Source organism: Odocoileus virginianus, chromosome 15 (assembly GCF_023699985.2).
Source record: "Odocoileus virginianus isolate 20LAN1187 ecotype Illinois chromosome 15, Ovbor_1.2, whole genome shotgun sequence".
In the NCBI taxonomy this organism is placed as follows: domain Eukaryota; kingdom Metazoa; phylum Chordata; class Mammalia; order Artiodactyla; family Cervidae; genus Odocoileus; species Odocoileus virginianus.
The window spans coordinates 27,688,684-27,760,772 of record NC_069688.1 but is presented as its reverse complement, the minus strand read 5'-3'; the positions used below and the strand labels follow the sequence as shown (position 1 = coordinate 27,760,772).

Genomic DNA, 72,089 nt, shown 5'->3' with positions numbered 1-72,089 from the left:
CTGTAGACTGCCAGGTTCCTCTGTCCTTAGAATTCTCCAGGTAAGAATACTGGAGTGGGTAGCCATTCCCTTCTCCAGGGGATCTTCCAGACCTAGGCATGAAACCTGAGTCTCCTGCATTGCAGGCAGATTCTTTACTATCTGAGCCACCAGGGAAGTCCCCATATTTGGATGTAAAAGATCATGTGTGTGTGTGCAATTGCTTCGGTTGTGTCCGACTCTTTGTGACCGTAGGGACTAGTAGCCTACGGTCTCCTCTGTCCATGGGGCTCTCCAGGCAAGAATCCTGGAGTGGGTTGCCATGCCCTCCTCCAGGAGATCTTCCTGACCCAGGGATGTAACCTGCTTCTCCTGCATCTTCTGCATCTCAGGCAGATTAATTACCACTTAGCCACTAGGGAAAGCCATAAAATAGCATAGTTGTGTGCAAAATTTTTAAAGTAAAGCGTGTGTGAAATGAAAAATTTGAAGAGTATCTTCTTGAACTATTCAAGTATATATATGGTTTCCTCGTTGTTATGATAAAAGAAGTATCTGAAAAATTAACTCTTTTAACTCAGAGGGTCGATTCTTTTATTGTCAACACTGACCTGTTTCAAGGGACTGTGTTTGTGATCTGTCAGGATGTCTTAGCTCTTGCCATTGTAGAATGTGCAAAAGTGTGATTTTTATTCAAAATAATATATAGAACATTTGCATACATGCCCTGATATATTTCATGAGAAAATGTTCCTAGATTTGGGAAGATATATGAGTTAAAAGCTATGCTATGAGCTAGCTAATAAATTGATCCAATGAAATTTAATATCAAAAGCATTTTACTAGAGAGTATCAGACAGAGTGAAGTCAGAGAGAAAAACCAAATATTGTATATGAATGCATATATTTGGAATGTAAAAAATGATATAGATTATCTTATTTGCAAAGTAGAAATAGAGACACAGAGTAGAGAACAAATATATGGACATCAAGGGGGAAGCGGGGATGGGGAGAATGGAAGACTGGGACTGACACATATGCACTATTGGTATTCTGTATAAAATAGATAACTAATGAGAACATACTCTATAGTACAGGGAACTCTACTTAATGCCTAAATGGAACAGAAGTTCAAAAGGCAGGAGTATATATATGTAAATATATACTTATATATATTTTCCCAATTGGTACAATGATCAACAATCCACCTGCCAATGAGGGAGACACGGGTTCGATCCCTTGGTTGGGTCAGGAAGATCCCTAGGAATGGCAGCTGGCTTCGGTATTCTTGCCTGGAAAATTCCATGGACAGAGGAGCCTGGCAGGCTACAGTCCATGAGGTTTGAGTTCAACATGACTGAGCAATTGAGTATACACACATGCATGCACACACACACACACACATACACCCCCCCCCCAACACACACACACAAATACATATGGCTGGGCTTCCCTGGCAGCTCAGATGGTAAAGAATCTGCCTGCAATGTAGGAGACCTGAGTTCAATCCCTGTGTTTGGAAGATCCCCTGGAGGGGGGTGTGGCAACTCACTTCAGAATTCTTGCCTGGGGAACTCCCATGGACAGAGGAGCCTGGCGGGCTACAGTCCATAGGGTCTCAAACTGAGCAAATAAGCACAGCACACAACACATACGTGGTTGATTCATCTTCCTGTACAGTAGAAACAAAATTATCAAGCAGCTACACTCCAAAAAAAAGTACTGATACTTAAAAAAAAAAAAAATTAAAATGACAGATATTTTTGTCACAAAGAAAACCTGAGGTCAAGGGTGAAAACCGAATAAATAGTAACAACTGGAAACTATAAACTTATAAAATTGTAAACTCAAGCTCAAATTCATTACACAATACAACCAATAGGTAGTAATGCTTTGTAGAAATAGAAAATGAACTACAAATGCCTCCTCCGAAAATTCTCAAGTGAAAAAATGACCTGAGGCTGATTACCGTAGGTGCTATTGCTCTGATTGATGAGTCGTAATTTGACCCTCAAATGACAATCTCACTGAAGAACAACAAGGAGGAATATGTGAGGACAGCCATTTCAACACAGTGCTTTCAGAGACTGTTTGACCTAATATCAATGTCGAAAGTGAGAAGAAATTGAATGAATTTTCCAGTTAAAATCCAGAATCACTAGGATCTAGTTTTTCAGTAGCCAGCCAAGAACCTTCAATAGAGAAAATGTGAACTCAGTGAACTTCCATATTCAAAGCAAACATAGTGGGTTTATGCTATTCCCTAAGATTATGCGAACAAAAAACTCAGTAAATGTAAAAGTGGATACATTGATTTAAGTTATCTCATGAATTTGTATAGTGTACTATGTGCAAAACATTATACGATCTTACATACTATTACTGATTGGGTCCCATAATTATAGTTAAACAATTTTGAAGCTGAGGTTCCTGGTAGAATAATCTACATTTTGCCCAAATGTAGATCAAAATAGTCTACATTTTTTTTTGTAAATAATCTACATGATATTGTAGATCAAAAAAATCTACAAAATTTGCCCAAAATAATTTGCCTTATCTCATCTCCATATTTACTCTTCTCTCCTGCACTATTTCCTTTCTTCTCTTCAGTTAATTCAGGATGTCCTATTCTTCATCTACAACATGTGTCCAACTTCTCTGTGATTTTGTTTCTGTATTCTTATTCTATTTATTTTTATGATAGTAAAATAACTTTATTTCTCCATTCAAATTTTACAAGCTGCTAGGAATTGAGAGATATTTGGAAATCCTGGAAGCTTTATCATTTTGCTGTTTTGATTTTATTTAACAACAATTTTAGATTAATATAAGCAAATTCTGGATTATGACCATTTTTTAAAGCTATTGCCACTCAATTTTAATCAACTATATTTATGTAGAAACAATTTGAAGTTTGCAAATATTAAAAAATATTGTAGTAAAAATAACATGTCAGTAGGGGACATTTGAAAGCTTTTTTTTATTTTTAAGGAAAAAGAGAACCAACTAAAAGTAAAATTATTAAATTTTTTTTATCAAATACTGATTTAACATTCAGTTATTTGCAAAATTAGTACCTTCAAAAATGTCTCCTTTCTTCATAGCTGTATTATAAAATGCTTAAAGAAAATACATCTTTGCACGACTTAAAATATTCAGTAACTGGTTCACATGAAAAAATTTCTTAATTAACACTTATTGAATAATTGATTACATACTCACCCCCCAAATTTTATCTACCTTCAAAACTTTTATCATCATAAATTAACATGTATTGATAACTTTTACAAAGTCTGATGACTAGAAATGTTACATAGGTCCATTTCTTTAGCATATCTGAAAAGGAAAAAACAAAGCTAAAAATGTACAATCCTTGTAGTGGATGCTATTGTTGCCTCTGCCTTTTACTTTGTTATTATTGTTTAGTTGCTAAGTCATGTCAGACCTTTCTGCGACTCCATGGGCTATAACTTGCCAGTCTCCTCTGCCCATGGGAGTTCACAGGCAAGAATGCTAGAGGGGGTTGCCAAGTCCTTCTTTGGGTGATCTTCCTGACCCAGGGATCAGACCATTGCTCCCCTTGCTTTAGTAACTGGCTGACAGTGGTGTGAAAAATGCTGTGTCTTTCAGGAAGGAAAGTGAAAGTCACTCAGTCTTTGCAATCCCATGGACTGCCTGCTAGGTTCCTCTGTCCCTACAACTCTCCAGGCAAGAATTCTAGAGTGATGGGCTGCCATTCCCTTCTCCAGAGGATTTTCCCAATCCAGGGACCAAACCTAGGTCTCCTGCATTGCAGACAGATTCTTTACCATCTGAGCCACCAGGGAAAACCTAAGGAAAGGAAGTAATTAACTCCATAGTTAGTTAATGGCAATTCACTTCAATATTCTTGCCTGGGGAATCCCCATGGACAAAGGAGCCTGGCAGGCTACAGTCCATGGGGTCAAAAAAAGTTGGACATGACTGAGCAACTAAGCATAGCACACAACACATGTATGTGGCTGTAAATTTCTTACCTTACAGTTATTGTGAGTCAGAAATCTGGATAGGACTTAGGTAGGTGCTCCACCTGAGAGTTTCTCATGAAGTTGCAGTCCAGGTGTCAGACAGGAGTCTAATCTGAAGGTCCAATTGGTGAGGGATCCATGTCAAGCTCAGTGGTTGTTCGCAGCATTGAGTTTCCTACCATCCACTGGCCAGAAACCTCTCTTAACTCCTCACCATCAAGGCCTCACTTCATAAAAGTGTGCAAGGTAAGAAAGCAAAGGAGAAAACCTGCTAGCAATACAGAAGTTATAATCTTTTGTAAGATAATTAGCTAATTATGTAACTAAATTCCCATCAACTTACTAAATTCTACTGGTCACCAGGACCTGTTCATACTGTAGGGATACAGATTGTCAAAAGGCATGGATACCAGGAGGTGAGGTTCATTGAGAACTATCTTACAAGTTTGCCTATCACCATAGGAACAGAAATATTTTATTCCTAGTAGTCAGATTTCTAAACAACTTTTTCTATTATATATGTTCACTTCACTTTCATTAAAATTAAGAAAGTACCACCTTGTGGTCTGTTAGACTTATAGTCTAAAATGTTTTCTCACCACCAAAAATAAAGGTGGAACGTATGCTTTAAAACTGTGGTGCTGGAGAAGACTCTTGAGAGTCCCTTGGACAGCAAGGAGATCGAACAGTAAAGCCTAAAGGAAATCAACCCCAAATATTCATTGGAAGAACTGATGCTGAAGCTCCAATACTTTGGCCACCTGATGTGAAGGGCCAACTCATTAGAAAAGATCCTGATGCTGGGAAAGATTAAGAGCAGGAGGAGAAGTGGGTGACAGGATGAGATGATTGGATGGCATCACTGATCCAATGGGCATGACTTTCAGCAAACTCCAGGAGAGAGTGAAGGACAGGGAAGCCTGGCTTTCTGCCATTAATAGGGTCTCAAAGAGTTGGACACAACTGAGCAATTGAACAACAACATGGAGGCAAAGAAAAAAATATATACCAATGGCTAAATTTTATTTTTTAAACTGCACACAATGGATTTTGATGAAGTTGCTGATTAATGCAATAGAGATGAAGAACGAAGCAACAGCATTTTTTCCCTTAAACTTATATCAAACTGTGTCACTGATTTTCCTTTAACCCATTGTAGCGTCTGACAACTCTGAGAATTAAACTTATCAGTTCTGCATGTTTTGGTCTTGAGTGATTTGACTCCCTGTGGACTCTAAACTTATTTCATGATTCACCCCTGTTTCATATCTGCCTTGCCCCAATTCACAGGAGTTCTCTTTAAGCCCCCATGACATGCAAAATTTAGGGTATATTTACTTTTATCTTTGCCTGAAAGTGTTTGCTTCATATTTCACCTTCATATTTCATCCAAAACTACTATATATTCTCACTGATAACAAGTCATGATCACCTGCTCTTTTGAGAATTACACTCAGCCAAACAGGAGACTTCAAACAGGAGGATTTTCTCCCCTTCCTACCTGTCCCTCTCTTCCAGCTGAACCACTGATCTACTGACCCTGAGGTACACCAGGTGTAAGTGTTTTTCCTTCAAGAATATTTGTGTAGGTGCATATCATTCTTTCACCTTAGGTGTCACTTAAAAAAAAAAAAAAATTGACCTCACCCTCAGAGCATGTGAGACCTAAATTCCCTGACCAGGGATCAAGCTGGCACCCTGTACATTGGAAGGTGGAGTCTTAATCCTTGAACTGTTGGGGAAGTCTCAGATATCATTATTACAGTTATTTGTTCATTTTCTTACTTGTCCTTGTCTACTTCTGTTATTTGCCCAATAGGTCTCCAAAGGAGATAGGAATTACATCTTTCTTAATCACCGTTGATGCTACAAAGACTCATGAAGTATACATAGTTTGTAGTAAACTTTCCCTGATAGCTCGGCTGGTAAAGAATCCACCTGCAATGCAGGAGACGCAGGTTCAATTCCTGGGTCAGGAAGATCCTCTGGAGAAGGGACTAGCTACACACTCCAGTATTCTTCCTGGAGAATTCCATGGACAGAGGAGCCTGGCAGACTACTATCCATGGGGTCGCAAAGAGTAGGACAGGACTGAGTGACTTTCACTTTTCAATAAATAGATCTTGTTTGTATTGAGAACGACAAATTCATTAATTAATTTATCAAAATTAGGTGATGTCTTTAGGTTCTGCTAAAAATTCAAACCATGGAGTGCCTTATCTATCTTGGATTCCTTGTGTCTAGAGATAGACTAATTCCTTATTTGTACAGTAATTGTCCCAGTTTATACCTAGAACCCCATATAATTATGAATAGCTTCCACTTTCATTCTCAAAAATGGTTTGAATGATAAATTATGTAGTCATCCTATTTGTGTCTCTGATAACTGCTCTATCTTATACCTTTTTTAAAAAATTGTTTTTCTTTGTGAGTTTGCTACCATCTGTGGAAGAGTAAAATTTCACCAGCTATATTGAGCACAATATGATCTTGAATTTTTAACTTAAATTGCTTCATTTACATTTATCACTTTGAGAAAGGACTAATCATGAAAATAATCACCATCATGATTTTATCATGAGCAAGGAACATACAAAATATTTAGGTGTTTAAAAGATACTTTCTAGACCTTAAGATGACCATGTGATCTAAGCTACCACTAGTTTATTATGTTTGCCCTAAATATTACATTTAGGATATAGAATATATCTAAAGGAAGGTTAGAAAAACATAAATAGGCAGTATAATTTTCAACATTTAATTATTTCTATATCAGTTCAGTTCAGTCGCTCAGTCGTGTCTGACTCTTTGCGACTCCATGAATCGCAGCATGCCAGGCCTCCCTATCCATCACCAACTCCTGAAGCTTACTCAAACTCATGTCCATCGAGTCGGTCACCTGTATATAAATAGTATTTTTAAGATTTAATATAATACATTAAACTTGCATACTTAAATTAGAAATAAATTACTTTTGTCATACATTTCTAACCTAAATTTCAAACATTCATACAAATAATTTTAAAGTAACTACAGGACTTTCAGAGATGGATTTTTCTTTTTTCTTGAATAAAAAAAAAGTATGTTAATATGATCTGAAAACAAACTTTTTAATTTTATGTTACTAATAAACAAGAGTTTGGGTACATGTTTAAAAATACTAAGAATGAATTCAGTTTATCTCAATTTAATTGTCAAAGCAAGAGAAATCCTAAAAATTATGAAAAGGAAATTAAAAAGCCAAATAAGGCCCCTAATCACAGTTTAGAATGTATTCTAATAAGAAGCCAGAGTGCTTCTTTTTGAAGACCAACTCCCCCCATTTATTGAAAGGAATGATATTTTTCACTGAGGTCATTAGAACCCAATAACATTGGCATACCCTGTTCCCAAAACTGGCCAGCAAATAAACAAACATACTTTGTAAGCCTCTAGTTAGACACACAGAGGATTAGGAATAGTAAATCAAATGCCACGATAACTCATGTCTAAAAAAATATACCCTTCAGTTCAGTTCAGTCACTCAGTTGTGTCCAACTCTTTGCCACCCCATGGACTGCAGCACGCCAGGCCTCCCTGTCCATCATCAACTCCCAGAGTCTACCCAAACCATGTCCTTTGAGGCAATGATGCCATCCAACCATCTCATCCTCTGCCATCCCCTTCTCCTCTAGCCTTCTATCTTTCTCAGTATCAGGATCTTTTCAAATGAGTCAGTTCTTCATATCAGGTGGCCAAAGTATTGGAGTTTCAGCTTCAACATCAGTCCTTCCAATGAACACCCAGGACTGATCTCCTTTAGGATGGAATGGTTGGATCTCCTTGCAGTCCAAGGGACTCTCAAGAGGCTTCTACAATACCACAGTTCAAAAGCATCAATTCTTAGGTGCTCAGCTTTCTTTATAGTCCAACTCTCACATTCATACATGACTACTGGAAAAACCATAGCTTTGATTAGATGGACTTTTTTTGGCAAAATAATGCCTCTGCTTCTTAATATGCTGTCTAGGTTGGTCATAACTTTCCTTCCAATGAGTAAGTGTCTTTTAAGTTCATGGCTGCAGTCACCGTCTCCAGTGATTTTGGAGCCCCCCAAAATAAAGTCATCCACTGTTTCCACTGTTTCCCCATCTATTTGCCATGAAGTGATGGGACCAGACACCATGATCTTAGTTTTCTGAATGCTGAGCTTTACACGAACTTTTTCACTCTCCTCTTTTACTTTCATCAAGAGGCTCTTTAGTTCTTCATTTTCTGCCATAATGGGGATGTCATCTCCATATATGAGGTTATTGATATTTCTCCCAGCAATCTTGATTCATCTAGCCCAGCGTTTCTCATGATGCACTCTGCATATAAGTTAAATAAGCAGGGTGACAATATACAGCCTTGATGTACTCTTCCTGATTTGGAACCAGTCTGTTGCTCCATGTCCAGTTCTAACTGTTGCTTCCTGACCTCTCAGGGGCAGGTCAGGTGGTCTCATATTCCCCTCTCTTGAATAATTTTCCATAGTTTGTGGTGATCCACACAGTCAAACACTTTATTGTCATAGTCAATAAAGGAAAAGTAGATGTTTTTCTAGAACTCTCTTGCTTTTTTGATGATCCAATGGATGTTGGCAATTTGATCTCTGGTTCCTCTGCCTTTTCTAAAACCAGCTTCACCATCTGGAACTTCACAGTTTACATACTGTTGAACCCTGGTTTGGAGAATTTTGAGCATTACTTTACTAGCATGTGAGAGGAGAGTAACTGTACGGTAGTTTGAGCATTCTTCGGCATTGCCTTTCTTTGTGATTGGAATGAAAACTGACCTTTTCCAGTCCTGTGGCCACTGCTGAATTTTCCAAATTTGCTGGCATATTGAGTGAAGCACTTTCACAACATCATCTTTTAGGATTTGAAATAACTCAACTGGAATTCCATCACCTCCACTGGCTTTGTTCATAGTGATGCTTCCTAAGGCCCACTTGACTTCAGCCTCCAGGATGTCTGGCTCTAGGTGAGTGATCACACCATGTGATTATCTGGGTCATGAAAATCTTTTTTGTATAGTTCTTCTGTGTATTCTTGCCACATCCTCTTAATATTGTCTGTTTCTGTTAGGTCCATACCATTTCTGTACTTTATTGAGCCCATGTTTCATATGTGGCACTAGGGTGAGCAGCGGTGATAAGATACCCCATGTCCAAGGCGAAGGGCTCAAATAAACCTTGTGCACACCAAGCCCCAGGGACCCCACAGAGACTGAGGCAGAACTGTTTTTGAGCATCTCCTGTGGAGGTATGGGTCAGCAGTGAATTGCCGCAGGGACAGGGGCTCTGGGTGCAGCAGACTCCGATATAGCGTAAGCCCTCTTGGAGGAGGTAGCCATTAGCCCCACCATAGAGCTGCCAGAACTTACACAGGACTAGGAAATAGACTCTTAGAGGGCACAGACAGAACCTTGTGTGTGCCAGGGCCCAGGGGAAAGGGGACTGGATTGCAAAATATCTTTAGTTTTCTTAAGTAGATTATAATTGAGACCTTGGGTACTTCCACCTTAAATAAGGGTCATTTTACTAAAAAATGTTATGATCAAGTGGAGAAGAAAGTTGATGGGGCAAATGTGGACTTTCGGTGGCCTGGAAAACTACAAAAATAAACCTTTTCTTTCTTCTGCAATTGCAAGTAGGAACAATGCTAGAAAATAAGGGAATATTTGACCAAGGAGGATGATAGAGAGGAAGATTTTCTTGTATCTATCAGAAGCCCTAAAACATCTGGAATTGTTCACTTTGATTCAGGGAGCAATAAAATGGAAAAGCTGGTGGATAGTAATTTAGTGGCTTTCCACTTCATTGTGCACTCTTTGCATTTTTGCAATCCATTTGATATCTGTTTTTATTTTTGAATGCAAAATGGTGTTCATTATATAAATGAAATGAGCCACTTGGTGATGGTGGAGACATTATTTCTACAACCTGCCAAAAATTAGCTGAACAACTGCCGTGAGTGATGATGGGGAACTAAGTCTTTTCATATGCTGAAAAAAATGTAAAAAATAAATTCCATGTGTATTGTATGTCCTTCAATTCACAGCTGGTTAAACCATTAAAAATACTGCATTTTTTTCAATTTGCTTCACACTGAATGGAATTTATGATTCTTTTCATAAAATTAATATCCACAACCCTCTATCATTCAGATGCTAATGACTTATTTTTAATGTCCAAGATTATAACATTGACTCTCCTTTTCTAGTCCTCTCTTGAGCACTAGTTTGTTCACTATTTGCCATTAAGTCAGGTAGAGCTGGAGAAGTAGGAAAATTGTGATAAAGAATTGTGTGACATGAAAGTCTGACAGGAAGCCATGGATGGATGGATAGCTAGATGAAAATGAAAGATAAGTATAAATAGATATGTAGATAGATAGATGATAATAAAGAAGAGAATGAGAAAGATTACACACATTTATTAGATATACTAATATCATCAATAAAATCTTGCTAGAGTCAAGAACCACTATTCCTTCCTGGTTCCTCTAATATATTGCTTTTCTAATTTTTAACTTTCAATGCTCTATTTTTATTGGAGAAGAAGTTAATTTCATTTACTAGTCCTTGCCTGTCTTTCATTATCACAAAGGTACTTTTACTTCCTATTCAATACTCAATTTTCCCCACTGATCAACTGTTTCCTTGAGAAGGTCAGGGTTCAAGTTCACTTAATTGCTTCTTATTTAAAAGCTGTAAAACAGGCTCCTTCACTGTTGTGTGAAGAGAGTCCCTGCTCGAGCTTGTAATAAAGTTCCTCACTGTTTTTGCATCGAAAAAAAATAATAATAAAAATAAATAAAAGCTGTATAACAGATAAGTCAACTGATCTCTGAGTGTCAGTATTGTCCTCTAACAGATAAAATAATAGAAGTACTCTCATCTGCCTCACAAGAAGGTAATAACATTAGTAGATAGTAAACATGAAAATCTTGTACAGTATGTGCATGCTCAGTTGCTTCAGTTGTGTCTGACTCTTTGCAACCCTATGCATTGTGGCCCACCAGGCTCCTATGTCCATGGGATTCTCCAGGCAAGAATACTGGAGTGGGTTGCCATTTCCTTCTCCACTTATACAGTATAATGGGTACTTAAAATTAAGGAATTATTAAAGGCTAAGACCATACTCAAGGAATGTTATGGAGCAAGTAACTTTAGTCAATTCAATGAGCCATTCACACACATTCACAAGCCAAAAGAGTAAAATAATAAATTGGTTTAATTTCCTTTGCACATGTTTTAAAGTGAAAGTCGTTCAGTCGTGTTCAACTCTTTGTGAGCCCATGGACTATACAGTCCATGGAATTCTCCAGGCCAGAGTACTGGAGTGGGTAGCCTTTCCTTTCTCCAGGAGGTCTTTCTAACCCAGGGATCGAACCTAGATCTCCCGCAAAGCAGGTGATTTCTTTACCAGCTGAGCCACCAGGGAAGCCCAAGAATACTGGACTGGGTAGCCTATCCCTTCTCCAGAGGAGCTTCCTGACCCCGGAATCAAACTGGGGTCTCCTGCACTGCAGGTGGATTCTTTACCAGCTGAGCTTTCAGGGAAGCCTAAAAAGTTTGGGGTAAATTAATCAATTATCCGCCCCCCCATTTACTTTTATTAGTTGGAGGTTGATTACTTTACAATGTTGTCGTGTTTTTTGCCATACATTGACATGAATCAGCCATGGATTTGCATGTGTTCCCCATCCCTATCCCCCCTCCCACCTCCCTCTCCATCCCATCCCTCTGGGTCTTCCCAGTGCACCAGCCCTGAGCACTTGTCTCAAGCATCCAACCTGGGCTGGTGATCTGTTTCATCCTTGATATTGATATACTTGTTTCAATGCTATTCTCTCAGGACATCCCACCCTTGCCTTCTCCCACAGAGTCTAAAATTCTGTTCTGTACATCTGTGTCTCTTTTTTTGTTTTGCATATAGGGTTATCATTACCATCTTTTAAAATTCCATATATATGAGCTAGTATACTGTATTGGTCTTTATCTTTCTGGCTTACTTCGCTCTGTATAATGGGCTCCAGTTTCATCCATCTCATTAGAACTGATTCAAATGAATTCTTTTTAACGGCTGAGTAATACTCCATGGTGTACATGTCCCGCAGCTTCCTCATCCACTCGTCTGCTGACGGGCGTCTAGGTTGCTCCCGTGTTCTGGTGTTATAAACAGCGCTGCGATGGACACTGGGGTGCAACTATCGCTTAATGACTGTATGCTTGAAATGCTCACTTTTCTACCTGTTTTGATAGAAAAATTATTTAAAGCATTCATACTAGAACCATAGTTTTGCTTCAACCCTTGGGTTCTCATGAAATGTGATTAGTTTTTTAAATTAAATTTTGTAACCATCAGTTTAAGGCTTGTATATCATGCATGTAAGGTTAACATAACAACATATGAATCAAATAAAACTGATTTTTACGTCTACATCTCCATTACTGCCCTGCAAATAAGTTAATCAGTATGAATCTTTCTAGATTCCACACACATGCATTAATATACAATACTTATCTCTCTTTCTGACTTACTTCACTCTGAATAATAGGCTGTAGGTTCATTCACCTCATCAGTACTGACTTGAAAGCTTTCTTTGTGGACACAGTCAGGGAAGGAGAGGGTGGGATGAATTGAGAGAATAGCATGAAAACATATACATTACCATGTGTAAAATAGCAAGTGGGAAGTTGCTGTGTGATGCAGGGAGCTCAACACGGTGCTCTGTGACAACCTAGAGGAGTGAGATGGGGTGGGAAGTGGGAGACAGGTTCAGGAGGCAGGGACATATGTATACTTATGGCTGGTTCATTTTGATGTATAACAGAGGCCACCACAATATTGTAAAGCAATTATCCTCAAAAAAAAAAAAAAAACCTCCAGGGGCTTCCCTGGTGGTATAGTGGGAAAAAAAAACACACACAAACACAATTTTTTTTTTACAAAGAATCTTTATGAACATATGAAGAACACAAGTGAATAAATGTAAACATTTATTCATTTGTCATTAAGCCTTAGCTTTTTAAAATATGTCTTCCTAAAAAGATAAACCTTAAATGGATCACATACTGTTCAGTTTGTATCTTTGAATATGAAGACCTTAAATTTGAATACACTGTAATAGGATTCTGATTATGAAGCAAGAAGGGATTAACTCTGATCTTAATTTAAACTGATAACAAACCAAAGTTTTGAACATTACCCACACATGAAAGAAAATAAGAAGGCATTTGGGAAAAAGGAGGAAAATGGACAACTTTAATATTTTGAGACTCGACATTTGCTTATTTTTCAGAAGTGTTTTGAGAATAGCAGATATTTCCACAATGTCTTTTATATTAAAAACAATTTCAGTCACCAATAAGAATGTTTTTAATTCCTATACTCTCATAGGTAATGAAAGGTTTCTTGGAAGAAACAGAAATAATCATTCTGGGTTTTTAGTAATTACAAAAGCCATAGGATGCATTGCTTCTCAAAATTGTTTAAAAATATCCTTTCCAAGGTATGTTCAAAAAGATTGCTAAAACTAGAAAATGTGAAACATTAGAAAACTGTGTAATTTTGCCTATTATTAGGAAAAACAGAAAAATTTTATTATGCTTCTATTTATCTAATAAGTATATTAAACAATAAAAAATAGAAAACCTACAGAAACTAATACACTATTGAGGTCAATTAGTTTAGAAATATGCCCTTCAGTTTAGAAAAGCTGTCATGTCCGACTCTTTGTGATGCCATGGATTGTAGCCCGCCCAGTCTCTTCTGTTCATGGAATTCTCCAGGCAAAAATACTGGAATGAGAATCATTGAGTTCTCCAGGGGAGCTTTCCTATCCAGGGGTTGAACCTTGGGTCTCCTGCATTGCAGACAGATTCTTTACCATCTGAGTCACCAGGGAAGCGCCCTCTTTATATAGGTCCTGGTAATAAAGAATGAGAAATGACATTTAGGTCAAATATTTTTGTATAGCATGTTTGATGAATTAACTAGTTCCGTTTATTTCTTTTTAAATTTTTCATTATCCCATAATTCCTTCTCACATTATAATGAATCAGGGTTTCTTGAGATAGACAGCATACTCTTCTGTTTTATGTCAGTCCTCCAAAAGTTATGTGTGCCATGAAAGTTTTGATTAGCACTTCCAAAAGATCTGACCTTTAACAATTGCCTGTCAGGTTTCTCCATTACAAGAATGTCAAAAAATCTGCAAATTATCTAGTATATTACTAAGGAATATCTGTCCTGATGTATTTCAGTTTCAGTTCAGTTCAGTCGCTCAGTCGTGTCTGACTCTTTGTGACCCCATGAATCGCAGCACGCCAGGCCTCCCTGTCCATCACCAACTCCCGGAGTTTACTCAAACCCTTGTCCATCGAGTCGGTGATGCCATCCAGCCATCTCATCCTCTGTCATCCCCTTCTCTTCCTGCCCTCCCAAAGAATATTTAAGGCATCGGCTCTGGTTCCAAATTTTCCTTGTAGTGGCCACAGTTTAGAATGCCATTAGCTATTTGATTTTAGTGACTCATTTGGCAGACTGCCATAAGATGAGCTGGCAAAATCTGCTGTAGCTCAATGAAGACATAAATAGTTCTACTTAGTAAGTGAATATTATTTTTCTTAAAATGTTTCAAAGTTCATCTGTATGTAAGAAGTCAGCTCCCTAGCCCCCAAAATTCAAGTGATACATGACCTACAATTGAATCTAGAGAATTTGCAGGTATTGTTAAGCAATATATCCAGGTATACTTTGCCTCCATATTATTATTTTTTAAATGAAAGAACAATAGACTCATGAAAGACTGAATAAAAATTTATGGTACTACTTTTGGACTTGAGTTCATGCTCCTGGGGATGAACAAGAGCTTCTGGGGAACGAAGGTCATAAATTTCAGAAAGAAGTGTACATCGAATTGGATTGTGTCTTTTTTTTTTTTTGTACTTTTTTTTCTCATTTATTTTTATTAGTTGGAGGCTAATTACTTTACAATATTGTAGTGGGTTTTTTCATACATTGACATGAATCAGCCATGGATTTACATGTATTCCCCATCCTGATCCCCCCTCCCACCTCCCTCTCTACCCGATCCCTCTGGGTCTTCCCAGTGCACCAGGCCTGAGCACTTGTCTCATGCATCCAACCTGGGCTGGTGATCTGTTTCACCCTAGATAATATACTTGTTTTGATGCTGTTCTCTCGAAACATCCCATGCTCGCCTTCTTCCACAGAGTCCAAAATTCTGTTCTGTACATCTGTGTCTCTTTTTCTGTTTTGCATATAGGATTATCATTACCATCTTTCTAAATTCCATATATATGTGTTAGTATACTGTATTGATCTTTATCTTTCTGGCTTACTTCACTCTGTATAATGGGCTCCAGTTTCATCCATCTCATTAAAACTGGTTCAAATGAATTCTTTTTAATGGCTGAGTAATATTCCAAGGTGTATATGTACCACAGCTTCCTTATCCATTCTTCTGCTGATGGGCATCTAGGTTGCTTCCATGTCCTGGCTATCCAAAAGTCTACAAGCAATAAATGCTGGAGAGGGCATGGAGAAAAGGGAACCCTCTTACACTGTTGGTGGGAATGCAAACTAGTACAGCCACTATGGAGAACAGTGTGGAGATTTCTTAAAAAACTGGAAATAGAACTGCCATATGACCCAGCAATCCCACTTCTGGACATACCCACCGAGGAAACCAGATCTGAAAGAGACACATGCATCCCAATGTTCATCGCAGCACTGTTTATAATAGCCAGGACATGGAAGCAACCTAGATGCCCATCAGCAGAAGAAGGGATAAGGATTGTGTCTTAGAGGTTGGACTGAGTGTCTCACTTGGCTCAGGCAGACTGAACCTTTTTCAGCTGACAAGGCTTTCCCTTCACAGATGTTGCAATCTGAGTGCGTGTGTGCTCAGACTCTTTAGCTGTGTGGGACTCTTTATGGCCCTGTGGACTGTAGTCAGGCTTCTCTGTCCATGAGATTCTCCAGGCAAGAATACTGGTGTGGGTTGTCATGCCCTCATCCAGGGATCTTCCCGACCCAGGGATCAATCCTTAGTCTCTTGCACTGCAGGCAGATTGTTTACACTGAGCCACTGGGAAAACCCACAGTCTGCAATGCAGTTCTTTTTACCCTAAGTAAATGCAGTTTTGACAAATGCCCTTCCTAAAATGCTCCAGAATAGAATAAATATGGGATGCTTAATAACAGGCATGGTTTAATCCTGACAGAACAAAATTGAAAAGGAAGTTTGATAGCTAGAAGCTGGTGCAATTACATCTAATACAAGAGAAAAAGAAAGGTAATAACACAAAATGGTCAACAACAATAACAAAAATTATATTAGCCAATCAACCATATTTTCAGGAACAAGCACAATGCTGTTTAGCCTAACTAATCATCCCTTAGGTAAATATTGGACTTCCCTAGTGGCACAGATGGTAAAGAATCTGCCTGCAATGCAGGAAACATAGGTTCAGTCCCTGGGTCAGGAAGATCCCCTGGAGAAGAGAATGGCAACCCACTCCAGTATTCCTGCCTGGAGAATCCCAAGGACAGAGGAGCCTGGTGGGCTACAGTCCAGGGGGTTACAGAGTTGGACACTACTGAGGGATTAACACTTCCACTTTCATTAGGTAAATATTTACACTATCTTCAAGTCTTTGCTATTTTACTAATCAAACTAAAAAGTCAATTTGACAAAGCAGTCACAGTAAAATAAATTTCAAGCCTGCATAAAATATAACTACAATTGATACATATTCAGTACAAGAACACTAGAAGGAAACTATGATGACATATAATGTTTTGATGAAAAATATTTCTCAGAGAGTTTAGTCATGAGTACTTCTAAACAGTTGGAGTTGTGTCTTGGAATGCTAGGCTAGTTTGTTAAATGATAGCTAACAGATCATGGTAATCAGATTTGGAGAGAAAAGACACAATAACATACTCTGTCTTTACTGCTTTGAGATTAGGAATAATGGGAGTACATTAAAATATCTTTTTTCAGTAATGCATATTTACGTTTTAAATGTTGATCTTGAAATTTAAGTAACGTTGATGCTAACATTAGAATTAGTACTGAAGAGTAATTGCAAATACAGTTTCAATAGCATACCAGAGGTATAAAACAGTATCTGCTTTTTACATACTTAATAAGCAAGCAGGGCAAACATGGCAAGTTTCAAACCCTGCAGGCTAAAAGATATCAATGTTTTAGTATAGGTAGGGCTGATGTGCCAAGAAATGAAATATTTGCCAAGATATTTAAAACAATGCACATAAAAATCTTGAGAAGTACAAAATATTACCTAAGCGAAGACAAACACAAGGGAAGCCTAGTCAGGAGGAGTGGATGAAGGTGTGTGGGAATTATATTAGGAGGAGAAGAAGTAATATTTGCAAGGCATTATTTTCAATATATCATTTGTGAATTTGGCCTGCCAGTTAATTGCATTAATGTTCCATTAATTTTTTATGAACAGATTTTAAATGCTAAAAACTTAAACCTATTCAGCTTGTAGTGTCAGCAATTATACTTGAATTATGCCATTAGGTGTTGCATGCAAAGGCACTGGTTTTTCTGCTCTGAGGGAATTTTAGAGAAGTGTTATTTTTACTCTTTATTCAAATTGTCAAACATATTTTCTCTGACTTTCATCAAATTCTCTTTAGTTCTATGAGAATAGTTCTTTCCATTCACCATGAAATATTGTTATTTTAATAACCAACTCTTTTGGCTATTTAAAATAGTAAAAGTGTTTTGTGGAAGATTTCCTTCCCAAAATTATAGTATCAGAGAATATTTTAGAAACTTGGTCAGTCAAGCTGCTCTGAGAGTGCAAGAATATCTAAGCATATAATAATTAAGGCAAAAATGTTAGTTTGCCTGTTTTGGCCAGATTCCCCTGTTTTGTTACTTTTAAATACAGGATAACCCCAGACAGTATAATATCTCTAATTCAATTTTATAACCTAGAGTTTCTATTACTTATTTTTTTTTCCCCAACAGCTTCAGGAATGGGCATGTGTGTGTGCACACCCGCTCATGTATGTGTATAGCGGGAATAGTGAAATTATATTGTGTGTGTTTTAAGTACCTTTTTAGTCTGATCACTTGAAACACTGATGATTTTCTAAGTCAATAAAAAAAAATTACCAATATTCAGAGAGGAAAAAAAGGAAAATAGAGAAAGTGGAAAAGAGAGAGAAAGAGGAAACAAAAATGAAGAGAGAAAGAAAGAGGAGATAAAGGAAAAAAGGAGACAGAGGAAGACAAAAAGAAAAAAGAGAAAGAAAAGGGAAGGAAAAAAGAAGGAGAGAAAGGAAGAAAAAAAGAGAGAAAGGAAGGAGGGAGGAAAAAAGGAAGGAAAATAAACAAGGAAAGATAGAAAGAAAAAGAAAAATGGAATGGAGAAAGAGAAGAGAGAAGGAAAGGAGGGAGAAGGAAGGTAGGAACTCATGAAGGAAGAAAGAGAAAGAGAAAAGCACAGAAGGAAATAAGAAAGGAAGAAAGAAAGGGAAGGAAAGAGAGAGGAAGAAGGAGAGGAATGAGGGAGGAAGGAAGGGAAGAAGGATGAGGGAAAAAAGAAAAGAGAAAGGATAGATCAGACAGAGAGTTACAGGTAAGAAATATGGGAAAAGTTGAGAAGTCAATTATGAAAGTTTTAATTGCTTTAGTCTATAGGAATGAAATCAGATTTTTTTTTTAAAGAACCCAATTTTACTCAGTTATGTGCTTTGATCCACTGATTAACATTTGCAACCATGAACTCACTTTCCTGTTGAAGGTGACTGTCAGATTGCACCACTTCCAGAGCTGGGCACACAGTTTCCAGCTATGGATGCAGACAGATCAAAGCTTATGATGGACTCTCTACAATACAGTCTATCTGGAATACTAATAACAGCCTGTATTACTTGTAAAGAATCAAGTCATTTTTCTCCACTCCTTCAAATAATCAGGGTTTCCTTGTACATGCTATTAATTGATTCAATATGCAGAAGGAATGTCTGAACTTTTCCCACGCCTTATACTTACTGGTTTTCTATTATATACATTAGTCTACATCCAGAGATTGTTTTAATTCAAGTCAGGTTTTTTTTTTTTTTAATAAAAATGAAATAGGTACTTGTTCTGTTTAGCTCTATATCCTATACATTTTCTTATGTTTTATGATTGTGTATATATGTGTCATCAACTACCTTGTTCAATTTTGATGCTGTCTCACTTGCTTACAATAGAATTACATTTCCTATTTTGATACATATTGAGACTTTTACAGTTGATTCTTTATAAAGATTTTTTGGTCCTTTTAGATTTTGGTCCATCTCAAGATTTTGAAACAGTAGTTCCAAATTCTCATAGATGACTGATAATGATTTTCAGGCTTGTCACTATGATGAAGACTGGGATACTTTTCTCTGTTTCCTTGTCTGCAATGTGAAAATAGTTGTTTGCTCTTATTTCATTCCTAATGAACCCTTTGCATGGTTATATTTCAGTCTCTTTTCAGGTAATTCTGGAGATTTTTCACATAAGAAATAGTTCTGTTGTCTGATTCTTTTAGGGTTGTGTTGTGTAAAAGATATACCCAAAGTTGTAGTATGTTTCTAATATCTTTAGAAGATAAAAAGCTTAAAAGGGCCAACTCTTCTAATTTCTGGTTAAAGAAACATTTATTAAACATGTAAGATGTACACAAGCTGGATGATTGAAGATGAAGAGCATATAATAAAAATGTATTTAAAAACAGATTCACATAGCTTGCAATCCATTTATAAGATGGAACAAAGGATAACTGAAAACCCTGTGTGTAGTCATCATTTGGTATGCACAGGTCAGGTAGGATAATAATCTTTAAACTTCCAATATATCAATGAATGAAACAAAAGTTTCTGCATTGGGCATTAAGAGCAATGAAGTTTCATAGAACTAACGAATTTATGTGTCATGAAAAATGCAGTAGGACCATCTTATTTTACCATCACAAAAGGCTTTCAGTCATCCACTACACATTTTCCATTTCTGCTTTAATGATCTTAGTTGAATAAAAGTAACTCACAGTTATCTATTTGAACGGCATTTCACAAGGGACAGAGTTATGTCTCTTTTTTTCCTTTATGGTGGTAGACAAACACCAGAAATAACTCAAAAATGTTTCTTGAAACAATATCAATTTGGTCAAAGCTTATTTCATATCAAAATGCAATTCTACCTATGACAGTTTAGAGTAAAAGAGTTGGACTATCCAATTAAAACTATTTTCTTTCATCATGTCCCTATTTTCAGAAGCATGCATTACAAATTTGTTGCCTATATTATTCAATGGTCAGAAGGAAAATTCAATAGTGAGAAGGAAAACGGGGACCCAGTTTGCATGTTTCTCTCTTGGACATCCCAAGAACCACATGAGAGAAGCAACAAGCAGTTTTGCTCACTTTGTGGCTAGGGTGTGGGAAAGGAAACCAAGCAAGCTCCGCATAATTAAGCTTGCCCTTGCCTATGACATAAAGAACAGAGGAAAAGAATCTGTAAATCCTGTGTTTTCTCAAACTTTTCAAATTAAAAAATATAAAAACATGCAAATGCAGAACTAGCACATTTTTACTAGTTAAAAGTCTGCAGTATTAAGGAAATGGACATAAAAATGTTAAATAAGCATTTACTCTTTAATCTACAAAGGGTGATTGAAAATGTATGACTGTTCTGAAGCTGACTGTATGGGAAATATATGAGTACAATATTGGAATGTCTTCAGTATTATCTTTCCATCTGCAGCTATTTAAGAACAATACACATATTCATATGCTTCAAGGAGTGGTATAGGCTTTAAAAACACTACTCCTTTTCATAAGAAATACTTTTTTTTTCCAGACTTGAAAAAAGTCTTTCACACAAAGTAGTACACTTTTTGATCATAATTCAATGCATGACATCATTAATATTTTAAAAGTTGCTAAGGTAATAAATCTTTGATTATTGTACACTAAAGCTTATTATAGTATTAGCATGGCTAATACATAATGGAAGAGATAATATATATCTAATCAAAGTCAAATCAAAATTAATATTATAATACTCTTCTGAGACTCATTTGTTATGTATGTTAATATTAAGTAATAGATAATAAAATGGGTGTAAGAAAAATTTACATGTTGGAAAGATCCTTGAAACATCATGCATTGCTAAGTCAGACAAATTTTATTCTTATTTTGTCTCAAAATAATTGAAATATATTTAAAGACACTTAAAGCTGTCAGGGTACAGGTATTGATAAAAGTGGAAAGCCTAAATAAAAATTCTATACAAAATTCCTTCTTCTATAGCCAGATATTTTCATAAATGTAGGCCTTTTAAAATTCTAACTATGCTCTAAGATATATTAACAAAAAGAATAAGAAAAAATTGAAATTGCTAGATTTTGAAACAAGCACTCAATATTTTATTGTGTATTCTCTAAGATAATTACCTCTTGTGATATGTTTAAGAAAAAAATAACAGGTGGAATATTTGCAGAGAAATGGAGTTTTATAGATATTTGAAGAACTATAGTAATAATTACACTTCTATTTACTGTACATTTAGCATGTCTATTCTATATGTTTTACCATGTAATAAGCCATTTAATTCTCACAACAATTCTACAAGATAGAACTTAATTATACTCACCATTTTACAGTCAAGCAAAGATTAAAAAGCTACTGCCAGCAATACAGATAGAATTCATTCAAATATAGGCAGTCTAAACCTTGAGTTTCTACTCTTAACTACAAAGATACTATCAATAGGGTTAATGGAATTGTTGTCAATTTTTAAGGAGCTATTTGGGGTTAGAATCTTTTGTCTACTTCTTGACATAGCTGGAATATTGATTCATCAACTGCACTAATGACACTTTGTTGACTAAACTGATATAATAAAAATGTTCTTCAGTTGAACTTAACATTAATTATAATAGACACACTCATTAAGTTCTAACCATGAAAGAATATGAAAGTCTATTTTAGAAGATAATATTGTAGGAGATCCCATCATCTGTTCCCCCAGCAAAAGTGGACAATTAAAAATTATTCATAAAGTAAAACAACTCTGGAAAAGCTCTGGAGCTCTCTTCATAAGCTTCAGCAACATAGCTGAACAATATTTGATAACGCTTGCTCAGTCACTTCAGTCATGTCCATCTCTGTGCAACCTTCTGGACTACAGCCTGCCAGGCTCCTCTGTCCATGGGATTCTCCAAGCAAGAATACTGGAGTGAGTTACTATGCCCTTCTCCAGTATTTGATAATAAATGTACACAAAAAAAGAAAAAGCATATTTATTTTGTCTGCATATCTCATCCCCAAACCAACATTGCTCAGTGCCAACAGTAAATTCCTCAGTTAGAGTTACACTCATGAGAAAAGGAAAAGTCTTCCCCACCCTTTGGGAGCATATTGCACGAAGTCCCACTCCAATTTCCCTTCACCCAGACCAGCAAAGCTGAAATATACAGAGATGCAGCTCAGAACAAGGGAGAAAAACAGTGCTATCAGTAACAGTCATGCAATAGGAGCAATCGCAGTTCATATTGTCTTGTTCTACAGACAAACCCTGCATCTATGGAAGTACAAGCTGATAGCTAATACCTGTACCCCTGCAATATGGTCAGCCATCGTCACCTATGCGATCCACCGGCCATTGTTCATGTGTCTGCAACAGAGCCCTGCCATTACTCGTGTGTGTGTGCTGTCACTTATTCGTGTCCAACTCTGTGAACTGCAACTCAGTGAACTGTAGCCTGTCAGACTCAACATGGGATTCTCCAAGCATGAATACTGGAGTGGGTTGTCATGCCCTCCTCCAGGGGATCTCCCAGACCCAGGGATTGAACCTGCATCTCTTATGTATCTAGCACTGACAGGTAGGTTCCTTACCACTAGTGCCAGCTAGGAAGCCCCAGCCACCTTCATCTAAAGCCCTCAGCTGAATGTGTGCATGCAACTAGCTCTGGTTACTTCTGCTGCCTTCCCTGGTTCCTAGACTTTGACATGGATGCATTGCTAATGATTCCCAGCAGCACTCATAGCCATATCCCCTGGAGTGCTCACCAAGGACTACAGATATCAATGCTATAGTCCCAGTGACTTGAGCTGAAGGGCCAACATGGCCACCAAGACCAAATGCTGTCATACACCTTTGCACTTGGCATCCTACATCACTAGATTCAGGGTTACGGAAAAATCCGACAGGCTCTTACCCAGAAGTGAAAGTCTTTCCTTACTGAAGTCATTCCATAAAATCTGAAAGAGGTGATTACTTCTTTAAATATGCGTTTATTTAGACACAAAGCTAGGAATCATGAAGAATCAAAGAAACATGATGGAACCAAAAGAATACATAGGTAAGAATCCAGTAACTTGCCTCTAAGAAAAAGTGATCCAGGAATTTTTCAAAAAGAATTTAAAATATGTATACCTGCAAACCAACACAATACTATAAACCAAATATTTTTTTAAAAAATACTTTAAAATAATTGTTTTAAGGATGTGCAGACAGCTACCAGAGAATTCAGTTAAGCAATTTAATGACACTAGCAAAAAAAAAAAGGACAAGAAGAACAGAGGAATTTCAACAAAATGATAAACAAAAATTAAAAACAAGCAAACTTTGAAGTTGGAATATGTAATAGCTAAATAGAAGAAATCAATAAAGAGCTTCAACAGCAGATTACCCAAGCAGAAGTAGTAATAAGTAAGCACAAGGAAAAATCATTTTAAATTATTCAATCAGAGAAACAAAAATTAAAAAGGATGAAGAAACCCTAAATGTTCTCTAGTATACTATCAAAAGTATCAACTTGTGAATGATTTGAATTTCAGAAAGAATAAAAAGTGACAGAAAGTTTATATAAGGAAATAATGACAGAACTCAAATCTGCAGAGAGATTTGGGTAGTCAAATCAATGAAGTTCATAGGTCACCAAACATAATTAACTTAAAGAGCTCTTTTGCAAGAGACATTTTAATGAAACTGTCAAAAAGCAAAAGCAAAAAGAAAATATTAAAGGTAGAAAGAGGAAAAAAATCTTGTAACTTAAAAAGAAACCACCATAAGGCTATATATTAGCAGACTTCTCAGCAGAAAGCTCATAGGACAGGAGGGTGTGGGATCATATTTTCAAAGTGTTGGAAGAAAAAAACTGTCAACCAAGAATACTTTACTCTGCAAAGCTGTCCATCCATCACAAATAAAGGAGAGATAAGGACTTTCCCAGATAAACAAAAACTGAGAAAATTTATTACCTATAGATCTACTTTCTAGAAATGCTAAAGGAATTTATCAAGCCAAAATGAAAAGATGCTAGTAGTAATAAGAAACAGATGAAAATACACAACACACTGGAAAAGGAAGCATATAATCCGATTAAAATACTCTAAAACTGTAATGTGGTGGAGTGTTAACCACAAAACTCTATTATAATGGTTTAATTGCATGCATGCTCAGTCACCAAGTCGTGTCCGACACTTTGCAACCTTATGAACTATAGCATGCAAGTCTCCTCTGTCCATGGGATTTCCCAGACAAGAATACCTGAGTGGGTTTCCATTTCCTCCTGCAGGAGATGTGCTTGACCCAGGCATTGAACTTGTGTCTCCTGCATTGTCAGGCAGATTCTTTACCACTGAGCCAAAGGGGAAGCCCCAATGGTTTAACTGCAGAGTATTAAAAATAACTATAGGTATAATAATTTGTGAATGGAGACATATATAAAAAGAGATAAATTGTCACTTAAAAACATTTAAAAATGGGAAAAGGGGCTATTGTTTTTGTAAGTAAGGTTAGTTTATTACCAGTTTATTATAAACTGCTCTATCTATAGGTCTTACCTAGTGGCCCCATGGTAAAGAATTTGCCTGTCAATGTAGAAGATGAAGGTTCAATCCTTGGGTCTGAAAGATTCCCTGGAGTAAAAGATGGCAACCCACTTCAACATTCTTGCCTGGGAAATCCCATGGGCAGAGAAGCCTGGTGGGCTACAGTTCATAGGGTCACAAAGAGTCAGACATGACTGAGCAACTGAACACTCACACACATCCATTTTATCTATAAGAAATTTTATGTGAGCCTTATGGCAACCATAACCCAAAAATATACAGTAGATTTTTTCTAAGAAGTAAGTTTATAGTGATCAATACCTACATTAAGAAGGAAAAAAAACTTCAAAGAATATAATGCCACACATTAAGGAACTAGAAAAAAGGAGAACAAAGTAAGTCCAAAGCTAGAAGAAGGATGGAAATAATAAAGGTAGAAGCAGAAATAGAGTCTGAATAAACATTAGAAAAGATTTAAGCCAAGTATAGATACATTAAACTGTAACTTGCTTAGTAAATAATGCACTATAATCTGTCTTCACTAATCAAGTTCACTTTAATTGTTGCTACAGAAACTTATCTTTCCTCCAAGTGTCATGCAGCCTAAACAGTACGATTTTGCCCAAACTCTTTTTCAGAAACTTGGATTCAGATGTGTCCAGTTCAAGCTCAAGCGAGTTAAGACTTGTTGGGACCTCTGCCCTCTAACTGGGCATGAATGAGTGTCCAATCTGTGATCTTTTGACATCAGAAAGTCAAAAACTTCACCCCCAAAACAGGCTAATATGTCACCATTTTCTGAACATGCATCCAATGAAGGAGCTTGTCGCTCAGTTACATTGGAAGAGAACAGTGTTTACCTTACATTTTTTTCTTATCTTCAACCACCTATCCCCAAGTTCCCTATGATTCAGCTTTATCCCATGAATATCTCAAGCCCCTCACTTTTACGGAGGCAGATTTGAAATTTTTTCTCCCATCTCCTCACTTGACTGCCTCATGAAATAAACCTTTTCTCTGATGTAAATCTCAGTGTCTCAGTGTTTAGTTCTTACATGTTGGACAAAAACATCTGGTTTGTAACAAAAACAAAACTAATAGTTTTTTGAACAGATAAGTGCAGTTGACAAAACTTTAGCTAGGCTAATTAAGAAAATGCTCAAACAGACAAAATCAGAAGTGGAAGACAAGACATTGCTGTGATACCACAGAAATACAAACAGCCCTAAAAGACTATGAAAATTATATGCAAACAAATTTGACAACCTGGAAGAAATGGATACATTTCTAGGAACATGAAGACTAACAAGACTATACCATGAAGGAATAGAAAATCTGAACAAACCTTTGATTTTTAATGAGATTTAATCAATAATCAGAAGTTATCCAACATGGAAGTGTCCAGGATGAGGCAGTTTCACTGGTGACTTCTACCAAACATTTAATGAAGAATTAATAGCAATCCCTATCAAGCCCTTAAAAAAAAATGAAGAAGGAATCCTCTGAACTTGCTTTACAATGCCAGCTAGAGAAATTCAAGTACTGCATGATATCACTTTTATATGGAATCTTAAAAATCTGAGATAACAGAAATAGAGAGTAAAATGGTGGTTACCAGAGGCTAGAAGTGGAGGAAATGGGGAAATATTGGTCAAGTAGCACAAATTTCCACACTTAATATAAAAATTTTGTAGGCTCTAATGTACAGAAACAATGAATAGACAGAGCCAAAGCAAAAACAACACCCAGATGTGGATGTGACTGGTGATGGAAGCAAGGTCTGATGCTGTAAAGAGCAATGTTGCATAGGAACCTGGAATGTTAGGTACATGAATAAAGGCAAATTGGAAGTGATCACATAGGAGATGGCAAGATTGAACGTCGACCTTTTAGCAATCAGCTAACTAAAATGGACTGGAATGGGTGAATTCAACTTAGATGACCATTATATCTACTACTGTGGGCAGGAATCCTTAGAAGAAATGGAGTAGCCATCATAGTCAACAAAACAGTCCAAAATACAGTACTTGGATGCAATCTCAAAAATGACAGAATGATCTCTGTTTGTTTCCAAGGTAAATCATTCAATATCACAGTAATTCAAGTCTATGCCCTGGCCAGTAATGCTAAAGAAGCTGAAATTGAATGGCTCTATAATACCTACATGACCTTTTAGAACTAACACCCAAAAAAGATGTGCTTTTCATTATAGGGGGCTGGAATGCAAAAGCAGGAAGTCAAGAACTACCTGCAGTAACAGGCAAATTTGGCCTTGGAGTACAAAATCAGCCAGGGCAAAGACTAATAGAGTTTTGCCAAGAGAACACACTTGTCATAGCAAACACCCTCTTCCAACAACACAAAAGAAGACTCTACACAAGGACATCGCCAGATGGTCAACACCGAAATCAGATTGATTTTATTCTTTGCAGCCAAAGATGGAGAAGCTCTGTACAGTCAGCAAAAACAAGATTGGGAGCGGATTGTGGCTCAGATCATGAACTCCTTATTGCCAAATGCAGACTTAAATTGAAGAAAGTAGGGAAAAGCACTAGATCATTCAGGTATAACCTAAATCAAATACCTAACAATTACACAGTAGAAGTGAGAAATAGATTTAAGAGACTAGATCTGATAGACAGAGTGCCTGATGAACTAAGGATGGAGGTTAGTGACATTGTAGAGGAGACAGGGATCAAGGCCATCACCGAGAAAAAAAAAAATGCAAAAAAGCAAAATGGCTGTCTGAGGAAGCCTTACAAATAGCTGTGAAAAGAAGGGAAGCAAAAAGCAAAGGAGAAAAGGAAAGATATACCCATTTGAATGCAGAGTTCCAAAGAATAGCCAGGAGAGATAAGAAAGCCTTCCTCAGCGATCAGTGAAAAGAAATAGAGGAAAACAATAGAATAGAAAAGACTAGAGATCTCTTCAAGAAAATTAGAGATATCAAGGGAACATTTCATGCAAAGATGGGCTTAATAAAGGACAGAAATGGTATGGACCTAACAGAAGCAGAAGATATTTAGAAGAGGTGGCAAGAATACACAGAATAACTGCACAAAAAAAGATCTTCATGACCCAGATAATCACCATGGTGTGATCACTCACCTAGAGCCATACATCCTGGAATATGAAGCCAAGTGGGCCTTAGGAAGCAGCACTATGAACAAAGCTAGTGGATGTGATAGAATTCCAGTTGAGTTATTTCAAATCCTAAAAGATGATGCTGTGAAAGTGCTTCACTCAATATGCCAGCAAATTTGGAAAATTCAGCAGTGGCCACAAAACTGGAAAAGGTCAGTTTTCCGTCCAATCCCAAAGAAAGGCAATCCCAAAGAATGCTCAAACTACCGCACAATTGCACTCATCTCACATGCTAGTAAAGTAATGCTCAAAATTCTCCAAGCCAGGCTTCAGCAATATGTGAACCGTGAACTTCCAGATGTTCAGGCTGGTTTTCAAAAAGGCCGAGGAACCAGAGATCAAATTGCCAAGATCCACTGGATCATCTATAAAGCAAAAGAGTTCCAGAAAAACATCTATTTCTGCTTTATTGACTATGCCAAAGCCTTTGACTGTGTGGATCACAACAAACTATGGGAAATTCTGAAAGAGATGGGAATACTAGACCACCTGACCTGCCTCCTGAGAAATCCGTATGCAGGTCAGGAAGCAACAGTTAGAATGGGATATGGAACAACAGACTGGTTCCAAATAGGGAAAGGATTACATCAAGGCTGTATATTGTCACCCTGCTTATTTAACTTATATGCAGAGTACAACTTGAGAAACACTTGGCTGGAAGAAGCACAAGCTGGATTCAAGATTGCTGGGAGAAATATCAATAACCTCAGATATGCAGATGACACCACCCCTATGGCAGAAAGCAAACGAGAGTTAAAAAGCCTCTTGATGAAAGTGAACGAGGAGAATGAAAACGTTGGCTTACAGCTCAGCATTCAGAAAACTAAGATCATGGCATCAGGTCCCATCACTCCATGGGAAATAGATGGGGAAACAGTGGGAGACTTTATTTGTTTGGGTTCCAAATCACTGCAGATGTTGACTGCAGCCATGAATTTAAAAGACGCTTACTCCTTGGAAGAAAAGTCATGACCAACCTAGACAGCATGTTAAAAAGCAGAGACATTATTTTGTCAACAAAGGTCCATCTAGTCAGGGCTATGGCTTTTCCAGTGGTCATATATTGATGTGAGAGTTGGAGTATAAAGAAAGCTGAGCACCGACGAATCTATGCTTTTGAATTGTGGTGTTGGAGAAGACTCTTGAGAGTCCCTTGGACTGCAAGGAGGTCCAACCAGTCCATCCTAAAGGAAATCAGTCCTGAATATTCATTACAAGGACTAACGTTGAAGCTGAAATTCTAATACTTTGGCCACCTGATGCCAAGAGCTGACACATTGTTAAAGACACTGATGCTCGGAAAGATTGAAGGCGAGAGGAAAAGGGGTCGACAGAGGAACAAATGGTTTGATAGCATCACCGAATCAATAGACACGAGTTTGGGTAAATTCTGGGAGTTGGTGATGGACAGGGATGGCTGGCGTGCTGCAGTCCATGGGGTCACAAAGAGTCGGACATGACTGAGCAACTGAACTGAACTGAATGTACAGAATGTTGATTATAGTCAATAATGCTATTTTCTATACTTGAAATTTGCTGAGATTTAAATTTTAAATGTTCTCACTAAAAACAGGAAATGATAACTCTGTGATGTAATAGAGGTGTTATTTATAAGCTATTGCATAATCAGTTTACTCTTTATAAGTTAAATCAACATGTTGCATACTTTAAGCTTATGCAATATCATATATCAGTTATACCTCAATGAAGTTAGAAGCTATTTTCAAAATTTTATTAATATTTGGTAGGATTGACAAAAAATTTTATCATTGTGCTTTGTTTCATCCATTAAGAAAAATCATCCTGAATGACAAGAACAAATTCAGTTTCCTTTTATATCACACCAAATTGATTACCATGTACCTCTATGTGGTAGCATTTTTGAGGGACACTCTTAGAATAAACAGTGTTAAAGCATACAAACTTTGCTTTTCCAAATGAAAACTTTTTATACTGTTGTGCTAGTTAGACATCTATAGACTTGCTATTCTGATTTAGTGATTTAACTAGAAGTTTCCCAGTGATAAACTCCAGGTGTAAGCCAAGATCTTACCCTTCAGGTCATAAAGAAGTTGGAATTGTTATACCTCTTGCCATTCCCTTATCACCTACTTCTCGTCATATATTACCATTTCCTGCTAGTAGATATTTACTCTTAAATGTCAGTTTTCTCCATCTATTAAAGTTTTAACAGAAAAGATTAGATTTTGTTTGCCATAGTATACTCAGAACCATGCACATGTGAGTCACCAGTAGTTGTTTAATGGATGAGTGAATGAATAAATGAGTTAAATATAGATCAGGATATAGATAGCTAAAGGAAGAGTATACTTTTCCTGCTTTTATCATGAATATAAAAACAGTTCTTTTGCTTACATTTCTTTCACTTGAGATTGTAAGCATAAAGCAAAAATCATAACTTGAGGGAAAATTAGCTTAAAATTATTAGTAAGAAGCAAACCTGCTCATTCAGATACTACCTGGAATAAAACTGTCACAGCTCAGTGGAAGCCATGCATAAAATCACAATGGGAGAACTAAAGTGATAACAACAATAAAATAAATAATAACAACCACTAATTGAATTTGATGAGCTAAGACAAAAGCAAAATAAACATTTTCATTTGAATCAAATAATTGATGTTGGGTACAGATTAAAATCAAGTGAATTTTTGTGTATTGTCATGCTTCTCAACTAGGGTTTATTTGCTTCTCTGTTCATTGAAGGATGTATTGGCAATATCAGGAGATCTTTTTGATTATTACAACTTGTTTGGTTGCTCGTGGGTCTGTTGAGTATGGCCAAGCATGCCAATAAACATCTTACAATGCACTGGATAACTTCCTCTATGCCTCTGGCCCCTATCAACAAAGAATTATCTAGTCCAAAATATCAACAGTGCTGAGGTTGATAAATTGTGATGTAATATGTAGCAATCAGTTACTCATTCAAAGCCTCCATTTGAATATTATTCTTCAAGTAAACAAATTAGATTCTAGGCTTTCCACAGTTTTTTACATTTACTCAAATTTGGCTCTTCAAAAGTAATAACTGTCTCAGGTAAAATTTTACAAACTTTATTTCCTCCAGAGTATTTCTTCTGCAATTCTGGTTTTTATCATAAGAAGATTGAATTGGATATTTCATCTTGAAGACTTCAGTTCAGTTCAGTTCAGTCGCTCAGTCGTGTCGGACTCTTTGCTACCCCATGAATCACAGCACGCCAGGCCCTTGCAGACTTAGCTTATGTTAAAATTCTATTCATCTGTATTTTGACTAGAAAATATATAATAAAATAAACAAATGGTGTTTATTTGTCTAATACATTTGTGCTTAACATGTATATTAGTTCTTTTAGGAATGACGAAATGGACACAAATATTTGGAGATTTAACATATGTGTGTGCATGTGTGTTCAGTTGCTCAGTCAAGTCCAACTCTTTGTGACTCCAGAGACTGTAGCTGGCTGGGCCCCTCTATCCTTGGGATTTTCCCAGCAAGAATACTGGAGTGGGTTGCCATTTCCTCCTCCAGAGTAATTTTCGTACCCAGGGGTCTAACCCACATCTCCTGCATCAGTAGGCAGATTCTTTACCACTGAGTCACCTGGGAATCCCTTAACATATGTAAGTAATATTTTATTTATTTCAGAAGACTTCTGTATTAGTTTTTTTTTATTTCTGTTATAATAAATTATGACAAATTTAGCATTAACACATGTTTATTATCTCATCATTTCTACAGGTTAGAAATGAAGGTGGACTCCACTGAGTCTTCTCCGTTGGGTCTCACAGAGCAGAATTCAAGGTATAAGCAATAACAAGATCTTCACACAATGCTCTGGGCAAGAATTCATTTCCACAACTTATTCACATTAGACATACATATAGTAACTAGAAATCTCCCTGTTTTATATGTTAAATAAAGTTAATTCTACTTCCAAGTTATTTTTCCACACAAAGTAACATTTTCACAAGTTCCAACCATGAGGGTGTAGATTTTTTATTTGGCCGAATGAGGAGAGGAGGGTGGAAATTTGCCTGCCACAAATCCTATTTTATATTTTTAAAATGTTTTAGAAATAATGACAACAGTCTTTGATATTTAATTAATATTCATATGTCCTAGATATTTTAGTCACTTTCATACATAATGTATTTCACTCATCACTGAAGTGAATTATTTTAATGTTTCTGATACAAGCATCATTCGGATGGATCTTATTAATAAAACAGTAGTTAAAATAGCAATTGCATTGACACATTAAAAATATCCAATGGAATATTTGATTATTTTTACCTAAACTAGCTTGTTTTCCCCCAAGTAATTGATTGCTACCTGGGAAATTCAATGAGAGACCGAAACCAATTTGGATCCCATTCTCAAAGGACTTTAGTGAAGAGTTTTCTTCTCAACCAAGAATAGACTTCTGAGGTTCAAATTAGGGGCACCTTCCAAAGTCATGAAGCAAAATTGAGGTTCAGAATATCAGGATGGAAGCAAGAAAGACCAAAAAACATAGGAAAGAGATAACAGAATTGTGTAACCAAGACATAATGTCATATTATACAGTTCAAAAGTAATAAAACACAACACAAGAGAATGTGTTCAAAAATTATCATTGTTAACTTCTTGACTGCTAATTAAGTTTTCTTGCTCTTTTAAACAAGAAAATCTATTTTTAATTTATATCCTGGAAAATTTCATAACTAGGTAATTATTTTAAAAGCAAGCATTCATAGAAGCTAAAAAGAAAAATCATAAAAATAGACTAAATAAACAACTCTTAATGGCTCAGATGGTAAATAATCCACCTGCATTGTGGGAGACCTGGGTTTAATCCCTGGGTTGGCAAGATCTCCTGGAGGAGGTCATGGCAACCCATTCCTGTATTCTTGCATTGAGAATCCCCATGGACAGAGGAGCCTGGCAGGCTACAATCCATGGGATTGCAAAGAGTTGAACATGACTGAGTGACTAAGTACACAAAGTAGCTTTAAGTTTTAAAATACATCAGTAAAAATCTATAAAATTTTATCTTTAATTTTTAAAAAGAACAAAGTAAATGTCATTACCATAGAACTGTGTTTTAAAATGTCTATCTATTTAGTTTTAGTCTATACCATTACGCTGCTGAGAGGAAAGATTGTTAGAAATGCTTGTCAATCAGATCACATGGAAAATCAAAATGAAAATCTGACAAACTGCAGGAAATATTTAGAGCAACATTAAGTGGGTTCAAGATGATAGCCCTCCTCACTGAAGTCCTATGAGAACAGTGTCTAAATGCCAGAAATGACATAAGGACTGGAGCTAAAGAAGTGAGCAAAGCATCTGTAAGAAATGCAAGTCTATCTTTATTATGGCTTTACAAATTATTAGTTCAGTCGCTCAGCCATGTCTGACTCTTTGCGACCCCATGAACCGCAGCATGCCAGGCCTCCCTGTCCATCATCAACTCTGGGAGTCCATCCAAACCCATGTCCATCTAGTCGATGATGCCATCCAACCATCTATACAAAGTATAGCAGAAGTAATTATTGTTGTTCAGTCACTAAGTCATGTCTGATTCATTGTGGCTCCATGAACTGCAGCATGCCATGCTTCCCTGTCCTTCACTATCTCCTGGAGTTTGCTCAAACTCATGTCCATTGAGTCAGTGATGTCATCCAACCATCTCATCCTCTGTTGCCCCCTTCTCCTCCTGCCCTCAGTCTTTCCCAGCATCAGGGTCTTTTCCAATCAGTCAGCTCTTCACAGGTGGCCAAAGTATTAGAGCTTCAGCTTCAGCATCAGTCCTTCCAATGAATATTCAGAGTTGATTTCCTTTAGGATTGATTTGGTTACTTTTTTTTTTTTGCTTTTCGTTAGATCAAAGAAAAGGATATCTGGAACAGTACATACAATATTTAAAGGAAGTTCCTTTCAGAAAGTAAATTAAAAGACATTTTTAACTGAATATCAAAATAGCATTAGGAAAAAAAACTGTAATCAAAGAAAAACTGAAAAAGGAAAAAAATAAAAAGATTGTGCTTAACATTTTATCAAATGTTCATTTGATTAAAAGACAACATGCAAAAAATCTCAAGAAGAAACAGTAAATTGCAAAACCACATCAGAGGAGGTAAAAACAAGTGAACTGCAACTGTTAACTTTACTAGCTAAAAAGACATTACACATCCAATGCCCAGGAGATAGAGTTTTGCAACTTCTTTAGTTGATAATATTGTTTTTATGATACCATGATACCCACTTGTATTGAATCCATATATATAAAATTCTTAAATCTATCAATCAAATTTAAAAGTCTGGCCAAAAGTCCCACGGGCTCCATGTAAAGTTTCCCCACATTTGTCAAACCCGCTTATATTGAATTTCCACTTACATCAACCTATTAGTTCCCCAGCAATGCTGTGCTTTTATAGGGCTTTATACCACTTCCTGGTGCTGCAGAGAAGAGGCAGAACAGAGATTGACACTATCAATGTGCTTTCCTACAAATATTGAATTGCTTTGTTTTATCGAAATTTCTGTCTGATCGCTGAAAATTAGATATACGGCAAGCTCGCTTCACTTTCTACAGAGTTAGAACAAAGTTGACTGAAATTGTTAAGATACTAAGCATTGATGAAACACTTAACCACTTCTTTCTGTCTTGTCCTAATTGTGATTATTATTTTAAAAAATCCCTACAAATATTTCAGGACACTTTTCCTATTGTAGGAAAAGACAGTAGATGAATGTATTTCCCTTTTAGATTATAAAATGTGTTTTGTTTTTAATTTATGGAGCATAAATTGCATAGTATCTGTCTTGGGGTTATGTTTGGCACTTAAGACTTTAGAGTGGCTGTAAGAGACAGGATCTTGTAAAAGTGTGAATATTTATATCACTATCTTATTTTTGCTGTTTAACCATTCTAAGTTAGGCACACAAATTTTACTTTATCACACTTAAGAAAAATTCTTGTTGTTGCATTTTGCCTGAAATTAGAAAATCTTTTTTTAAAAGTTTCTTAAGAGATACGATGTAACTTTCATATTCAGAGTAGACATTTGAAACTAGATTGATTTCCTTGATCATAATGTGTGTTTTAATTTAATTTGCATAAACCCTGCCATTGAAAATATGTTTTAGGGGTAAATCATGCTGAAGAATAATTCATTATATAAGGAATTGTCTACTTCTTTTAAGTAAATATGTTTAGAATGAACATTCAAATTTATTCCAAATGGTAAGTATCTGACAAAAGATGAAGAATAAAATAATTTAAGGACAAAAATAGTGCCTCTTATAAAAAACATTTTATAAACTGTGTTTTATGAGGTGTTAGTGCTTCATGGGAGGAGGGCATGGCAACCCACTGCAGTAGTCTTGCCTGGAGAATTCCCATGGAGAGAGGAGACTTGCCGGCTAGTCCGTGAGGTCACAACGGGCGACTGAGTGACTAAGCACAGCACAGTGTTTCGTTGGGAGAAGACTTCTGAATTGTTTACATACTAAAATGGATATGTGCATTATAAAAATAAAAATTTGAGCAATATCCTTAACTATTAACCTTAATGACTCCACTGAACATAATTCATTATTAATGAAATTATTTTCATAATTTTCATTTTGTTTATCAAGATATGTTCATGGTAAGTTCTTTTTATTTCATTTAGTGGGAAATGTTTGTTACCATGATTGACTTCTCAAATTTTCTGATGTAAATTGTACCCCTAGTAAAGATCTTCAAAATTTTTGAACTCAGCTTAGAAAATGTTAATTAATAGTATGACAAATCTCATGAATGGATAAATATGATGATTTTTGCATTCATTGTTTAAATGACTGCTCCTAAGTTTATTGATTCATAATCATATACAGAATATTTGTGAAGTGCCAACTACGTCTACAATGAAACTATGTGCAGTAATGGGAAAATAAGAATAAACAAAGTACAATGCTGTACTTGTGGCATCTTATAGCATACGAGACTGATTGACATATAAATTATATTTTGATTCAAGATACCAGAAGAAATGTATGAATTACCATGTAAGCAATAAAGAAAGGTAGCTTTTTTTATGATTAAAGGAACAATGCTGTCTTACAGAAATCAGAGCCAACCTCACTCCTATCCCATCATTAACTTTTCTTTTTAATTCATTTTTTTATTGAAGGATAATTGCTTTACAAAATTTTATTTTTTTGTCAAATGTCAACATGAATAAGCCATAGGTATATATATCCCCTCCCTTTTGAACCTCTCTCCCATCTTCCTCCCCATCCCACCCATCTAGGTTGATATAGAACCGCTATTTGAGTTTCCTGAGTCACACAACAAATTCCCATTGGCTATCTATTTTACATATGGTGACGTAAGTTTCCATGTTACTCTTTCCATACATCTCATCCTCTCCTCCCCTCTCCTCATGTCCATAAGTCTATTCTCTATATCCATTACTCCATTGCTGCCCTGTAAATAAACTCTTCTGTACCATTTTACTAGATTCCATATATGTGTGTTAGAATACTATATTTATCTTTATCTTTCCGACTTACTTCATTAGGTATAATAGATTCTAGGTTCACCCACCTTATTAGAAATGACTTAAATGCATTCTTTTTTATAGATGAGTAATAGTCCATTTTGTATATGTATCACAACTTCTTTATCCATTCACCTGTCAATGGACATATAGGTTGTTTCTGTGTTCTAGCTATTGTAAACAGTGCTGCAATGAACAACGGGATACAGGTATCTCTTTCAATTTTGGTTTCCTCAGGGTATAGGCCTAGGAGTGGGATTGCTGGGTCATATAGTAGTTTTATTCCTAGATTTTTAAAGAATCTCCATACTGTCTTCCATAGTGTCTGTATCAATTTACAGTCCCACCAACAGTGCACGAGTGTTCCCTTTTCTCCACACCTTCCCTAGCAATTATTGTTCGTAGACTTTTTGATGATGAGCATTCTGACTAGTGAGAGGTGATATATCATTGTAGTTTTGATTTGCATTTCTGTAATAATGAGTGATGATGAGCATCTTTTCATGTGTTAGCCATCTGTATGTCTTCTTTGGAGAAATGTCTGTTTAGGTTTTTTCCCCACTTTTTGATTGGGTTGTTTGTTTTCCTGGCATTGAGCTGTATGAGCTGCTTGTATACTTTGAATATCAATTGTTTCATTTGCTATTATTTTCTCCTATTCTGAGGGTTGTCTTTTCACTTTGCTTATAGTTTCCTTTGCTGTGAAAGAGCTCTTAAGTTTAATTTAGGTCCTATTTGTTTACTTTTGTTTTTATTTCCGTTACTTTAGGAGGTGGGTCATAGAGGATCTTTCTTTGATTTATGTCATCTAGTGTTCTGCTTATGTTTTCCCCAAAGAGTTTTATAGTGTCTGGTCTTACATTTACATCTTTAATACATTTTGAGTTTATCTTTGTGTATGGTGTTAGGAAGTTTTCTAATTTCATTCTTTGGCATGTAGATAAGGAGGCTGTCTTTACCCCATTGTATATTTTTGCCTCCTTTGTAAAAAATAACGTACCTATAGAAGCATGGGTTTATTTCTGGGCTTTCTTTTTCCACTGGTCTATATTTCTGTTGTTGTGCCAGTTACCATACTGTCTTGATGACTGTAGCTTTGTAGTATAGTCTGAAGTCAGGAAGGTTAATTCCTCCAGCTCCATTCTTCTTTCTCAAGACTGCTTTGGCTATTTTGGGGTCTTTTCTGTTTCCATATGAACTGTGAATTTTTTTATTCTAGTTCTGTCAAGAATGACATTGGTAATTTGATAGAGATTGCATTGAATCTGTACATTGCATTTGGTAGTATATCATTTTCACAATAATGATTCTTCCTACCCAGGAACATGGAATATTTCTCCATCTGTATATGTCATCTTTGATTTCTTTCATCAGTGTCTTATAATTTTCTGGGTACAGTTCTTTTGTCTCCTTAGGTAAGTTTATTCCTAAATATTTAATTTTTTTGGTTGCAATGGTGAATGGGATTGATTCCTTAATTTCTCTTTCTGATTTTTCATTGCTAGTATATAGAAATGCAAGTGATTTCTGTGTGTTGATTTTGTATCCTGCAACTTTGCTAAATTCACTGATTAGCTCTAGTAATTTTCTGATACTATCTTTAGGGTATTCTATGTACAGTATCATGTCATCTACAAACAGTGAGAGCTTTACTTCTTCTTTTCCAACCTGGATTCCTTTCTTTCTTTTTCTTCTCTGATTGCTGTAGCTAGGACTTCCAGAACTATGTTGAATAATAGTGGTGAAAGTGGACACACTTGTCTTGTTCCTGATCTAAGGGGGGAATGCTTTCAGTTTTTCAACATTGAAGTAATGTTTCCCTCAGGCTTATCATACATGGCCTTTTCTATGTTGAGGTATGTTCCTTCTATGCCATTTTTTGAAGAGTTTTAATCATAGAAAGATGCTGAATTTCATCAAAGTTTTTTTTTTTTTTTGCATCTATTGAGATGATCATATGGTTTTTATCTTTCAATTTGTTAATATCATGTATCACATTGATTGATTTGCATATATTGAAGAATCCTTGCATTCCTGGAATAAACCCAACTTGATCATGGTGTATGAGCTTGTTGATGTGTTGTTGAATTCTGTTAGCTAAATTTCATTGAGGATTTTTTTATCTATGTTAATCTGTGATATTGGCCTGTAGTTTTTTTTGTGTGTTGTCTTTATCTGGTTTTGTTATCATGGTGGTGATGGCCTCGTAGAATGAGTTTGGAAGTGTTCTTTCCTCTGTAATTTTTTGAAAGAGTTTTAGAAGGATAAGCATTAGCTCTTCTCTAAATGTTTGACAGAATTCTCCCAGGTTGCCACCTGGTCCTGGGCTTTATTTTTTGGGAGATTTTTAATCACAGCTTCAATTTCAGTGCTTTTGTAATTGGGTTGTTCATACTTTCTATTTCTTCCTGGTTCAGTCTTGAAAGATTGAACTTTTCTAAGAATCTGTCCATTTCTTCCAGGTTATCCATTTTGTTACCATACAGTTGTTCATAATAGTCTCTTATAATCCTTTTTATTTCTGCATTGTCTGTTGTAACCTCTTCTTTTTCATTTCTAAATTTGTTGATTCGATTCTTCTCTCTCTTTTCTTGATGACTCTGGCTAAAGGTTTGTCAAGTTTATTACTCTTCTCAATGAACCAGCTTTGAGTTTTATTTATCTTTACTATTATTTCTTTCATTTCTCTTTCATTTATTTCTGCTTGGATCTTTATGATTTCTTCCTTCTACCAATTTTAGGTTTTTTTCTTCTTTTTCCAGTTGTTTTATTTGAAAAGATAGGTTGTCTATTTGATGTTTTTCTTGTTTCTTGAGGTAGAATTGTATTGCTATAAACGTCCCTCTTAGAACTGCTTTCACTGCATCCTATAGGTTTTGATATGTCATGTTTTCACTGTCATTTGTTTCTAGAAAATTTTTTTTTATTTCCCATTGATTTCTTCAGTAACCTGTTGGTTATTTAGAAACATGTTATTTAATCTCCATGTGTTTCTCTTTCTTACAGGTTTTTTCTTGTAATTGATATCTAGTCTCATAGCATTGTGGTTGGAGAAGATGCTTGATATGATTTCAATTTTCTTAAATTTACTCATGTTTGATTTGCGACCCAAGTTATGGTCTATCCAGGAAAATGTTCCATGTGCACTTGAGAAGTTGTATTCTTCTCCATCTGGGTAGAATGTTCTGAAGATATCAATGAGAGCCATCTCATCTAATATATCATTTAAGACTTGTGTTTCCTTTTTAATTTTCTGTTTTAATGATCTGTCCATTGATGTGAGTGGGATGTTAAAGTCTTCTACTCTTATTGTGTTACTGTCAATTTCTCCCTTTATGTCTGTTAGTGTTTGTCTTATGTATTGGGGTGCTCCTGTGTTGGGTACATAGATATTTACAATTGTTATTTCTTCCTCTTGGCTTGATCCCTTCATCATTATGTAGTGTCCTTCCTTATCTCTTGTAATCTTTATTTTAAGGTCTGTTTTGTCTGATATGAGGATTGCTACTCCAGCTTTGTTTTGCTTCCCATTTGTATGGAATATGTTTTTCCATTCTCTCATTTTCAATCTATATGTGTCTTGAGGTCTGAGACAGCATACAAATAGGTCTTGTTTTTGTATCCATTCAGCCAGTCTGTGTCTTTTGGTTGGAGCATTTAATCCATTTAATTTGAAAGTAATTATTGATATATATGTTCTTATTGCCATTTTCTTAATTGTTTGGGATTGATTTTGTAGATATATTTTTTCTTCTATTTCTTGACTATATAAGTCCCTTTAACATTTGTTGTAAAGCTTGTTTGGTGGCACTAAATTCTCTTAACTTTTGCTTGTCTGAAAAGTTTTTTATTTCTCCATCAGTTTTAAGTGAGATTCTTGCTGGGTGGAGTAATCTTGGTTGTAGATTTTTCACTTTCAGTAATTTAATTATATCCTGCCACTCCCGTCTGGCCTTCAGAGTTTCTGCTTAAGATCAGCTGTTAAGTGTATGTGGTTTCCCTTGTATATTACTTGTTGCTTCTCCCTTCCTGCTTTTAATATTATTTCATTGTGTTTAGTCTTTGTTAGTTTGAGTAATGTGTGTCTTGGCATATTTCTCCTTGGGTTTATTCTGTATAGGACTCTGTGCCTCTTAGGCTTGATTGACTGTTTCCTTTTCCATGTTGGGGAAATTTTCAACTATAAAATCTTCAAAAATTTTCTCATACCCTTTCTTTTTCTCTTCTTCTTCTGAGACCCCTAAAATTCAAATGTTTGATATTGTCCCAGATGTGTCTTAGACTATCCTCAGCTCTTTTTATTCTTTTTACTTCATTCTGCTCTTCAGAAGTTATTTCCACCACTTTATCTTCCAGCTCACTGATGCATTCTTCTGCTACAGATATTCTGCTATTGTTTCCTTCTAGAGTATTTTTAATTTCAGTAATTGTTTTGTTTGTCTCTGTATGTTTATTATTTAATTCTTCTAGGTCTTTGTTAATTGATTCTTGCATTTTCTCCATTTTGTTTTCAAGGTTTTTGATCATCTTTACTATCATTATTCTGAATTCTTTTTTTTTTTCTTCATGCAGTCTTGTTTCCTATATATTCAAATTTTCTAACATGCATTAGAATACATAAACTTGTATTCTAATGATTTTACATTTGATTTTACAACATGGGGCAGGGGGGGGGGGGAAACTTGAGGAAGGACATGACCAGGGAAAGAGAGTAAGAACTCTTACCACAATGAAAATATACATTCGTACCCAACTATATAATAAGAATATAATCCATTTTAAGTTTTCTAGAAATATACTTCTCAAAGCTTCCCATTCACTTATGGGAAAGATCCCCCCTCTGTGGCAAAGTGGGGGGAAATCAGTCTGCTTCCATAGAAACAGTTCAGCACAACAGGAAAGTTTAACTTTGGTCCACATGTCTGTTGGCGTAAGGACAGTCACCCTGCCCATCATCAGTTCAAAAACCCAACAGATAACTTTAAAAATATATGCATTTGTTATTTCATTCTAAAACTGGCATAGGTGTTCTGTTCTCATTTCCTGCCTTTTCGGCTTGGGAATCCACTGTTGATTTGGTCTCTAAGGCCTCAGCATCTTCATGTTCTTCTGTAGCAGCCTCAGCAGCATCTGCCTGGGTAGGCTCTCTCTCCTCTTGGTTCATGATTTCAGGGGTCACTTGATCCAAGTCTGCTTCTAGAAGCTCAGTTTGTACTTCCACTGGCATCTGATTTACCCGTTCAACATACAGCTCCTCTACATGGACTTCAGTACCTTCTTCAGTCTGAATTCACCCCACTTCTAGATAACTTACCTGGACCTGCTCTGGAAGCTCACTCATGTGCGACTCGTGCACTTGGCTGTCCTGGAGCAGATCTGGATGGACCTGTTTCACAGTCACTTGTGCTGAGTCCACCTGAACCTGCAGCAGTGGTAACACATGCACCTTCCCAATAGTCATTGACGTCACAGGTTCAGTTTGCACACGTGTTTCTACTGAAAGAACTTCTTCAGTTACCAGGCGCTCTGAAATATTATGAGTATCACTGAGATGCCTCCTTAATTCATTTCCTTGCATAAACCACAAGTCACACAGAGTACAATGGTTGGGTTTATCTCCAGTGTGTATCACCAGGAGATCTTTGAACTGGTCCCAGCTGTTAAACACACTATTACAGACCTGACATTCATAGAGCTTCTTTCTCCCCTTTTTTGCTCCCACTCCAGTTTGGCATGCAGTCAAGTGACATTTGAGGGTACTATTTCTATCAAATCATTCATGACAATTTGGACATTCAAAAGGTTTTTCACCTGTATGTTTTCGAAGATGCTCTTTAAGATGTCCAAAGTGGTCAAACTGCTTCTCACAGTACTGACATATGTGTATTTTTTTCCCAGTTCTCTGCTTCTTACTGACTCCACCTTCTTCCAGGTGGTAACAACTGAGGTGCTGTTTCCACGCGCTCTCCCGAAGATACCTTTTATTGCATATTTCACACTTGAAACTTTCAGTGGAGTGGGATTTCATGTGTTCCTTCTACCTGTTTGCTTGTGGGGTCAGATGCACAGCCATCTTCATCTTTAATCTGCCCTTTTCTATCGCCTTGGTGGTACTTGCTGGTAATATCTGCCAACAATGCCAGAGCCGAATCATCAGAGGAACCTGTGCTCTGAATGTACTTTATGGACTGCTTGGCAGAAGCCACTTCCTCCAACGTTTCGATGCCTTCATCTTCCACTTCGATTGTGCCTTCGGCAATCTCCACCTCAATTTCAACAGGTTCAGATTCTGCAGATGGCAATGACTCAGTGATAACATTTGAAGTTTCTGCAATCTTTCTTTTTTTTTTTGCTTCATTTTTCCCTGTGGTATTTTCCTCTAGTGGAGCTGAGTTTTCTTTGTTTCTGACTTCAAGGGCTTTGATAGCTTCTAGCATCTGTAGAAACTGCTGCTTTCCATACATCATTGGCTTCTTCTTCTCCTTGTATCATTAACTTTGCTGTATATGTGAACTCAATCAAATGACGAAAGGCCATTTTACTAACACCTTCTATCTCCACCAAAGGTTCCTGAGTAAACTCCTGAAAGAATTTATAGAAGAACTTGCGGCAAGCAGCCAAAACAGCTTTGTGGGCCTTAAAATGGTGTTCGTCGACAATCAGGGTGATGTCAGTAAACCGGTCCTGCTCTCGCTGTTCAATCAATCGGTCCAGGATCATTTCATGATGTTCAGGGAACTCCGGAAGGCATTCCATCGTCTCTTCGGCCTCCATGGCCGTCCGGTTGCACTAATTGGAGTCGGGAGACGCTAGCTGGAGCGGGGTGGGCACAGCACCGTAGGCTCCGAGCGCCGGGGCGCGCAAGTCCGGCAGGGGAGGAAACCCTACAGCCGCCGCGGCCGGCTAACGGCCCACCAAGCCCCTCGGCCCGGCCCTGGCTCCCGCCTTCCCGGGACCCGGTCAGGCCCACGGCCCACAACGACTCCCGGGTCGCCTCTCCCTCCGCCGCCCTCCCTCTTCTCCCTATTCTGAATTCTTTTTCATGGAGTTTGCCTATTTCCTCTTCATTTATTTGGACTTCTGTATTTCTAGTTTGTTCCTTCATTTGTGTAGTATTTCTCTGCCTTTTCATTATTTTTTTTTTTTAACTTATTGTGTTTGAGGTCTCCTTTTCCAAGGCTTCAAGGTTGAATTCTTTCTTTCTTTTGGTTTCTGCCCTCCTGAGATTGGTCCAGTGGTTTGTGTAAGCTTTGTATAGGGTGATATTTGTGCTGAGTTTTTGTTTGTTTGTTTTTCCTCTAACTGGCAAGGCTGAGTGAGGTGGTAATCCTTTCTGCTGATGATTCGGTTTGTATTTTTGTTTTGTTTGTTGTTTAGAATGAAGCATCCTGTAGGGGTGCTATTGGTGGTTGGATGATGCCTGGTCTTGTATTCAAGTGGTTTCCTTTGTGTGAGTTCTCACTTGATACTCCCTAGGGCTATTTTTCTGGTAGTCTAGGGTCTTGCAGTCAGTCTTGAAGACATTCTGAAGGCTCAGGGCTTGATCTTAATTTCAGCTGGAAGATGGGAGATCTGTTTTTTGGCAGATCCAGACTCCTCATGACTTGAAACAGTTCAATATACTTAGGAATGATTTGAATCAGAGTACTACTGATGTGCCATTCTCTCATGTGTGTCTGCTCCTTCAAAGAATCTAGGAAGCTCCTTCCAGTGATGCCTGGAAAGTTCAAACACAAACTCACTCCTCCATTTGTCTCTCTCCTTGGAGAGCACCCTCTGCCTAGCAAGAGAGCTCCTTTGGATCTGCCCCAGCAGCCTGACGCTGGTGTTTATGAAGCCATTTTTGCAGTACTGGGCCTGGGGAGTGCCTTTCCTCCTGCACTCGACCGTGAAGTTCCGCTCCTCCTTCACCCTAAAACGGGACAGAAGAGGGTGCAGTCACTTGCCTGGAGAAGCCGGGCAGGCCACCTGGGCACATCCCACGGTTAACTTTTACATAATTTATTCCATTAATTTATTCATTTCAGAAACAATTTGGATAACTTTTATGTGCAGGACACACGCATATAAAAGCATACTGCAATGTGGTATGATAAGTTCAAGAACATAGACAACTAATGAATTCTGCCTGATACACTAGAAAGAGGACTCAGAGAGGAAGCAGTGGTGCCCTTTGGACAGTCTCTGGAAGAAAAAGTAATTTTCATACTAGAGGAGAGGATGAGAAAGTGTCCTGGGCAAATGGGGAAACACCTTGTGTAAAGAAACGATGTGAAAGATCAAGTGTTTAAGAAAAAATTTATATTTTTCAAAATGACATTGTTTTTGAGGAAGAGTTACCTAAGCAAAATATATAATCCCCTGGTTCCTGTCCAAGGTATAAATCCTAAATTAAATATATGCCAAAGATTCATTATAAGCATAGTGACTTATTTGTCATGAAATATACATTTAAAAATAACATAAAATGGGTGGTATTTTTAAACTTTTTAATTGAAGTATAACTTATACAAACCATACTAATATTGTGTTGTTTCATGACTTTTTTAACCTATATAATCTATCATATTACCACCAACTAGTTTATGGATGCAAATTTTCAGCATTTCTTTCCCTCGTACTCCTTTTCCTGTTCACTACCTATCTACCAAGTGTAATCATTAGTCTGACTTCTATCAACCTAAATTAACTTTTGCTGTTTATGAAGTCCATTTAAATATAATCATACACCATGTATATTGTGTCTGGCTTCTTTCATCAAAATTATATTTTGAATTCTCCTTTGCTGTTGCATGTATCAGCATTTGTTTTGTTTTGTTTTCATTATTTATTTGAGTTACATTGCACCATAATATGTTTAATCTGTTTCATGCTGTTGCACATTTAGGTTGCTTCTAGTTTGAGGCTATTAAGAATTAAATTGCTATGAATATCTTTATAATGAATGTTGGCATACATTTCTGTTGGGCATACATTTCTAATGGGAGTGTGTACATGCTGCTTCAGTCATGTCTGACTCTTTGTGACCCAGTGGACTGTAGTCTGCCAGGCTCCTCTGCCCATGGGACTCTTCAGGCAAGAACACAGGAGTGCGTTGTCATGCCCTCTTCCAGATCCAAGGATCAAACTGGTATTTCCTATGTCTCCTGCATTGGCAGGCAGGTTCTTTATCAATAGCATTACTTGGGAAGACCTTCTAATGGGCATATATCCTAAGTGAAATCTTGCAACATGTTTAGCTCCAGGAAGTGTTAGATAGTATTATTTTTGAACTTAAAATTTGCTTTTATATTTTTACACTGTAGAGTGTTACAGAAAAACTAATGCTGATGATGTTGTATTAGTTTCCTAGGGCTCCCATAACAAAATACCTGATTGAGGCAGCTTGAGTGAAATTTTCTCACTGTTTTAGAAGCTGGAGGTCCTAGATCAAAGCATTAGTAGGTTGGGTTTCTTTCCAAGCCTCTCTTCATGGCTTGGCACCCTTCTTGCTCTCTTCACAAGGCCTTTTCTTTATCAGCATATAGGTGATATCTCTCTAATCTCCTCCTATTATATGGAGATCAGTCATATTGAAATGGGACCCACCCTAATGACCTTATTGTAACCTAATTACTTCTTTAAAGGCTCTGTTTACAAATACAGACACATTCTAAAGTATTAGGGGTTAAGGCTTCAGCATATGACTGTTGAGAAGGAGACACAATTTGGTTCATAACAGTAATTTAGTCAGATGCTCTGATTTCCACACATATTTTAACCTCTAAAAAAATCCGTTAAAAAATCCCTTGACTTGGGAAAGAATAACTCCATGAATATTAACATTTAGCACTAAACTGATGTGATATTTTTAAAAGCATTTTCAGAGAATAACTTAAAACAGTTAGTATTTGCTGTAATATTTAACTCACATTCTATGCACCAATGGGCTTACCAGGTGGCTGGCTCAGTGTTAGAAAATTCACTTCCAGTGCAAAAACACACAGAAGATGTGGATTTGATCCCTGGGTCAGGAATATTGACTGACCACTTAGGAAATGGCAATCCACTCCAGTGTTCTTGCCTACAAAATTCCATGGACAAAGGAGCCTGGCAGGCTACAGTTCATGAGGTTATGAAGAGTCAGATGCAATTGAGCACACACACTATGTACAATAAAACAACTAGAATTTCTTAAGATATATTCATCTATTAAAAAAACTGCTTTCAATTGTAAAGAACTTTTACTTATAGTCACATGATTATATATATATGTCACTGGGCCAAAGTATAGACATTGTTCTATTTCTTAAAAATAGAGTCAAAAAGTAATGTTTTCTGTTGTCATACTTGCTTAGGAAAAATTACTCAGAAGAAAAGTAATGGAGAGCTTAAATAACCTTATGTACAGTTTACATACATTATTTCTTTTTAATCCTTCTCTGCACTCAGTGACTGAGATTTTATATTATCTCAAATTTACATATGTGAGAACTGGAGACCAGATATGCCAAGTGTTCCAAGTTGGGTTTCAACATCTTTGCCTTTAGGTTAAGGAATCTTTTTATAATGTTTAAATTTTAACTCAAATATATGTTTCCATAAAATAATGCCTCCACTTCATAGCCAGTAGACCATATACTTATAATTCATTCATCACTGCTCTCTAACCAAGCACAAAATAGGTATTCACTTACTTGTGCCCAAGACTGTGCTTGTGAAGATAGAGAAGTGAATAAGATAGAAAAGATCCCTGTCTTTATAGAATTTACATTCTAGCATCAAGTCACATAATTTTAGAGACTCAAATAAAATATTTTAAGCATATACTGCAACCAGTTCACTGTATTATCTTCCTATAATTAAACTTAAATTATATACCAGGTTTCCAATTTATTGGTGAAACCATTTTCTCTGAGGATTTGTTCAGATTCTGGAGAATGCTTGGTGCACCAGCCTAGACATGATAGTCAATGGCATCAATGTGGTGGTTGAGGTGATGAGAAGAGAGGGTTTTCATAAACCCTCATGCCTGCCACATCCTCAGCAAATTTCCTCCCAGCTCTATTTGTCTATTTCCACTATATTTTATTCTTACCTGTTTCAAGTTACAATAGCTCTCAAAGGAACATCTATGCTGTTATTACCTATCTGCAGAATTCTAGGACTGTAATGGAGATTTGGAGCTATTTTAGGGTCAAATGCCTAGAAACAGCATTAAGAATTTTTTCCTGCTTTCTCAGCATCATGTAAGGGTAAGGGAATTTAGGATTTGACCAAATTCTTTTTTTTTTTTAATTTTTATTAGTGAATCAGTTATACCTATACATATATCCACTCTTTTTTTAAGATTCTTTTCCCTTACAGGGCATCACAGACTATGGAGTAGGGTTCCTTGTGTTAAATGGTAGGTTCTTATTAGTTATCTATTTCATATGCAGCAGTATGCATATATCAATCTCAAGTTCCCATTTTATCCTTTCTTCCCACCCCAGTGCCCTGGTAACCATATGGCTCTTTTCTACATCTGTAACTCTACTTCTGTTTTGTAGATAAGTATATCTGCACCTTATTTTTAGATGTCACATATTAGTGATACTTGTCTTTCTGTGTCTGACTTACTTCACTTAGCATGACAATCCCTAGGTCCATCATATTGCTGCAAATGGCATTATTTTGGTCTTTGTATGGTTGAATAACATTCCATTGTGCGTGTGGTGTGTGTGTATATATACACACATATATATATATATGTATATATATACACATATCTTCATGTACTACTTCATGGCAAATACAAGAGGAAAAAGTGGAAGTAGTGACAGATTTCCTCTTCTTGGGCTCTAAAATTACTGCAGATGGTGACTGCAGCCATGAAATCAGAGGATGATTGCTTCTCAACAGGAAAGCTATAAGAAATCTAGACAGTATATTTGAAAACCAGAGACATTACTCTGCCAACAAGGTTCAGTATAGTCAAGCCCTCAGTGGTCACATACAGTTGTGAGAACTGAACTGTAAAGAATCTGGCAGAGTGCCAAAGAATTGATGCTTTTCAAACTGTGGTGGTTGAGAAGACTTCTGAGTGTCCTTTGGACTGCAAGGAGACTAAAACAGTCAATCTTAAGGGAAATCAACCCTAAATATTCATTGGAAGGACTGATGGTTAAGCTGAAGCTCCAGGAGTTTGGTCATGTGATGTGAGAAGCTGATTCATTGGAAAAGACTCTGATGCTGGGAAAGATTGAGGGCAGAAGGAGAAGAGGGTATCAGAGGATGAGATGGCTAGATGGCATCACTGATGCAATGGACATGAACTTGGGCCAGCCTTCCGGAGATGGTGAGGGACAGGGAGACCTGGAGTGCTGCAGTCCATGGCAAAGAGTTGGTGATGGCTGGGTGACTGAACAACAACAGTATATGTACCACATTTTCTTTACCCATTCCTCTGTTGATGTACACTTAAGTTGTTTGCATGTCATGGATATTGTACATAGTGTTGCAATGAACATTTGTATGCATGTATCTTCACATTATAGCTTTCTCCAGGTATGGGCTTAAGAGTGAGAGTGCTGGGTCATATGATAGTTCTATTTTTAGTTTTATAAGGAACCTCCAAACTGTTGTCTATAGTGGCTGTACCAATTTACATTTCCACAAACTGTGTAAGAATGTTCCCTTTCTCTCCACACTCTCTTCGGCATTTATTATTTGTAATTTTTTTTTTAACTGATGGCCATTCTGATTAGTGTGAGGTGATATTTCACAGTAGTTTTGATTTATGTTTCTCTAATAGTTTGTGGTGTTGACCATCTTTTCATGTGCTTTTTAGCCATCTGTATGTCTTCTTTGGAGAAATGTCTATTTAGATATTTTGTCCATTTCTTAATTCAATTATTTATTTATCTTATTGAGTCTGCATGAGATGTTTGTGCATTTTGGACATTAATCCCTGGTATATTGTTTCATTTGTGAATATTTTCTCCCATTCTGAGGGTTGTCTTTTTCTTTTGTTGATGGTTTCCTTTGCTGTTCAAAAGCGTTTAAATTTAATTAGATCCCATTTGTTTATTCTTATTTTTATTTTCATTACTCTACCTACCCTGATTCTGGGACCCAGAAAGGTATAAGCTCTCTTATTCCCTCTCTGATTCCTCTTCTCCCTTTCTCTGATTGGGAAGAACTTTATATAGCCATGGGCAATTGAAGGGGATTCAGTGACTATTCCTTTAACTTAATATATACTTTCTGGGTGGAAAAACTGTTTTTCGATATAGTAAAATAGCACACCACTGCAAAACTAATCACAAAATTTTAAGAAATATGTGTTGTAGAACAGATTGACCAAGGCTGGAAGGTTCAGACTGTCCAGGAAGATTCAGAGAAGCTGAACTTAGGACAGAGATCTGAAGGGTAAGCAGGGATTGACTGGGTAGAAGGGCTGCATGTGTTTAGGTTTGTCCATAAGAGGAAGGAAGTTGGTGTCTTTGAGAGAACAAAGTGTTTCTGGGGGGCAAAAGCAGTGGATAAAGTTATTAATGATGAAGCTGTTGAGGAAGGCAAGGATGACATTGTGTAGGACCCTAATAGACATGTTATGACCAAACAGACATATTTGGTCTTGGCCCTAAAAGTAAATGAAAATTGTTAACGATTTTAATTGGGAAAAGAATTTAACCAGATGTGATTTTTTAAATAATCCTTGAAAGAGAATGAGTTAAAGGGAGTGTGAAGAAGATGCTGTAAGACCAGAGACTATTTTTAAAATTAGTTCCTTTCCAACAACAACAAAAACAGTACTAATAATGCCGTAGATAGATGATAGCTGGGTGCTTCTCAGGTGCCAAACATTAGGTACCTTTTTGTCTCATCCCATTGAATCTTCACAAATTGATAAGCTGATATCTACTTTAAAGGTGAGAAAGATGAGTAAGATTAAAGAGTTCAAATCTAGGCAATCTACATCCAGATCTCATGTGCTCGGCAGGGTCATTGTATTTTTTTTTTTTTTCTTTTCAAGTCAAAGAAAACTCATTCCAAAAGATAACTTTATTTCCTCATGCCTTTGTAATTAATAGTAGGGATGTGCAAAATGGTTATAAAGAATTCAAAATAGAAGCTATAAAACACAGTTTTTCTTCATGTAACCTTTAAAACATCTAGAATATAAACCTAATTAGATCGAATAGAGGATTAACTTGTAATTTGGCAAGCTTTACTTTTTGCTGCCTTATCAATTTAAAAAGAGAACACTTGATATCAGTATTAGTAATGATCTATGTTTGTAATATAGGATATTTTCTTATATTTATTTCAAACTACTAAATTGAATGATTTTACATATTTATTTATCAATTTCATTATTTTTTATGTTGAGATAATCCTACTAGATACAATATTAAAAAATGATCATATTCCATGTTGTGTCAAACATTTACCTCTCTGAAAATGAAAACATTTACTTTGTACAAAATCACTTTATAGCACTATCTGTTCATTGTTTCCTATCCATGCAGTATAGGTTATAGGTATAGTTTCCTTCCAAGTTAAAACAGAATGTTAGAGGAAATCTAACATTTTGTGAGCAAAATGATTCTTCATCATAAATGCTTTATATCATAAAATATTTAAAAGTACCAGAATATACCACTTTACCATTTTAACTACAATATATAAACACAGGATGTGAAATCTCAGAGGTGTTCTTGTTTAATATCAACAATTGAAAAGAGAACCACAACATCTGCTGTTTGTGAATTTTCTCCCCATGATGTCTATTTCAGTTTTTAAACTGAGTTGTGTCAGGGCTGGGATTTTTCTTTTAAGATATAGACTCTTTCCTCCCTTTTCATTTTGGACTGTGTGATGCTATGAATTTATATTTGATTACTAGAAACTAGTGGAAGGAAAATGCTGATATCTACATTAAGAGAAGTTAATAAAAGAGTTTAGCAAAATTCTTTACTAAGAGCCAAATATTTTCCAATTTATTTAATAGTTCTAGCAGCAATCCAACTCTATAGAATGGTGACTCAATTTCTGGGAGTGTTCCTAATACAATTTTCACACATGCACAAAACCATCAGATCTTCTCTCTAAAAAGATATAAAAATATGTAGAAAAAATAGGATAACACAACACAACTAAGAAATGAAAACATTTTGTTATAGTTGTATCTGATTATTTTATATGTTTGATAGTACATCAACTACAGATAATATTATAATTATCCATGTTTCCCTTTTCCTACCCTAGAAGCAATAATTATGATTAAAGTTGAGGCTATTCATGTTTTTATATTTAGTACAAACATTATCACAGCAGAGGTCTATGTATGTACAATATTTATGATTTTTAACTGAAATACAATTATTTCATAACTGTATAAAGTGTTTTGAATTTTGTTTTGTTTACTCAGTATTTGGTCTATGATTCCAACAAAAGTTGATAATGTATGTATACATATATATATACATGTATATAAAAATAGTTCTGGTGTACCTATTTTTGACAGCTGTGTAATATTTCATTCCTCAGTCAGTCTCCCATTTCTCTTCTGATAGATGTTGATTTGAAATATTGCAATAAAATAGTTGTATGTCTTTAGGGCATGTATAAGAAATATTCTTTATAACATTTCCCCACTATACACAATAAATGTGAATTTTATATCATAAGGCATATACATTTTCAAAAACAATACATAATAATACAACATTCTGCAGGGTAGTTGTGGTGATTCTGCCAGCTCTCCTTTTTATTTGTCAGTATCTTGTTATTTTTTTTCTTGATATTGCATTTTTCCAGTTTTTTTCTATTAAGCTTTTTTATATAGATGAGTCTGAAAAATATAAAAATAAAAAAGTAATAAAGACTATATTTAACTTTGTAATAAGGAATTGGATATTTATCTTTATCTATACACACTGGGTATACTCATCCAGGGTAGTTGTTTTAATACAATCTAATGTGCTTTAAATTTGGGCTTCCCTGGTGGCTCAGAGGTAAAAGAATCCGCCTGCCAATGAGGAGACCCAGGTTGGGTCCCCGGGTCAGGAAGATACCCTGGAGAAGAAGATGGCTGCCTACTCTTGTATTCTTGCCCAAGAAATCCTATGGACAGAGGAGTCTGGTAGGCTACAGTCCATGGGGTCTCAAAGAGACACTACGTAGCAGCCAAACAACAACAACAACGTGTTAAGACCCCTAAATTTATATCTCAACTCTAGGCTTCCACATGAACTCCAGACTTATATCAATAATAAACTGTTGTACTCTCAACCTGAACATCTACAAGCATCCAAATATCAGATTTTTTTCCCAAACCCACTCCTTTCAACAGACTTCTTCATCACAGTGAGAACCCCAACCTTCCAACCTTGGCCTTTGCTGTTATTAACCCTTCTTATTTTTTTGTATCTCATAAGAAATTGATCAAGTACCGCTGTCTCTATTTTCAAAATACCATAGATTTATTATTCAACCACATTTTATTATCTTCACCATCACCACTGTCACAATCCACTACTAGGGACAACGTCTCTTCCCTGATTGTTGCGATGGGTTTCTGAATTATCTTGTTGCATCCATCTTTGCCTGCTTATAGTTTACTCTCAAAATCGTTGTGGTCTACTAACACATAATTCACATTATGTTGTTCATGCTCTCAGAACCCTCCAACTACCCTAATTAAAATCCAGTCTTTGCATGGCATTCAAGATCCTATCTGATCTTGACTCTGTTACTTTTCAGACTTCTTCTGCTACATATTTCTCTGCCTTTCTACAGCCATATTGCCATCTTCTCTATTTGTAAAATATAAGAAGCTTCCCCTATGTGTACCTTGAGCTAGTACACTTCTTCCAGACATATACAATGTCTACTTCCAAGTTCAGCTTAGGTCTTTATTCAAAAGCTATTTCAGAGGTGATTTTCAGCCTATCAAAAATTTCAATAACCTTTCCATGCAACACACCCAGAATATTATATCTCCCTTTTCTACAATATCTTTTTCTCCTTAACACTTATCAATAGATAATATGCAATGTAACTAATGTGTTGCAGTTCATGGGTTTCAAAGAGTCAGACATAACTTAGCGACTGAACAACAGCAACAACATATTTGATTGGTTCCTTAGCTCTTAGCACAGCACCAATTACATGAAAGATACATTCAGTATTTCTTAATTTCATGAAAGATATATCTAGTGAATGTTAGTTTTAACATAAGTTATGCACTATATCACATTGTTTAAATATATAAATTAAAAATTATTTGCCAATTATAAATATTGAAATACTTTGAAAATGAGTTTCTGAAGAGATAGCTTTACAGTATCTCTGAAACATGATTTTTAACACAGTTGCCATTCAACAAGTATCAGGTTGCTTTTTTGGTTACTTTTTTATCAATTTATATAGCTACTAAAAAAAAAGATGCAGCCATTTTCCATTTGGATATAGTGAAAAACAAATTTTGTGTATTAAAATAAGTATTTAACTACAGAACCATTCGTATCTTTTCAAAATGCTGTTAGACGATATCCAACTCCATCAAGTGTGTCTGTGACACATTAGGCAAAGGATATCTTTCATGATATAAATAAGACATATATTATTACAATCCCTTTGCTTTCTGAAGAATTCTTATTCAAATACATTTCCCACATATATATATGATAATATACATGATATATGTATATGATATGCAAATATATATATATATACACACAAATATATATGCATATATGTATATTTCAAATATTTGAATGCCTTACATAAAGTTAGAACACATTACTGAGAAATAGATGCAAGTTGAATTTATTTGAGAATGAAATCACTTAAAATCCTGCTGTGAGACAATCATTAGAGCATAGTAAGCTGTGGTCTTTGCTTCAGTTTTGCTCACAGTACCTAACTCATTATAAATTTACCCATATTTTCTCTAATTTAATAACATTGACTTGTCCCCATCATCTCCTGCCTCTAAAATAAGTGAACCACGAACTTTTGATTATGATCTTGCAGCCATAGAAAACTTGGAAAATATAATCACAATTTAAAATTAACTCTTTGTCTTTAGGTTGAAAAAAATGCTTTGAATTGCATACCTTTTCTTAACCACAGGTGATATTTCATAAGTTTAAAGGACTGTTTCAAAAAAAAGAAGGTACTTTCAAATAATTTTCCATGCCTTCATTCAGCAGGTAACCCAAACCTTCATAATCCCCAAATGCTGCACTTCAAAGTTATGCTTAGGAAAAAAATATTGAAAAGAACAGCCTCTCTTTCCAGTTGATTTAAAACATCACTAGCTTATTTTCAGTACACATATGGAGTTACTTTTAAAAAGAAATCTTGGAATATTGCCAGACTACATACAGGAAAGGCTTTTCTCCAGAGAGAGCTAAAATTCATTATCTGAGCTTTGGGACACCCATGTTCCTTCAAAATTTGGACACATCTTTGTTCCTCCATGATTAGTGATAGGAGTTTGACTTAAAATAAGAGACTACTCAATGTGAAACTAGAGTGTGCAGAAACCAAAGGATTGCCATGTTTTGAATTGAAATTTATTAATAATTATACACTTAAATAAAATATTAGTTCCATGATGTGATAGCTTTTGAAAAAAAAAACTAGAGTATTTTTTATCTGAACTTATTTACAAACATAAGACATTATGTATTTATAAGTAACAGGAAGTTGAAGTTTGGACACTTTATATTATTTCTCTTCTTAAATGGTTGGCTTCTTTTATTTAAATCTATCTGGTTATTTTTTTTTTAGAAGAAAATCCCTAAATCCTACAAATCTGAAGACAATATAATTATTTTGTTATTGTTGTTAAGTGGTCATTCACAGCAATAAATGTTTAAGAAATTAGGTCTATTTGTGATCCATAAAATAAATCCAGTAAAGTGGACAACAGAGTTACAAATTAAAAGGAAAAAAAAAAGCAAAGTCAACATAGTGATTTCAGTAATAATCTGTAACATTGCACTGTGAAATACTACATAGTGATAATTATTTTCTAGATATTTCTTTCTTTGGTGAAATGGTAAAATAAAATCCACATAATTGATGATGAAGAGCCAACAATACACAAAAAATTAATATGCATTAATGTAATACAAATTAATGAGCACAGGCATGTTGTCTCTAAAGTACACAATACTAACCTATGCAGTGGATTTATACAATAAAGAAGATGTTTAGAGACTATTGTTAAAATGTCAGTCTTACACATAAGCAAAAATAAGCGCATTTTGTTGCATGCTGAATACAGAAACTAAGGGATTTGCTTATGCCCATTTTTAGTCATTGGGAAAGAAGTATGCAGAATTTCAGAAACTACTTGAAGGAAGAAAAAGCTTTGGCATGCTGGAAGTGCATTTTATATCACAGCTGAGCATTACATATCAGAGGAGTTTTTAACCACTGTGATTTTGTCCACAAAGAAGGTCTGGACACTTCCTGTATCTGCATAATTTGATGGACTCGAGTATTCTGAGCTTAATGATGAATTATTTCAAATGGAACCAAGGGTAAGTTCTATTTAAAAGAGGGATGGTAGGGCTGGGCAGGATTACTTCTGTGAAATGAATTAGAACGCTATGAACTGCAATATATCAGTGATAAGTCTAGCATATTTCAGTACTGCTGCTATTGGAGAAATGAGTCTGAATCACTTGAGCATCACAAATCCTAGGCCATATTTTTATTTCCAGTCTTACCCTTTGTGCTGCTTCCAAATACACAGCTCTAGCTGATTTCAAAGGCAGTAGATGAGAGATAAAGGAGAGTAAGGATTGTTCTACCTCAGCAATTCACGATCCCTCTAAGGCCACTGATTTTGAAAGAATATGGGGACCTTGTTGTCTCAGCAGAAGAGAAGCAGCTACTCTTTTCTATCCCACTCCCGTGAGGCAGCACAAGCATTTATCTAGTTTACCACAGCAAATGACTCTCCATGTCCAGAAAATTACAACACTCTTCCTCTCTTCACTCCAAGGAGTCATAAAACCTAAATTAAACATAACTGTCCAAATAATTATTTTCAGCTATGTTAACAAGTCAACAAGGGAAATAAATGGAGCCATTTGATTTGAATAATTTTATAATATGAAAAATAATAATTTATAACTTTTACACATTGCTTATTACATTTTAAATTCTTATTTAAAAAATATTTTAAAAAGAAAAAAATATTTTATGGGCCTAGTGTAGAGCTTCATAGTATATTACTAAAATGTATGTTCCTCATTCTAAAATCCTTAAAACTTTCTAAGTAATACTTCTTTCTGGTTTCTTATGTATTAATCCCATTTTCTCCTTTGAAATTATTCTTCATTTCCATTTACATACATTTAAAAGACTTGTTTAATTATAATATTTTAGTAATATGTTTCAGTGTTCAAATTACTTATGACTTATCTACATAGTTATGCTAATATTTGAAGAAATGGATAAATATTTACAGTTTTATGAACTCCATTAATTAAAATATCATTTCATTGGAAAGCAGAGACTGAAAGCTACTGAAAGGAATGCAATTTTAAGTTAGGAAACTTTAGACATATGTACTAAAAATATCTAATGTTTATTGACTACTTACCAGATTTCACTCACTATACTCTTATATATGCATCAACTCATTTAATCATTGTACAGCCCTATGAGTTAGCATTATTTTGACCCATGTTAAAGACATTAAAATGAAGAATTACAGAAAGTAAGTAAATTGCTCAAGATGATGGATGGAGAAGACTTGGAGCTTGGATGCAGATCTATCTGAATTGAGAATTCTTTTTTTGACAAGGTTTTATTATTATTCTGGGCTTCCCTGATAGCTCAACTGGTAAAGAATCTGCCCACAATGCAGGAGACCTGGGTTCGATCCCTGGGTTGGTAAGATTCCTGGAGAAAGGAAAGACTATCAACTCTGGCCTAGAGATTTCCATGGACTGTATAGTCCATGGGGTGGCAAAGAGCTGGAAAGAGTCTCAAAGAGTAGGAATTATTATTCTAGTGACACAATGTTCTGGGCTAGAAAAATTCTAAGATACAATTTCTAGTTAAACAGATTGAGTTTTAGGATTATGGTTGCTCAATAAGGGCTTGTAAATCGAATGCATAAAATACATGCTATTTTGAAAACATAGAGTCTATTTTGTTTGTCAGCTCTGTGTTGAGTGCAGACTAAAATAATTAATACATGGCCCTAGCAGAAAGGACCACTAAAAAATAGAGCAGTACACTCTTTCGGCAAAGGTCCAGGTAGTAAATATCTTAAACTTTTGGGGGCCACATAGTTTCTCAAAACTAATTCACTCTCATTTGTTAGCATGGAATTTGCTACAGAGAATCTATAAATGCATAAGCATTGTTATAGTCCAATGAATCTTTATTAAGAATACAGAAATTTAAATTTCGTATCAAGTGTAAATAAATATTATTAATCTTATTATTATTTTCATCAATTTAAATGCAAAAATACAGCCTTGCTCATTGGATGGACTTGGCCAGTTAACCAAGTCACAAGCCATACACAGCTACTAAGCACTAAAGTTTGCTTGGTGGCTGCTCAATAGCTTCAGTTATGTCCAACTCTTTGCAACCCTATGGACTATAGCCTGCCAGGTTCCTCTGTCCATGGGATTCTCCAGGCAAGAATAAGAGAGGATTGTCATGCCCTCCTCCAGGGGATCTTCCCAACCCAGTGATGGAACCAGTATCTCATGCGACTCCTGCATTATAGGCAGATTTTTTACCACTGAGACACTGAGGAAGCCCAAGCACTTAAATTTAAGTAACTCAAATTGATATATTTATGTAAGAGTAAAATATACACCAGATGTTAAAGACTTAGTATAACTTTTTAAAAATAATTTTACATTGATTTTATTTTGAAATAATAAGTTTTTGATATGATTAAACATATTATTAAAATTAAGTTCACCTGTTTTATTTTTCTCTTTTTCTTAACATAAGTTCTGGAAATTTTAAAATTACACATGTAGATCACATTAGAATTCTCTATATTTCTAAAATGTTACTTTAGATGTAATAATATCTGTACTTAAACAGATAACCTACTTAAGTTAGTAAGCAATTTTAGGAATTTGTTAGCTATTGAACCAGGATAAAGAGTCTTTAAAGAAAATTTTTAAAAACTCAATCATGTTTTAAGAGTAAAGTCAATATACACAATGGAATATTACTCAGCCATTAAAAAGAATACATTTGAATCAGTTCTAATGAGGTGGATGAAACTGGAGCCTATTATACAGAGTGAAGTAAGCCAGAAAGAAAAGCACCAATACAGTATACTAATGCATATATATGGAATTTAGAAAGATGGTAACGATAACCCTGTATGCAAGACAGCAAAAGAGACACAGATGTATTGAACAGCCTTTTGGACTCTGGGGGAGAGGGTGAGCGTGGGATGATATGGGAGAATGGCCATTGAAACATGTAAATTATCATATGTGAAATGAATCTCCAGTCCAGGTTTGATGCATGACACAGGGTGCTCGGGGCTGGTGCTCTGGGATGACCCAGAGGGATGGGATGGGGAGGGAGATGGGAGGGGGGTTCAGGATGGGGAACACATGTACACCCATGGCAGATTCAGGTCAATGTATGGCAAAACCAATACAATATTGTAAAGTTAAATAAATAAATAAATAAATTTTAAAAAATAAGTAAAAGTAAAGTCAATAGTTTCTAGACAGAAAAGGAACCAAGGCACTCAAGACACAAATTCTGGCACTGTTAGCATAAGTCTGGGGAATTAAAAGTTGTTCATCACTACTAGAAAATAAATTATAATATAGAAAAAAATGACAAAAGATGATGCTACATGAGTTAACCAAGATTGGATCATGAAGGATCTGTTTGGCATGCTGAGGATCTTAAACTTTATCTAAAAATGAAGACACTGACAAATGTTAGGCACCGGTAGGCACTCTGAACTATTCAGAAAATGTACTCATTTACATAGAGGAAGGAAGTAGTCAGAGATAAGTCTCATGCTACCTGCTAACAGCACTGGGTAAACTGCAGTGTCATCTGATGACAAATGAAATACAGCACTAGAAAATGATGATTTCTTGGTATGTTTGCAGGTTTATTTATCCACTTACTTGTTTTGTGGAAGTTGGTGCTCAGGGGTGTTAAGACAATCAAAAAGCATTGGATCAGACATATGGATACTTAGTAGTTGAATGGTAGTTTTTCTGGTATATGGACATTTCAGCTTTGAACCCAAACAGTACTAAGTCATAGACTCAGATATTGAAAACTGTAGGAATAGAGATCCAGACATAGGAAACAGACATGTGGACAACAGTTGGGGGGGGGGGTGCATTATGCTAAGTGAAGTTAGTCAGACAGAGAAAGACAAATAATCATATGAACTCTCTTGTACATGGAATCTTTTTTACAAAGAAAACTAAAGGAAAGACAGAGGGAAAGTAAAAAAATAAGCTAATATACAGAAAAAAAGATGATAGCCTCAGGGAGGAGGTGGAGGGATGGGGAAATGGGTGAAGTGGGTCAAAAGATAAAAGGGGGAAAAAAATTCAGTTCATGTGAAATACACAAAAAATTTTTGAATCATATTTAAAATATAGAGTTCACATATATACTTTTGTTAAAAAAGAATAAAATAGCTAACAAAAATGGTGCATTTAGATTTATGAGATATGGAAATAAAGTCAGAGCCCAAGAGATGTTGCTATTTGAAAAGTCCCTATAATCTTCCAAGCCTCATTCTTATAGAAGAAATAATGATATTCTTTAGTAATTATTTTTCACTAAAAGGAGAAAGAATGAAAATTGGCAGCGTGTTTGAAGATAGAGATGATGTGGTCAAATTTTAGTAACTGGATCCCATCATGAATCTATCACTTCTCAAAATCTGCATTAAATTCTCTGCTAACATGTAATGTGTTAATAGAATTACAATGAAAGTACACATCTCCATGGAGAGAAAGAAGAGTAAGACACGCCTTTGAAGCTACAAAGATATAGACATAAAACATGCTGCTACTCCTCAAGAGAAGAAACAAAAGAAATACAAGAAAAAGATTGTGTTATTTCGCTTTTAATAACTACCTACCTAACAAGCTAACTAAATCACTGTTAATGCCCCTTTATATACTTTCTTTCTGCCTTTTCTGCAGTCACTTTATTGTTTCCTAATTGTTTTCATACCCTTTATTATCTCCTCAACATTGATCTGATGTTTGCTGCTGCTGCTGCTAAGTTGCTTCAGTTGTGTCTGACTCTGTGCGACCCTATAGACGGCAGCCCACCAGGCTCCCCCGTCCCTGGGGTTCTCCAGGCAAGAACACTGGAGTGGGCTGCCATTTCCTTCTCCAATGCATGCAAGCGAAAAGGGAAAGTGAAGTCGCTCAGTCCTGTAAGACTCTTTGAGACCCTATGGACTGCAGCCTACCAGGCTCCTCCATCCATGGGATTTTTCAGGCAAGAGTACTGAAGTAGGTTGCCATTGCCTTCTCCAGATCTGATGTTTAGTCTTCCTTATAATTAACCTTGTATTTGTCCTCAATCATATATGGCCTCTAGGAGAGGGAGGGCTTTCCATATATACTCTCATATCCTGTGGTTTCTGGATATGAGAAACTCCTTCCAGTGGAAGGAGTTGTTTCAAGGGCAGAGAATTGGAGAGAGAAGGAAGGAGATGCACCTATCAAGCTTTCCACTGTTACTTCAATGAATGCAATTCTTTTCTTTTTCGAACAAAAGTCAGGTTTTATTTGATGAAATAATTTTGTTGTTTAGAAACATAGCCAAATATTTTATTCTGGCTTCCAAATACCAACTTAATTTTCTTCCTCTAACCTCTCTTGCAGCCTATTCCAGTATTCTAGCTTGGAGAATCCTGTGGGCAGAAAAGCCTGGCCAACTACAATCCATAGAGTCACAAAAAGTCAGACATGACTGACGCGACTTAGCACACATGCACACCCCTTTCAGTGAAGTTGTAACATAAGAAAATGGGAGGTGTTGTAGAGAAAACAAAAAGTGTGGATGAGTTGAAATGCAAAATTTACTATAGGGACAAATGATAAGTTTTGCAACTGTGGTACTGTGGGTCATATCAGGGAAACAAGGAAGGATTATAGTTGAAAGAGGGCTTTCCTGGTGGCACTAGTGCTTAAGAACCCACCTGTCAATTCAGGAGACATAAGAGACTAGGATTTCATCCCTGGTTGGGAAGATCCCCTGGAGAAATGACAACCCTCTCCAGTATTCTTGCCTGAGAAATCTCATGGACAGAGGAGCCTGGCAGGCTACTGTCATGGGGTGCAAAGAGTTGGACATGACATAGTGACTACCTCCACACCACAGTAGTTGAGAGAGAGTTGAAAAGCCACATCTTTGGAGAGAAATTGACAAGTGAAGCCATTACCTTCTCCAAAGCAGAGAGGGCTGAAGGGTTCACATCCTTTACCTTATGTTTTGTGAAAGGGTATTCACAGGGCCCTGGAAAGAATCTGCTCTGGGCCCGCTAAACCTAGGTGGGGCCAGGGAGAAAGGATAGTGCCTGACTCACCCTTCGGAAAGCAGTAGGCCAGAAATGGCAGCATTAATAGACCTGCACACCATCATTGTGTCCTATGTAAGAAGAGATCCTGGGCCACAAAGGGACTGCAAAGTCATTTGGCAGTGACACTGGGTTGGAGTCGAGGGTTTCAAATGTATCCACTGGTGATGGACTTGGAATTTCCCACAGATGCCCTCAGAAAGGGCAAAGGTCATCTTAATCAACCTCAAGGTCTGGAAGTGGGAAGTCATCTAGAAAATAAAAACTTCAGTCTATCCCCAACCTCTCCTGCCTTCTCCCAGCTCATTGCTGCCACGGGAAAGGGAGGGAATGAGTGGGGAGAGTCGATGTCATTGAACACGCTCCTTCTAGAAAGACACCCCAGTTACAGAACTTATCATGGTTTAAAGAGGGAATAAGCTTAAAATTTGACTAAAAATAAAATGTTAATGAATATATTGGACTGGATATATTCTTATCGCTGAGTGGAGATTCTAATTTGGAACTTAAAAACATTTTAGGATTTTTATTGTTGAGGTAGCAGCAGTTTCAGAGAAACTTTTTATTTTAATCATAGCCCGCAAGCAATGTATTTAATATACCATTTATTCAGTGATTGCTTCAATCACACACACACACACACACATTTACTCATTGATACATCATTCACCTTTTGAAGAAAACATTATGTATTTCTATTCTTTCCACAGTTGCACTTTTTACATCTGTTTTCTTCAGAGAAGACATCAAAGTTTTGCAAAGACCAGCTGTATCCTCATTTCTTATATGAAGGAAACTTTGTTCCCAGACTTAGTGTCTGTGTCAATGGCATTCACCTGAAACCTGGGATGGGACTGTATCAACATCAAGGTTACCTTTAGAATTCTTAAAGGAACAGAACATGACCCTCATCCTCCAGAAGCTCACAAGCAAATAAGAGACGTTTGTGAAATACAAAGAAGAGGCTCAGGAAAGGACTGGATCCATCATTTATTTATTTATTTATTTTCATTTTCTTATTTCCCAAAAGGAAGTAGCAAAAGCTGCCTACCAAAATAAAATACACTGTAGTTAACTTCAGTTCACTGTGCTCATTCTGATTGGAGTGATATTTTTCCTTCTCTCCTACTTGGATTGATCAAAAAGAAAAAAAATTGAGCTTAATTCCTGGCAAAAGATGAGGAAGGAAATAATAAATTAGGGCATTTCAAATATATCTTATAAGTCCCTATTAATATTCCAACATGAAAAATCAATATCCCTTAGCCTCAAACAATATAGAGTTTAACTACAATAGCAATCAAAGGAAGAATAATTGAAACTTTTATGGAAAACTTTCTTCACAAGCTTGAACAATTTTAGCACCCAGTGATAAGTAAAATTTAAATCTAAAAGCATTGTTACATGCTCCTTAACTTTGATTATCTATACTTTGCAAATCTTGGTTTTCTTTTCTAATTTTGTATACATGCAAGCTATTTCCTTGTATTTTCATGTACACATCTCATTTGAATGCAGATTATTTTAGAAACTCATGAGAGTGTGCTTTCCAGGTTGAGAGTAGTAGCTCTCTGTCCAATATGGTTACACATATTTATCATGACATTTTTTCAAAACCAATTTTAATAAAAACAAACATTTGCTCACACAGAAGCAGGAGTTAAAGAAGAGATTCCTTTGTGGGTTTATCACAGATTTTTTTTTTTTTTGGTTTAAAATATGTCAGAGTCTCTTTAGCCTTTACTGAGGCTATTTGGATATCCTTTAGTTTGGGGTCTTTTGTTGTTGTTTTGGTTTGCCTTATTTGTTTTGTTTCATGCATTTTTTTTTTTTTTAACTGACAGCAGATTAGTCCAGTCCTGCTTCTATTGCAAGGAGGAATCAGTTCAAGTGCTGAGATACTCTGGGAAATTTTTGAACAACAAAATAATCTGAAACATCTAATTTTTCAAACCAAAAATTGTTGTTGTTTATGAGCTAAGTCATAACTGACTCTTTTGCAACCCCATGGACTATAACCTGCCAGGCTCACCTGTGCATGGGATTTCCCCAGCAGGAATACTGGAGTGGATCGCCATTCCCTATTTTAGGGGATCTTTGCAACCCAGGGATCAAATCCATGTCTCCTACATTAGCAGGCAGATTCTTTACCACTGAGTCACCAGGGAAGTGAAAACATGAATCGTTAAGTCATGGCTGATTCTTTATGACCCCATGGACTATAGCCAGGCAGGCTTCTCTGTACATGCAATTCTCTAGTCAGGAATACCAGCATGCATTGCCATTCCCTTCTCCAGGGGATCTTTCTGACCCAGGAATCAAACCCAGTTCTCCTGCATTGTAGGCAGATTCTTCACCATCTGAGCCACCAAGGAAAACAATAGCAAAGTCAATATTAGGAATTTGACCTAGAAGTATTTTAATGCTTTGTATATTAACTGTCCCCTGAGGATGACTCTGTGTAGTAGACTTAGAAGTGGATTCTGGTGGAAGACACATTATTTCCAATCTTCCTCAGAACATCAGCTTTGTAATATAATAAACATTAAACAAAAATCTTAATAGTAGTGTAATTAAAATCATAAGGAAAATAATGTTGAGTTTTGATGCCAAGGAATTTTGATAATTATCTTTATTTAAAATATTATTAGGAATGAAATTGTTTAAGATACTCTCTGAAAATGTCCTCAAGGATATTTTATAGTTTCACTCTTTCTGAGTATGGCTAATGTGAAATTATTAGAACTACCACAAAATGTGCTTTTACCCAAAAATGATATTTTCCTTCTTAATTAATTTGAGAAGTTTTCATTTAAAAATTCATTCTGAAAAATCATTTGTCTTTTTTCATATCACATAAACACAAAAGCCTACCTACAGAAGATGTTATATCACATTTCTTGTCAGGTACTTCAAAAACATTTTGAATGTGACAGTAGTATAGAGAAGATCTTTCAAAATATTGAAATAGTAGTATTATATTCCTTATTCTTTTAGTTCATTTACCAAATTTATTAAGGACCCAGTAGATCTCATGCAAATTTTAGTTGTAAAGGATTTAAAGACAATATCACCTGCTCTCATGGATCTTACATTCCAGGAAAAGATTACAGTAACATTCTTGTAAGAAAGCATTAGAATTACTACACTGGAAGCACTAATTGTGCATTTTATGATCAAGTTTCTACTCTTTCCAGTGTTCTCAGTGTTCTTAGTATATCAAAAGCAAATAAACTTCAGTTCAGATCAGTTCAGTTCAGTCACTCAGTTGTGTCTGACTCTTTGTGACCCCATGGACTGCAGCACGCCAGGCTTCCCTGTCCATCACCCACTCCCAGAGCTTGCTCAAACTCACGTCCATTGAGTCAGTGATGCCATCCAACCATCTCATCCTCTGTCGCCCCCTTCTCCTCCTGCCTTCAGTCTTTCCCAGCATCAGGGTCTTTTTCAATGAGTCAGTTCTTTGCATCAGGTGGCCAAAGTATTGGAGCTTCAGCTTAAGCCATCAGTCATTCCAATGAATATTCAGGACTGATTTCCTTCAGGATTGACTGATTTGATCTCCTTGCAGTCCCAGGGACTCTCAAGAGTCTCCACACCACAGTTTGAAAGCATCAGTTCTTCAGTGCTCAGCTCTCCTTGTGGTCCTACTCTTACATCCACACATGACGAATGGAAAAACCATGGCTTTGACTAGATGGACTTCTGTCAGCAAAGTAATGTCTTTGCTCCTTAATAGGGTTGGTCATATCTTTTCTTCCAAGAAACAAGCATCTTTAATGTATTAATTTTTCATCTAGAATATAAAAGAAAGAACTTTGAAACAAATAAATTTTCCTTTGTATACATATCCTACCTAAACCGAAAGAAACCTAACCGAAAGAAACCTAAACCGAAAGAAAGTTTTAATACTCATTTTTAAGTACCTGAGAAGTCAGCTTTTCACAGGCTCAAAAATATATGTTGAAATACTGCTGTGCTGGTGGGCATGCATGTAATATAATTTCTTTGACTTCTCTTTGAGAAAAAGAAACCTTTTTTTTTTCCAAAGGCACTTCATGTAGCACGTTAATTCAGCATTAATTATAGAACATGTCAAACTGTATTTCAGTCAAAGCCCCCCTGTATGTCTCCAGAGCTTTCTTAATGACAGTAATTATAGGTCATAAAAAGAGTCGTCTAAAATTAACATTTCTCTCATGTCTTGATAGGAAAATGTAAATGGCTGCACTGTACAGATGTTTTGATTAGTAAAATTTACACTTCCTTTTTTTGTTTCAATGCTTGTCAAACTTCACAGTGTTAAACGTAAGGTGCTGCCTTTCTCACGTTCCTGAATAGATGAAGGTGCATCAAAGCAGTTGTAGGAGTTCTTCAAATGCTATGCCTTATTATTTTGTGCTGCAATTAAACAAAAATAAATCAACAGTTTCTTCTGCCATAAATGAAAGCATCCTTTAAAAGAAAGAACAAACTGACTTTTTTTCACTTTTGAAAATTTCCACGAAAAAAAAATTAAAGAACTGTATTGGATGCAAGCTTATAAAATGCTTTATTCCAATATGGAAGAACATCTTGCCAACTTATATATTTAAGTCTCCTGGTAAGCCATATTTTATCATACACCATCAGAAAGAATACATGAAACCTGCTCTACTCTGAACTGTCAAAATTTACTTACTAGAAAATGAGAATGGAAACATCCTGGTTTAAACAATGTTAATATCATCAAACATCCAGGGAAATATAACAAATTAAAAGAGAATCACTTCAAAGTATAAAAGGCCTACACCTTAAGTAATAATAAATCTAATACTTGACATTCATCTCCCTGGAAAGTAAAATTAGATAAACTTTTGCAAGGGCATTCAGAACAGCCAATCCAGTTTATTAATAATTTCCTGTTTTCATATTGGAAGCTCATATTATCTGGTCGCAGCCACAGTAGACCTCCGCAGATATTTAATAAAGCTGCCTTCAGTAATCCTCTCTGATTACCTATAACCTTCCAGCTATAACACACACTGCGCTGTAGCTTCACAGAAGGACAGCGCACTGTCACCTGCTATGATGTTTGACAGCTTATTCTGCTACATCAAGCTGGCACAAAATTACTTTTTCCAAATCCATCCCTAGTTAATAACCAAAAGTAATAATGGTATTCAGCATGCGTAATACTCTGAGAAGGCAAAATGAGGCAACAGAGGGGGAAAAAAAAAGATTAAAGAGTGACTATTATGGAAGGCAGATGAAAAAACGGAATCTTGTAACATACAACAATGTTTCAATTATAATGCCATGTGGAGAGTTCTACATATCACCCTACAAAATCCACACTGCAGGACCAAGAAACATGGAAGAGGTTTCCTATTGTACTTACACTGTGTGTATGATTTTTCTCGTTCATACAGAGAAACATGGAGAATTTTCTTTTTAAATTATTCTTAGGCATTCTCTTGGGAGCAAGAAATGACTTACCTTTAGTGGAAAATGTCTAGTTAATAGAATGTATTGCTTTGATCTCATCTTAAAATTTGCAAGAGTAATAAGCTATTTTGCTTATAGAATAGATCAGACTAACCTTAATCCAAATTTACAAGCATACCAAACCCAATTCAACCTTTTTTTTTTTTTTGAAGATGAAACACCAAATTAAAAGTCTGAACTGTCAAATGAAAAAATGGATTTGTTTCATCATCTAGGCAGAATCCGGTACATTACATTTGTCTTCATTACTGGAGGGTGAATGACCTTGGTAGAAGGTCAAATATGATAGTGACAATTAATAGGGAAAAAAATCCTGACTCCTTCCTTCCTTCTTTTCTTCTTTCCTTCCATCCTTCCCACTTCCCATTTCTTTCTTTATTCTTTTTTTCCATTACTTCCTCTCTGTTTTCCCTAATTTTCCTTTGCAAATCTCCCCACCTTTCCTTCTCTTCCTTTTTCCTCCTATAATATTTTTCAGAAAAGCTTCATATACTTTTCATTTTCTAGGTGGCTAACTATATTCAGAATATAGAAATATATTTTGAATGAGCACAGATGTAATTAAGTCATAGTCAAGTTAAATATTCCATCAAAAACTAAAACAATACCTATATGTGTTTCTATTTATATGCACCAATTAAAGGTGTTTCTCACTTCTAATATGTGTTTTATATATTGGATATAATTGGAATACATAATCAATACCTTTAGCATCTGTTAGGGCCTTCAAAGCAGCTTTCTTCCTGTGGTTGACATTCTCCTAGATAACATGAACATGTACCCACGTGTTCATGACAGAAATGGGACTATGATTTTTGACACTTTTCCCTTCTCCTGTCCATAATTAATTCTTCACTCAGTACTACTGTTAAAATGTCCTTTGAATCCAACCATTTACTTCTCTATGCCCTCTGGCAACATCAGCCAAAGCCACCATCAGAGCCCATAGATTGTATCTAGTAGTAGTAGTTTAGTCACCAACTTGTGTCTGACTCTTGCGACCCCATGGACTGTAGCCAGACAGGTTCCTTGGCCCCTCTGTCCATGGGATTCTTCAGAAAAGAATACTGGATTGGGTTGCCATTTCCTTCTCCAGGGATCTTCCCAACCCAGGAATCAAACCCAGGTCTCCTGAATTGCAGGCAGATACTGACTAAGCTACAAGGGAAGATTGTACCTAGATGTCCCCAAAAGATGTTATGCTCTTGTTTCACTTTAGACTAAACCAGGACCTCTAAACAAAGCAATCTTTTGACCATATCCCTTCTCTTCCTGGGCTTCCCTGGTGGCTTAGATAGTAAAGAATCTGCATGCAGTATGGGAAACCTGGGTTCAATCTCTGGGTTGGGAAGATCCCCTGGAGGAGGGCATGGCAACCCATGCCAATAATCTTGCCTGGAGAATCTCCATGGACAGAGAATCCTGGCTGCCCTTGGTCCTTGGAGTTGCAAACAGTCAGACACATCTGCATGACTAAGCACATGCACATATCCTAAAACTCTTCAGGGTTTCCCATTGCTTTTAGGATAAAGCATAAATGATTAATATGCCAGAGGAAATGTATGATTTGGCACCTACCCACCTGCCTTGGCTTACATCACACCAATGTTCAGTCTGCCAGGGCCATGCTGGCCTTTTGTCCTGCTCCTAAGATTCTCTCTTTGTTTCCCGCTTTGGAGAACCGCCCCCCCCCCCCCCATTATATCCATCTGAATTTCTCCTAGTCATTTTCAGGTTTTAGTTTCAATATTACTTCTTTAAGGAAACTTCCTCTGATAGTCCAGGCTGTTTTACCCCTCTCCCATGTTTGCTTTCATAGATCCTTGTACTTTTCCTTCATAGGTATAATTACATATCTTAAGTATATCGTTCATTTAATGCTTGTGTCTGTCAGTAGAATTTAAGCAGGAAGAGGTCTTGTTCTTGGCTATGTCCAAAGTTCTTACTACAGTGCTTTACACTTAGTAGTTTCTCAATAAATATACATTTAATGAATTCATTGAATAATGCATTTTCTCTCACAAAGAGATCATTCATTGGATAATTCTAAAATAAGAAAATTATTGCACAGGAGTATTTTTGCATAATATTGCCCTTGGATTGGATTTCCCCAACATAGACTTAAGAAAAGGATCTGTATGCAAGTGATTAATTAAGAAGTGTTCCCAGGAGAAACTAGTAAGGAACTGAGAGGAACAGAATAAAGACAGGGAGAATGGGGGAAATAAGCAAGGAAGTGATTTCAGATTGTCTTTTCCGTAGAGGCTAGCTTCAGTCTGATCTTGCAAAGGATCTCTGAAGTGCAAATTATACCTCAGTGTTGTTTGTCTTGAGGGAAGTTAGTTTGTGTGGAGTTCTGTAAACTCAGACCCTCACGTCCAGGTCTCTCTGCATTCATTTAGAAAGTGACTCCAGTAGAAGGAGGGAAATTCTCTAAAAAAGCATAGTGAGTGTGGGCTGTTGGGAGCAAAGACACCCAAGGCCAAGGAAATAGGGCAGAGAAATGGCAAAAGGTTTTGGAGCCATCCCAGCATCAGTAGCTGTCATTGTATATAAATAGAGTATTTTTGGACTCATTTTTTAAAAGATGTGAACTGAGATGTTACTGTGTTGGTGAAAAGCAAATCACATAAGCTCCGCTAAACTTCCTTTAAAATATATCCCATCATCTTTTCTCTTAAAATGTCTTTTCCTCTCTTGTGGAGGAAACATTCTGATTTTCTATTCTACTTTATAAACATTTAAGTAGTATTTTAATATGACATCCCCAAAGGCTGTTATCTACAAATTAACTTTTTTTTTGTTTCAAAGTTATAATCATGGTTTAAAAAAAGAAAGGGAAAGAAAAAGAAAAAAAGCTAGTTACACATCTGAGGGATCTTAAGAAAAAGAGAGGAGAGGGAAAGGATAACCTACCCCAGTGTTCTTGTCTGGGAAATTCCATGGACAGAAGAGCCTGGCAGCCGACAGTCCATGGTGTTGGACTGTAGTCCATACAGTAACATAAAGAGTCAGACATTACTTAGCAACTAACAAAACAATAAGAGAAAATAAAGGGGGAAAATAAGACAGGAACAAGTTTGGAGAAAATTTGGTGGCCCTAAAATCCCACTTTTCTACCCCTATCAGTCTTCTTTAGAGTGAAGAATTATATCAATTTTGTGCAAGAGGTTTTGTTTCTGGTTGGTTTTTTTTTTTTTTTTTTTTTTGCTTTTTAAGGTTTGTTTGGTGTTTTAGTTGATATGACAGTTGGATGATTTACTGCATTATTATATGCAAAATTTTTTACTTACATGACAATGTTCACTATTCTAACACATATAGTATATAAAATAAGATTCTTTAGAACAGTTATGTACAAGATATATGATATTGGATTTATACATTGGATCCCAGGATGTGATTGATTGGAGAAAACAAGTTGGACTAGGCATGTTGGCTAAAGGAACCAGAAGTATAACTGGTATACAACACACAGTAAACACACATCTGGTTTGAAGGACGACTGTAGCACGTGTGACATTGACAGTGGTGCCTCTTGAAGAGGTGATCTTAGAGCAATGCCAGGACCTGAAAGTAATACTAAATTTTATATGATTTCAACCATCAGAGCTTTGAAGAACTCTGATATACCATGGCCCTTATGATTCTCTTAATCTAAGCAATCCACAAAGGTTCTTTAAATTTGACTCCTTCTCCCAGGGAATGCCATGACTTGAGTTGGTTTCATGGAATATTTCTGATGGATAAAATAATACCTTCCTAGGCCATACCATTCTGTGTCATATATCACAAAGAAAACTTTCTCAATACAGCTAAAAGATTAAGTAAGGTAAAGGAAAATGTAAAGATTCCTCATATTCCAAACTTAATTTCTAATATCAGTTGGAAATTACTATCACAGCTGAGACCAGTGAACTCTAAGGGTTTTGCAAAAGTTCCAAACTTGGGAACTTTCTACATCATATTAGAGCTGCTGTATGGAAGGAGGTTGTTTTGAGGTTCTTAATTCCATTCTGCAAAAACCAAGTACAGTATTATTCTGGAGTTGTATAGACTATTACTAAAACACACTGTAACTGTTTTTTGTTCATTAAATATAGAAAGCTAGCTTTGTTGATAGAGGAGAGAAACTGCCTCTTATGTGTCTTCCGATAGACTTCTTTTTCCAAAATAAATGCTCACAACTGAAAACTGGAAGTATGGCAGCCAACCTTGGGTTTAGTTAACTACTCGGCCTATTCCTATCTCCAGGAATAAGAGAAAAAGAAGGATATGCTGGATAAACTTTTTGAATGGCATCCACCTTTCTGCCTTTTATTTTTAGCTGTTTCTTGGATCTTGACTGGAAACAAAGATATTAACCCATAACTTACTTTCATAGAATTTTAGTTGCATACCAAACTTCAGTTTGGGGAACACAATCGATATTGATTTTGCTCTTAATATATGATAAATGTCATGGTTG

The 72,089-nt window shown here is 36.2% G+C and overlaps 1 long non-coding RNA gene and 1 pseudogene across 1 annotated transcript; one reads left to right on the top strand and one right to left on the bottom strand.

Annotated features, from left to right (window-relative positions):
* The first annotated feature begins 35,492 nt into the window (after positions 1–35,492).
* On the top strand, positions 35,493–63,203 carry LOC110138454 (uncharacterized). The gene is made up of 3 exons (XR_011491356.1): positions 35,493–35,682; positions 55,876–56,102; positions 62,845–63,203. It is a non-coding gene; the product is annotated as an uncharacterized lncRNA (long non-coding RNA).
* LOC139038392 (zinc finger protein 131 pseudogene) lies at positions 41,151–43,350 on the bottom strand (annotated as a pseudogene).
* Positions 63,204–72,089: the final 8,886 nt, after the last annotated feature.